This window comes from Pholcus phalangioides, unplaced genomic scaffold (assembly GCF_987345545.1).
Source record: "Pholcus phalangioides strain wild (caught in Gottingen) unplaced genomic scaffold, Ppha-v1.0 ptg000004l_1, whole genome shotgun sequence".
NCBI classification, from domain to species: domain Eukaryota; kingdom Metazoa; phylum Arthropoda; class Arachnida; order Araneae; family Pholcidae; genus Pholcus; species Pholcus phalangioides.
This window is the reverse complement of record NW_028301597.1, coordinates 39,454,512-39,515,459: the sequence shown is the minus strand read 5'-3', so window position 1 is coordinate 39,515,459 and position 60,948 is coordinate 39,454,512. Positions and strand designations below refer to the sequence as shown.

Sequence of the window (60,948 nt, the reverse complement as noted above, 5' to 3'; positions counted from 1 at the left end):
GAACGCAAATTATTTAAGCAATTTAAAAAGAAAACGCATGATGAATAGAAACATTTTTCTTTCATAGAAAAGACAAAACATAGACTTTGAAACAATTTCATATTTCAGAAAAAGACTCCACTCTTGAATTTCGTCATGACCTTTCGAGGCAATGTAACTATTTCGAATCCATCGCAATTATTTGACCCATGTCTGCGAAGGACAATATAACCTATATGATAGTATCACTGTTTAAAGGAATGTTGTATCATCTATCAGCTAAAGATTCAACAAATTTCACAAACCGGCTTATCTATTTCAAATTCCATTTTCCTGAGAAAATTAAAAGAACTACTAATTTGTTTCATCTTTCAACTTTTCATCTTGACATGTTTCCCCTTTTCCACTTGTTTCATCGCTATTTCAAACTTGTCATTTGGTCGGTGTTAAAGAGTCCTTTCTGAAACACTGTATATTCGATATAAGGCATTGATTTTAGTTTCACTTGAAGATTTCACCGGATATCAAAGCGTCATCTATGTAGCAACAGCCATTAGTATCACAGACGAATGACCAAAGTTTAAATTATACAAAATATTTTCCACAAAATGCACCCTCATTCTCAGACCAACATCAAAACGCATAAATTTTTACACTAATTCATCAACCATCCATGACAGCAAACATTAACGCTGTCACAAATTATTTTCCCGATACGAACACATTAATTACCACCAATCACTAAAGGAAAGAAAAAAATGCATAATTTTATCTCATCTAAACAAAACCTAATTAACAAAATCATTAATTAAATTAATAAAATAAATTATTCATAACCTAAACAATATCCATTTTCCTAAAAAAAATAGAGTAACTAAAAAATGCATAACATTGTGTAATGACCGAACACTCACTTTAAATATTAAACGCGAAAACACAAACTCATTAAATAATTTAAAATTAAAACGCATGTAACAAATAAAAATGATGAATAGAAATACTTTTTCTTTCATTTAAGGAAACAAAACATAGAATTTTAAGTTTTATGGAAAAAAAAAAGTTCTTTTGAAGTTATCAAAAAGAGAAAAAAAACTATAAGTAAAGCAAGAGCTTTCATGTAATGGATCCGTAAAATAAACACAAATAATTTAGTGAGGGGAAAAAAAATGGAAAGTGAATGTTTCGCCGAAAGGAATAAAATAATTAAGAGATGAAAACGAGTTTTTCTTCTAAGAAAAATATCTACACAATGTAAAAGGAAATTTATATGGGCATGCATTGAATAAGGATAAGAGAATTAGCCAAAGACACAAAACAACACACAATTTGCGACGAGTCTCTAATTAACGCGTCGGAGATTTTAAGTTCAATGAGCACCTAAAGAAATTGGGTTCGAAAGCACATAACGTGTTAAAAAGAAGAGCGAAGTTTGTTAACACATACGAGAAAATGGCGATTATTCACCCAATTTATTCCGATTCGCTAAATGTAAAGCTGGTTTTTCCGTCTAACAAGCATTCAAAACACACACACACACATACAGTATTTCCAACTGAAAAGGAATCTTTTTCTTGGTGATATTACGAATTCCCTCTCGTAATTAAGATCGGGTATTTTTCCCTTCTCCGAATACTTAAATACTTACTGACAAAAGCGTCGTAATTCTCTTATTTGAGCTTGTTTTATATTTTTTACCCTCTTTCTTATTTGAATAATTAATCCCTATTTAAAAGTTACTTTGATAATATTTTTTTACGCGACCTAAAGGTCTTAAAGATGCTTTTTATGAAGTAATATCTTAAATACTTTGATGAGCGTTTGGTGGAAATTAATTTCCATGTTATGAAATGAGATTTTTTTTTAATATGCATATTAATTTTTGAACTCGGTTATAACGAACTTGGTTGTAACGCCATCGTGGTTATCATATTTATGATTGGCATCCCGGCTAGATACCCCTAGAGCAGCGATTCTCAACCTGTTTTATTCGCGATGCCAGTATGTGTATTCGAAGTGGCTCCTAAACATATTTATGTTGTTAGAGTTGTGGTTGTTTCGTGTTCTTGCTGATTCTACCATCTGTCTTTTGTATTTTGCAGTGGAGACTAGTTGGCGTTCACGCTTTCCATTTGAAAAAGTCTCTCCGCACAGATCAGGCAGACCTACAACATGATACATAACATGAAAATTCAAGCATTTACCATGCTTGAGGCACTATACCGAATTGGTTGATTGCTCTCTAACCCAAGACCTTGCTTGGTTCCTGCATTTCTGATCCAGGAGATAGTGCATTCCTTCAATACACTATCTTCAAGACCAGGAATGTAGAATATCATTCAACGTCAATACCCCGATGAAATCCACCGAAAATCTGAATTACTTTACTTAACAATTCATATCTGAGCTATATTATTTCCGTGAAAAGTCATAAAGTATATTCTCATAGCAATGCTATTCTAATTGAAATACTTAAATAAAGATACCTAATATACAAAACATAAAACTTTCTACACAAAATGGGAAAAAAATAAAAGATCGAGAGATATATATGCTACCATTAGAATATAGGAACATCATACACGGTACGTATATCATATGGAACATGGAACATAGGAGAACATTCCAGCACACAAGGAAAGTTCCTTATTATTATTTTTTTCTTTCTATCTGGGAAAACGGGGGGAAAAAAAGGGAAGATAATATCACTTGCAGTGTAAGTAAAACAAGGAAAAGGGGGGACTGAGGTGGCCCTCGTATTGCCAGGCTAGACATAAGAGGATTAGGATACAATGTCATCCGAACAACGCTGCCTGATACTACATCCTATCCTTTTCTTTTGCTTGTCTCTTTGGTAAATAGAAATAAAAGAACAGAAAGATCTAGATAGAAGAAAGAAAAAAGATAAAGTTCCAAGGTATCTAAGGTAATCTGATTGAATCTTTATCTTTTGTGCGTGGATAACTCTTCCTTTCTTTTTTTGTTTCCTGCCCGTAAATCAGCTGGAAATGAAACCTCCAACTAGGGAATCGTACCAAAAGTGTTTAGCCCTTACTCAGGCAAAAAATGCTCTTTTTTTTTTGTTCTCTGTGGTAACGTAATACCATCGGTAATAACAAGAAGAACGATAAAAACTCTGTGATAATCACCATGACGTGTTACTTCTATTTGGTGTCTTGGATCTTCAAGAAAATAATATACAGATGTACGGGGGACCATCCATAAATTCGTAAATACAGTGTAACCTCTATTTCGTGGAAAAAGAAATTCGTCCGTAAAAGAGGGGTGACTAGGAGTGTGAAATGCATATTTTTATTATACAAGGAGAAATCATTATTTGCGCAAAAGAGGGGTGATCACATCTGACGGGTGTCCGTTAAGAGGTGTTTTACTGTAATATAAAAATTCATAAAAATTGGGGGAAAGAATGCGGTTTTTGCGGAAAGGTTGTTCTCACGAACAGAAATTTTTTGATTGAGGAAATTGGTTCAGTATTTCATCCATAGAGGACGTGCACGATAGCAAATCACTGGAATTACACTATTCAGTGCCCTATAAATGCAAGGTTTACGACTAAGAGCTCATTTCTGAATTTTCATGTTACTGGCACATACATAAAGTTTTCATTATGATTTTGACATAGGTGGATAAAGCACTATAGAAGTTGTTTTAGCTTCAGTGGGCCATTCGAGGCTTAATCGTCCGCTGAAGCTTCATGAACACACACGTTTCGGAAGCAGGAGAGATTGAAGAAAGTTTCTGTAAATTAATTTCGTGCTTTGAATTTGTGAAGCGCCCTCTATTGACAAAATTTGAACTTTTTTCTGTACCATAAGAAATCCTCTTCGTGAGAATAAGTTTTAAACAAACCGCATTCAAATATAACAATTCCCTCTCTTCTTCAATTTTTATAAATTTTTAAACTATTTACTGATTAATTTCATATCCTGTATTTAATTTCAAGCATTTATCAAATTCACCAACGGCACTTGATTATTAAGCATAATCGCCGGTAAATGTGATAATGCCTTCAGTATTAATCAAATTTACCAACAACTCTTGGATATTATGAACATTCGCAGGTAAAAATTATAAATTCATCGTACTTACCAGAGATGATTGATAAGTATAAGAACCGATAATTATGTATAATAGCCACAATCACGTTTACCATAACACGCATAATGAGTCTATGCATCTAACTTTTTATTTTACTTTTGGTATAAAATTTAAAGGACGGTAGATAATAGCTAAGATAAAGAAGAAAACTGAAAAGGAATGAAATTCGTGCATCACCACGAAATGCTTTTCTAAGGAATTTGTTTGTTTCTTCTAAAAGTTAGTAGAAACAAAGTTTCCGGAAGAACTTTTCCTCGGCAAATGTCAATAGTTTTAAGATAAACGGACGCATTCCTTTTTCTCCTCTCTCTCTTTACTCTCTACTAGTCTTTTATCTCCTGAATGGCCGGCCACCTCGATGATATAAATTTCTTGTTGCTGCAAAATATTATTTGGTTAAGATTAGAAATCGATTGTTATCGATAAAAATAAACATATCATTAATACGAAGGGATTAGTATATTCATTGCTTCTCCTATGAAATGGGTGAAATGAAAATTTTGGAAATCGTGGTGGTTTTACGTTTTTTTATATTCGCGTTGCCTTATGTAGAGTTAGCCCCTTGAAATACTAGGCTGATTCATCCATAATATTTGATTAAAATTATGTGTGACGTCGATATTATCTCTACAGACAATTGCTGTTCCCTCTCCTGCTTTTTTTAAACGATTTACTAGACATTATCCTGAGTAGCGACTTGTTATTTGTTTAAGGCAGGCATCTTCCACCCGTTGGCTGGCGAGCTCCACGGTGCTCCCTGATGCATCCGAGTGTTCGATACTCGTGTCCGATTTCGTGCTCGCGAGCACTTGGTCAACGTTGCAATTAAATACCTTGTACAAATTGCATTCAGGGATTGAAATCAATCTTGATTTCATGCATTCGTATGTCAAACTTGTGATTAGGGTGCTCTTCTTTGGATGATGGGTACAGGCAGTGCTCTCGACTGGAAAAAGGTTGAAGACTTCTAGCGTAAGGTATCCGACTACGTCGAAAACGTTATTTTGGAAGAAAATATCGATTTTCTTTTAAATTTTTCATGAAAGCCCTATTTTTTTGTGATTCCAAAACAGGCCGTGTTTTGTTTATACGACGCTCAGAAGTTACGTCCACTTAAATATTGCGTTTTTATATACAAGTGATAAATGAATAAAAGCTTTGAAGATGTTTTACGAAGAATGCTATTTTCGACATATTAGGTTTGAAACAGGATTTATAAAAATCTGTTCATTGTATAATTGCGAAATTTTGATACGACATTTTGCTATATATTGTTGAGGTTACGAGCCAAAAATCTAAAGTCTATCACAGTGTTTTCCAAAGTGGGTAATAGTCCCCCACAGGGACAATGCAGGAGTCCAGGGCGGTGGTAGAAGCTTTGGGTTTAGCATAGGATCCTATGGGTCGGCTTGAGTTGTGGGTGGACAATGAGAAGAAAATATTTCTGAAGAATAGGGTGGGGGCGATAGAACAAAAAGTTTTGGAAACTACGGACTATTACATATTTCTTGAATAGCCGTGTTTCATACACGAAATTTCAAATAATTCGCACGTACACAAACAGATTTGATTGCAACTTATGAGATATCATACAGTCCCTTATTTTTGTTCATAACCTGCACCATCACTAGCTGAATGTACTGTGAAATTAGCAAAACATTTTATTCGCAGAATGAAGGATCTCAACTGAATTTATATCACCTACCTGCCTCTTCCATAGTTCGAATGACTTGGTGGAACATTTCTCTTTGTTCATTACTGACAATCAAAATGGATTTCTGGAGTCATTCAATATCCAAAATTTTTGAACGAATAGAGCAGGTCTTGAACAAGCTGTTAGTACTATTTCACACATGTATAGCCTAAATATGTAAATTTTGAAACGTATTAAAAATTAAATGTCATGCAACCAGAAAACTAGACGTGATGGCAAATTTTTAAGATCAGATCTAGAATCAACTCCAAAATATAATTAAGAACAGCTAAATTTTTCCATGCTAGAAAAACCTTGTACACTAGTTTAATAAATACATTCCATATCCTCTCATAAAAAAACTGAAATCGCACAAATGTAAAGATCAAATATTAATGCAACTTAATTATTTAAAATTTCATAAAATTTTATCTATTTTATTAAAATTTCATCAATTTTAATAACTGCATATGTTTTAAAGGAAACAAAAGAAAATAAAAGTCGAATGATTCATGATGCAGAAGATATTGACTTAAATGGAATCCTTTAAGAAAGAGAGAGAGAGGGAGACTCCGTGATCCAAAAAAATTCATAGATAATATCAATTTATATGTTTAAAAAAAGTGAAAACGCAACTCAACGAAGTCTAAAACCACAAAGTGAAGTTCAAAAGATCATTTCCGAAGTGAAAATTCAGTTTAGGAGAGGAATTCAAAAAGGAGAAGGAAAATACCCATATAAAATGCTTTCTTTTTCTCCCCATTCCAAAAGGTACTAACTCATTGTACTGTGACGCCATCTATTAGCCAAGGTTGTGATTATCTACACAAACCGGCGTGACTGAAATTCTATTCTCGCTCATTATACAATTAAACAAATTACTTGTTTTCTTTTCATCTTCCTGACTAACATTTTTTCCAACTTATGTCGTTTCACAGTTGAGGAGTCCTTTCTCAAACACACTGTAAAAAGTTAATCTTAAAAAAAAGCAACCCTATGTTTCAACTTGCTATATCTTTCTATTACAGAAATAAACTGCCAAAACAATCGCAAAAAAAATTATCAAGATAAATATGACTTAATTCACAATTATGGTAAAATAATGAATATAACACCAGAGTTCTCCCATCTTCTCTATAATTCTAAGGCCATCCACCATCTACTCAAATTTCAAATCCCTCCCAACACTACGAAGATATAGCACCACATACATGCTCAAATTACCAAACCAACACATTGGATAAATCATCCATTCCACATCCTCTCATAAAAGAAACTCACATCAAATAAAAAGACCAAATATTAATTAAACTTAATTACTTAAAATTTCATCAATCTTAATACCTCGTAATATCTCTTAAAGAAAACACGAGAAAATAAAAATCGAATGATTTATAATGCACAAGGATAATAAGATATTAGCTGAAATGGAATCTTTAGGGAGACCCCCACGATGTCATCGAGCTCTTTCCAAATAATCAAAAAATATATATAATAATTCATAAATAAATACTAATGTAAAAATGTAAAAACTTGCAATTCGACGAAGTCTAAAACCACAAAGTGAACTTCAAAAGATTACTTCCGATGTAAAAATTCAATTCAAGAGAGGATTTTGAAAGAGGAGAGGAAATACGCATATAAAATGCCTCTTTTTTATCATTTCCTATGACATTCCAAAGGAAAAACAGTTTCCAGCATCAAATTGAACGAAGATTATTTGGCAATCTAAGGAGAATTTAAGAGCGGATGTGAAGAAAGGGAGATATATAGAGGAGCATTTTCTTTTCTTCACAAAACAGAATAATTTCTCTAATTTATTATTATTACTATTTCTATCTAAAACTCCATGTTGTATTTGCTTTTCAGCATCGTTACGCACGCGAATCTAGTCCAAAGTTAGTCTTGAGAGAAATCGAGAGGGATGGTCGGCTATTAAACGTTTTTTTAGCACGGTTTTTCTCCATTTTCTCTACGAATCTAAAAAAAAAACATTCACCACCTCCTCAGATTTCAAAAACCCCTCCCAACATATACATTTGCATCACCAAACAAACATTGGATAAATCAATCCGTTCCACGTCCTCTCGTAAAAGATACTTAAAAGTCCACAAAAAGAATAAATATTAATTAAAATTAATTATTTAAAATTTCATCAATTTTAATACCTCGTATATCCTTTAAAGGAAACACAAGGAAAATAAAAATCGAATGATTTATAATGCACAAGGGTAATAAGATATTAACTGAAATGGCATCCATAGAGAGATTCCATGATGTCATCGAGCCCTTTCCAGATAATCCAAAAAAAAAATCATAAATAAATACTAATGCAAAAAAAAAGTAAAAACCTGCAATTCGACGAAGTCTAAAACCACAAAGTAAACTTCAAAAGATGACTTCCGATGTGAAAATTCAATTTAGGAGAGGAATTTGAAGGAGGAGGAGAAGAGGAAATGCGCATATAAAATGCCTCTTTTTTTTCGTTCTTAACTTCTTCTAAGACATTCCAAGGGGAAAGCAGTTTCCAGCATCAAATTTAAGGAAGATTATTTGGCAATCTAAGGAGAACTTGGAGGAGACGTGAAGAAAAGCGAGATGGAAAAACCTTTTCTTCTTCTTCCTTCACAAAACAGAATATTTTCTGAAATTTTTTTTTATTTTATTATTGTTATTTCTATCCAAAACTCCATCTTGTATTGGCTTTTTAGTATCGTTACGCACGCGAATCCCGTCCAAAGTTAGTCTAGAGAGAAATCGAGGGGGCTGGTCGGTTGTTTAGTACGGAAGAAAATTTTCTTCTAAGAAAGACGTATAAGACGATTCCACCTGCGCTATCTTCTACTACTTAAAGTTTCATCAAGACCCTTTCCTATTTATTTTTTTTTTTAGCTCATGGTAGGGTCATTTATGGGGAAGAAGACGGCATTGATATAAGGGTAAAAGGAGGTGAAAGACGGCTATCGATTTTGAAGTTACCTCTTCTTATATATATTTTTTTTATTATTATTATTTATTTCTTTTTTTTTCTTTCATCTCTGTAGAGATAGATGCACGAAAAATGAGTTTATCATTCATCTTTTATCTTTCCTTTTTTTTTAAAGAAGAAAATTGCTGTTATTGAACTGTCGGACCGTCATCCATTTTTTAACATTCATCTCTCTTCTTGCTCCTTTTTTCCTACTATAATCTAAGAAATGCTTTAAAAAGAAAGGAAGAAAAAAAAAATCAGGTATATAAGTACTCTGCAATTACTTGCTGCTTTATCTCTTCCCATTCTTCTATTTTCTTATTTTTTTAGTATTATTATTCTCCTCTTTCTTTGTGATTATACTACTACTACTAGCGATTCATTTCTTGGAAGACCATTAAGTATATACTGGAGGTTTGACTTCTAAATTTGTATTCTTAGAAGAAAAGGGGGGTGTGTGATTGTGATGATGAAGACGTTGTGTTATCTGATACGCGAGACGTGAAATCATTGCAATGATATCCTGCTATAGATTATCAATTTTGAAACATTTATCAACTTGGATGACTGTCGTTTTGACGACACGCGCGCGCGCGTGTGTGTGTGTGCGATATCGATTTTAAATGGTTATGAGTTCGGATTTCATGAGTGACGCTTCATTAAGAGTGGATTATGGTCGATATCAATTCTTTTTTTTTTTTTTTTTTGGCAGAATATTCCTGAATAATATTGATCGGGGTTCGTGAAACTTAATGTTTAGACCATTAACTGCCGAAAGTTATTGGCTGAAGAAGTGTTTGAATCTGATGTGTGGAATGTCTATGAAGATTAACCGTGGAATTATACCGAATAAAATTGTCGTTGAAGAAGAAAATCAAGAGAAATTTCCTTGATACAGGGGACATAGGACTAAATACAGCAGAATAAAATACAGAGTTGTAGCTAGATCTTAAATTACTACCAGAATTAATTCGATCAGAAAACAATGAGGCAGTTATGGTTTGGGACGTAAGTGCTCGTATTTCACGCGTAAAACTAATGTATGACGAATAGAATACAGTGAAACCCCCCTCTCAATGGGCACCCTTCTTTTACGACCAAATAATAATCACCCAGTATATAATAGTAGTTATGCATTTTAAACCTCTGATTAACGGACACCCTTCTTTTACGGACGAATTTTTTGTCCCCAAAAGAGAGGCCTTACTGTAAATAAAGCAAAAAAGTTCGTTATATACGAGTACGGCATGTAATGAGAATCTAGCTATTATAAGTGATAGTCGAAGAGCAAATGTTAAAGGTACAAAAAATATTCGTTTATAGGGAGTTGGAAATTAGGAAGCTTCTCAAATTTGGCGACTCATAACGTCACCAAAATTGTCACATGCCAATTTTTAATTTCTATCGCTAAGAATTGAACTGAACATCGTTTACACTGCTCAACGCTGATTTTATTGATAAAGATATTTCAGTGATTGTAGGGTGATTTTGGGGGCCATGAATCCAAACCTTTGTCAGATTGGCTCTAGTATTTCAGAAAAATTAAAATTAAATTTCAATAGTTAAACATAAATAACATACAAATCACATTGAAACTGGGTAAATATCAATTACTGTTAATGATATTTCAGTGATTTTATAGTTATTTGGGAACGCTGGTTATTATGAATCTGGCATTGGTTTCGTCTGATTGGCTTCAATTTCCAAGATGAAGAGAAAATTAAATTTCCCAAAGTAATATATACATAAGAAGCATAGAAATCGCATTGAAACTTTATGTGAAATATATATCAATAATAAACTTAAGATCAATGCATATAAAACCACCGATATCTGATGTTGATATAAATGTAATAATATATATAGTGAACTCAATAGAAAATTAAACCAAAAAGTTGAAATTAAAAATTTTCAACGCAAAAATTAGTGGCCGTAAACTACATTGAAAAATATTGTGAGAAATACTCTCAATATATTATCTCATAACCTACAGCCAATTCGGCAAAATAAACACTAGTTTTGAAATCAACACCTCCAATATACCTTGAAACCGCTGGAATTCCTTTTGCAGAACTTCTATTTTTTTTAAATTCATAATACATTTTTTTAGCAGTGTTATTATCATAAAGAGGACTTATTGTATGGTAAAGAACAAAAAGTAGTTTTTGGAGTTATGAATGACTTATACAGCAGAACCTCTCGATAACGGACACGAAAGGGACCAAAATTTGAGTCCGCTAACGGGGAGTTAAATACATTAAAGCTCTATTCCCCGAGACCGTTTACGGGGAGTTTCCGTTAGGGGAGTTTCGACGACGCTCTAACCGACTGAGCTAACAGCCGTCATGCAGCTCGCCTATATTCCTGAAGAGAAGATGGTTGTATGTTGTCGTACATTGCTGGTTTCTTAACCGGTTCAAAATAAACGATATTGGGAAATCATAGAGGCAGAAATTTCATAATATTTATTAAATGTATGGCCCGTGTGGGGATCGAACCCACGACCTTCGCGTTATTAGCACGACGCTCTAACCGACTGAGCTAACAGGCCGTCGTCTATATCGCCTATAGTCTTGAAGAGAAGATGGTTGTACGTTTTCCTACATTGCTAGTTTCTTGGCCAGTTCAAAATAAACTATATTGGGAAATCATGGAGGCAGAAATTTCATAATGTTTGTTAAATGCGTGGCCCGTGTGGGGATCGAACCCACGACCTTCGCGTTATTAGCACGTCGCTCTAACCGACTGAGCTAACAGGCCGCCGTACATACCGCCTATATTCTTGAAGAGAAGATGGTTGAATGTTGCCGTACATTGCTGGTTTCTTAACCGGTTCAAAATAAACGATATTGGGAAATCATAGAGGCAGAAATTTCATAATATTTATTAAATGCATGGCCCGTGTGGGGATCGAACCCACGACCTTCGCGTTATTAGCACGACGCTCTAACCGACTGAGCTAACAGGCCTTCGTGCAACCCGCCTATATTCCTGAACAGACGATGGTGTACGTTTTCCTACATTGCTAGTTTCTTGGCCAGTTCAAAATAAACGATATTGGGAAATCATAGAGGCAGAAATTTCATAATATTTATTAAATGCATGGCCCGTGTGGGGATCGAACCCACGACCTTCGCGTTATTAGCACGACGCTCTAACCGACTGAGCTAACAGGCCTTCGTGCAACCCGCCTATATTCCTGAACAGACGATGGTTGTACGTTTTCCTACATTGCTAGTTTCTTGGCCAGTTCAAAATAAACGATATTTGGAAATCATAGAGGCAGAAATTTCATAATGTTTATTAAATGCGCGACCCGTGTGGGGATCGAACCCACGACCTTCGCGTTATTAGCACAACGCTCTAACCGACTGAGCTAACAGGCCTTCGTGCAACCCGCCTATATTCCTGAACAGACGATGGTTGTACGTTTTCCTACATTGCTAGTTTCTTGGCCAGTTCAAAATAAACGATATTGGGAAATCATAGAGGCAGAAATTTCATAATATTTATTAAATGCATGGCCCGTGTGGGGATCGAACCCACGACCTTCGCGTTATTAGCACGACGCTCTAACCGACTGAGCTAACAGGCCGTCGTACAACCCGCCTATATTCCTGAAGAGAAGATGGTTGTACGTTTTCCTACATTGCTAGTTTCTTGGCCAGTTCAAAATAAACGATATTTGGAAATCATAGAGGCAGAAATTTCATAATGTTTATTAAATGCGTGACCCGTGTGGGGATCGAACCCACGACCTTCGCGTTATTAGCACAACGCTCTAACCGACTGAGCTAAGAGGCCGTCGTCTACATCGCCTATAGTCTTGAAGAGAAGATGGTTGTACGTTTTCCTACATTGCTAGTTTCTTGGCCAGTTCAAAATAAACTATATTGGGAAATCATGGAGGCAGAAATTTCATAATGTTTGTTAAATGCATGGCCCGTGTGGGGATCGAACCCACGACCTTCGCGTTATTAGCACGACGCTCTAACCGACTGAGATAACAGGCCGCCGTACATACCGCCTATAGTCTTGAAGAGAAGATGGTTGTACGTTTTCCTACATTACTGGTTTCTTAACCGGTTCAAAATAAACTATATTGGGAAATCATAGAGGCAGAAATTTCATAATATTTATTCAATGCGTGGCCCGTGTGGGGATCGAACCCACGACCTTCGCGTTATTAGCACGACGCTCTAACCGACTGAGCTAACAGGCCTTCGTGCAACCCGCCTATATTCCTGAACAGACGATGGTTTTACGTTTTCCTACATTGCTAGTTTCTTGGCCAGTTCAAAATAAACGCTATTTGGAAATCATAGAGGCAGAAATTTCATAATGTTTATTAAATGCATGGCCCGTGTGGGGATCGAACCCACGACCTTCGCGTTATTAGCACGACGCTCTAACCGACTGAGCTAACAGGCCTTCGTGCAACCCGCCTATATTCCTGAACAGACGATGGTTTTACGTTTTCCTACATTGCTAGTTTCTTGGCCAGTTCAAAATAAACGCTATTTGGAAATCATAGAGGCAGAAATTTCATAATGTTTGTTAAATGCGTGGCCCGTGTGGGGATCGAACCCACGACCTTCGCGTTATTAGCACGTCGCTCTAACCGACTGAGCTAACAGGCCGTCGTACATATCGCCTATATTCTTGAAGAGAAGATGGTTGTATGTTGTCGTACATTGCTGGTTTCTTAACCGGTTCAAAATAAACGATATTGGGAAATCATAGAGGCAGAAATTTCATAATATTTATTAAATGCATGGCCCGTGTGGGGATCGAACCCACGACCTTCGCGTTATTAGCACGACGCTCTAACCGACTGAGCTAACAGGCCGTCGTACAACCCGCCTATATTCCTGAAGAGAAGATGGTTGTACGTTTTCCTACATTGCTAGTTTCTTGGCCAGTTCAAAATAAACGATATTTGGAAATCATAGAGGCAGAAATTTCATAATATTTATTAAATGCATGGCCCGTGTGGGGATCGAACCCACGACCTTCGCGTTATTAGCACAACGCTCTAACCGACTGAGCTAACAGGCCGTCGTCTATATCGCCTATAGTCTTGAAGAGAAGATGGTTGTACGTTTTCCTACATTGCTAGTTTCTTGGCCAGTTCAAAATAAACTATATTGGGAAATCATGGAGGCAGAAATTTCATAATGTTTGTTAAATGCATGGCCCGTGTGGGGATCGAACCCACGACCTTCGCGTTATTAGCACGACGCTCTAACCGACTGAGATAACAGGCCGCCGTACATACCGCCTATAGTCTTGAAGAGAAGATGGTTGTACGTTTTCCTACATTGCTGGTTTCTTAACCGGTTCAAAATAAACTATATTGGGAAATCATAGAGGCAGAAATTTCATAATATTTATTGAATGCGTGGCCCGTGTGGGGATCGAACACACGACCTTCGCGTTATTAGCACGACGCTCTAACCGACTGAGCTAACAGGCCGTCGTACAACCCGCCTATATTCCTGAAGAGAAGATGGTTGTACGTTTTCCTACATTGCTAGTTTCTTGGCCAGTTCAAAATAAACGATATTTGGAAATCATAGAGGCAGAAATTTCATAATATTTATTAAATGCATGGCCCGTGTGGGGATCGAACCCACGACCTTCGCGTTATTAGCACAACGCTCTAACCGACTGAGCTAACAGGCCTTCGTGCAACCCGCCTATATTCCTGAACAGACGATGGTTGTACGTTTTCCTACATTGCTAGTTTCTTGACCAGTTCAAAATAAACTATATTGGGAAATCATGGGGGCAGAAATTTCATAATGTTTGTTAAATGCGTGGCCCGTGTGGGGATCGAACCCACGACCTTCGCGTTATTAGCACGTCGCTCTAACCGACTGAGCTAACAGGCCTTCGTGCAACCCGCCTATATTCCTGAACAGACGATGGTTTTACGTTTTCCTACATTGCCAGTTTCTTGGCCAGTTCAAAATAAACGCTATTTGGAAATCATAGAGGCAGAAATTTCATAATGTTTATTAAATGCATGGCCCGTGTGGGGATCGAACCCACGACCTTCGCGTTATTAGCACGTCGCTCTAACCGACTGAGCTAACAGGCCGCCGTGCATATCGCCCATATTCTTGAAGAGAAGATGGTTGTATGTTGTCGTACATTGCTGGTTTCTTAACCGGTTCAAAATAAACGATATTGGGAAATCATAGAGGCAGAAATTTCATAATATTTATTAAATGCATGGCCCGTGTGGGGATCGAACCCACGACCTTCGCGTTATTAGCACGACGCTCTAACCGACTGAGCTAACAGGCCTTCGTGCAACCCGCCTATATTCCTGAACAGACGATGGTTGTACGTTTTCCTACATTGCTAGTTTCTTGGCCAGTTCAAAATAATCGCTATTTGGAAATCATAGAGGCAGAAATTTCATAATGTTTATTAAATGCATGGCCCGTCGACCTTCGCGTTATTAGCACGACGCTCTAACCGACTGAGCTAACAGGCCTTCGTGCAACCCGCCTATATTCCTGAACAGACGATGGTTTTACGTTTTCCTACATTGCTAGTTTCTTGGCCAGTTCAAAATAATCGCTATTTGGAAATCATAGAGGCAGAAATTTCATAATGTTTATTAAATGCATGGCCCGTGTGGGGATCGAACCCACGACCTTCGCGTTATTAGCACGACGCTCTAACCGACTGAGCTAACAGGCCTTCGTGCAACCCGCCTATATTCCTGAACAGACGATGGTTTTACGTTTTCCTACATTGCTAGTTTCTTGGCCAGTTCAAAATAAACGCTATTTGGAAATCATAGAGGCAGAAATTTCATAATGTTTATTAAATGCATGGCCCGTGTGGGGATCGAACCCACGACCTTCGCGTTATTAGCACGTCGCTCTAACCGACTGAGCTAACAGGCCTTCGTGCAACCCGCCTATATTCCTGAACAGACGATGGTTTTACGTTTTCCTACATTGCTAGTTTCTTGGCCAGTTTAAAATAAACGCTATTTGGAAATCATAGAGGCAGAAATTTCATAATGTTTATTAAATGCATGGCCCGTGTGGGGATCGAACCCACGACCTTCGCGTTATTAGCACGTCGCTCTAACCGACTGAGCTAACAGGACTTCGTGCAACCCGCCTATATTCCTGAACAGACGATGGTTTTACGTTTTCCTACATTGCTAGTTTCTTGGCCAGTTCAAAATAAACGCTATTTGGAAATCATAGAGGCAGAAATTTCATAATGTTTATTAAATGCATGGCCCGTGTGGGGATCGAACCCACGACCTTCGCGTTATTAGCACGTCGCTCTAACCGACTGAGCTAACAGGCCGCCGTGCATATCGCCTATATTCTTGAAGAGAAGATGGTTGTATGTTGTCGTACATTGCTGGTTTCTTAACCGGTTCAAAATAAACGATATTGGGAAATCATAGAGGCAGAAATTTCATAATATTTATTAAATGCATGGCCCGTGTGGGGATCGAACCCACGACCTTCGCGTTATTAGCAGGACGCTCTAACCGACTGAGCTAACAGGCCTTCGTGCAACCCGCCTATATTCCTGAACAGACGATGGTTGTACGTTTTCCTACATTGCTAGTTTCTTGGCCAGTTCAAAATAATCGCTATTTGGAAATCATAGAGGCAGAAATTTCATAATGCTTATTAAATGCATGGCCCGTGTGGGGATCGAACCCACGACCTTCGCGTTATTAGCACGACGCTCTAACCGACTGAGCTAACAGGCCTTCGTGCAACCCGCCTATATTCCTGAACAGACGATGGTTTTACGTTTTCCTACATTGCTAGTTTCTTGGCCAGTTCAAAATAAACGCTATTTGGAAATCATAGAGGCAGAAATTTCATAATGTTTATTAAATGCATGGCCCGTGTGGGGATCGAACCCACGACCTTCGCGTTATTAGCACGTCGCTCTAACCGACTGAGCTAACAGGCCGCCGTGCATATCGCCTATATTCTTGAAGAGAAGATGGTTGTATGTTGTCGTACATTGCTGGTTTCTTAACCGGTTCAAAATAAACGATATTGGGAAATCATAGAGGCAGAAATTTCATAATATTTATTAAATGCATGGCCCGTGTGGGGATCGAACCCACGAACTTCGCGTTATCAGCAGGACGCTCTAACCGAATGAGTTAACAGGCCTTTCGTGCAACCCGCCTATATTCCTGAACAGACGATGGTTGTACGTTTTCCTACATTGCTAGTTTCTTGGCCAGTTCAAAATAAACTATATTGGGAAATCATGGAGGCAGAAATTTCATAATGTTTGTTAAATGCGTGGCCCGTGTGGGGATCGAACCCACGACCTTCGCGTTATTAGCACGTCGCTCTAACCGACTGAGCTAACAGGCCGCCGTACATACCGCCTATATTCTTGAAGAGAAGATGGTTGAATGTTGCCGTACATTGCTGGTTTCTTAACCGGTTCAAAATAAACGATATTGGGAAATCATAGAGGCAGAAATTTCATAATATTTATTAAATGCATGGCCCGTGTGGGGATCGAACCCACGACCTTCGCGTTATTAGCACGACGCTCTAACCGACTGAGCTAACAGGCCTTCGTGCAACCCGCCTATATTCCTGAACAGACGATGGTGTACGTTTTCCTACATTGCTAGTTTCTTGGCCAGTTCAAAATAAACGATATTGGGAAATCATAGAGGCAGAAATTTCATAATATTTATTAAATGCATGGCCCGTGTGGGGATCGAACCCACGACCTTCGCGTTATTAGCACGACGCTCTAACCGACTGAGCTAACAGGCCTTCGTGCAACCCGCCTATATTCCTGAACAGACGATGGTTGTACGTTTTCCTACATTGCTAGTTTCTTGGCCAGTTCAAAATAAACGATATTTGGAAATCATAGAGGCAGAAATTTCATAATGTTTATTAAATGCGCGACCCGTGTGGGGATCGAACCCACGACCTTCGCGTTATTAGCACAACGCTCTAACCGACTGAGCTAACAGGCCTTCGTGCAACCCGCCTATATTCCTGAACAGACGATGGTTGTACGTTTTCCTACATTGCTAGTTTCTTGGCCAGTTCAAAATAAACGATATTGGGAAATCATAGAGGCAGAAATTTCATAATATTTATTAAATGCATGGCCCGTGTGGGGATCGAACCCACGACCTTCGCGTTATTAGCACGACGCTCTAACCGACTGAGCTAACAGGCCGTCGTACAACCCGCCTATATTCCTGAAGAGAAGATGGTTGTACGTTTTCCTACATTGCTAGTTTCTTGGCCAGTTCAAAATAAACGATATTTGGAAATCATAGAGGCAGAAATTTCATAATGTTTATTAAATGCGTGACCCGTGTGGGGATCGAACCCACGACCTTCGCGTTATTAGCACAACGCTCTAACCGACTGAGCTAAGAGGCCGTCGTCTACATCGCCTATAGTCTTGAAGAGAAGATGGTTGTACGTTTTCCTACATTGCTAGTTTCTTGGCCAGTTCAAAATAAACTATATTGGGAAATCATGGAGGCAGAAATTTCATAATGTTTGTTAAATGCATGGCCCGTGTGGGGATCGAACCCACGACCTTCGCGTTATTAGCACGACGCTCTAACCGACTGAGATAACAGGCCGCCGTACATACCGCCTATAGTCTTGAAGAGAAGATGGTTGTACGTTTTCCTACATTACTGGTTTCTTAACCGGTTCAAAATAAACTATATTGGGAAATCATAGAGGCAGAAATTTCATAATATTTATTCAATGCGTGGCCCGTGTGGGGATCGAACCCACGACCTTCGCGTTATTAGCACGACGCTCTAACCGACTGAGCTAACAGGCCTTCGTGCAACCCGCCTATATTCCTGAACAGACGATGGTTTTACGTTTTCCTACATTGCTAGTTTCTTGGCCAGTTCAAAATAAACGCTATTTGGAAATCATAGAGGCAGAAATTTCATAATGTTTATTAAATGCATGGCCCGTGTGGGGATCGAACCCACGACCTTCGCGTTATTAGCACGACGCTCTAACCGACTGAGCTAACAGGCCTTCGTGCAACCCGCCTATATTCCTGAACAGACGATGGTTTTACGTTTTCCTACATTGCTAGTTTCTTGGCCAGTTCAAAATAAACGCTATTTGGAAATCATAGAGGCAGAAATTTCATAATGTTTGTTAAATGCGTGGCCCGTGTGGGGATCGAACCCACGACCTTCGCGTTATTAGCACGTCGCTCTAACCGACTGAGCTAACAGGCCGTCGTACATATCGCCTATATTCTTGAAGAGAAGATGGTTGTATGTTGTCGTACATTGCTGGTTTCTTAACCGGTTCAAAATAAACGATATTGGGAAATCATAGAGGCAGAAATTTCATAATATTTATTAAATGCATGGCCCGTGTGGGGATCGAACCCACGACCTTCGCGTTATTAGCACGACGCTCTAACCGACTGAGCTAACAGGCCGTCGTACAACCCGCCTATATTCCTGAAGAGAAGATGGTTGTACGTTTTCCTACATTGCTAGTTTCTTGGCCAGTTCAAAATAAACGATATTTGGAAATCATAGAGGCAGAAATTTCATAATATTTATTAAATGCATGGCCCGTGTGGGGATCGAACCCACGACCTTCGCGTTATTAGCACAACGCTCTAACCGACTGAGCTAACAGGCCGTCGTCTATATCGCCTATAGTCTTGAAGAGAAGATGGTTGTACGTTTTCCTACATTGCTAGTTTCTTGGCCAGTTCAAAATAAACTATATTGGGAAATCATGGAGGCAGAAATTTCATAATGTTTGTTAAATGCATGGCCCGTGTGGGGATCGAACCCACGACCTTCGCGTTATTAGCACGACGCTCTAACCGACTGAGATAACAGGCCGCCGTACATACCGCCTATAGTCTTGAAGAGAAGATGGTTGTACGTTTTCCTACATTGCTGGTTTCTTAACCGGTTCAAAATAAACTATATTGGGAAATCATAGAGGCAGAAATTTCATAATATTTATTGAATGCGTGGCCCGTGTGGGGATCGAACACACGACCTTCGCGTTATTAGCACGACGCTCTAACCGACTGAGCTAACAGGCCGTCGTACAACCCGCCTATATTCCTGAAGAGAAGATGGTTGTACGTTTTCCTACATTGCTAGTTTCTTGGCCAGTTCAAAATAAACGATATTTGGAAATCATAGAGGCAGAAATTTCATAATATTTATTAAATGCATGGCCCGTGTGGGGATCGAACCCACGACCTTCGCGTTATTAGCACAACGCTCTAACCGACTGAGCTAACAGGCCTTCGTGCAACCCGCCTATATTCCTGAACAGACGATGGTTGTACGTTTTCCTACATTGCTAGTTTCTTGACCAGTTCAAAATAAACTATATTGGGAAATCATGGGGGCAGAAATTTCATAATGTTTGTTAAATGCGTGGCCCGTGTGGGGATCGAACCCACGACCTTCGCGTTATTAGCACGTCGCTCTAACCGACTGAGCTAACAGGCCTTCGTGCAACCCGCCTATATTCCTGAACAGACGATGGTTTTACGTTTTCCTACATTGCCAGTTTCTTGGCCAGTTCAAAATAAACGCTATTTGGAAATCATAGAGGCAGAAATTTCATAATGTTTATTAAATGCATGGCCCGTGTGGGGATCGAACCCACGACCTTCGCGTTATTAGCACGTCGCTCTAACCGACTGAGCTAACAGGCCGCCGTGCATATCGCCTATATTCTTGAAGAGAAGATGGTTGTATGTTGTCGTACATTGCTGGTTTCTTAACCGGTTCAAAATAAACGATATTGGGAAATCATAGAGGCAGAAATTTCATAATATTTATTAAATGCATGGCCCGTGTGGGGATCGAACCCACGACCTTCGCGTTATTAGCACGACGCTCTAACCGACTGAGCTAACAGGCCTTCGTGCAACCCGCCTATATTCCTGAACAGACGATGGTTGTACGTTTTCCTACATTGCTAGTTTCTTGGCCAGTTCAAAATAATCGCTATTTGGAAATCATAGAGGCAGAAATTTCATAATGTTTATTAAATGCATGGCCCGTCGACCTTCGCGTTATTAGCACGACGCTCTAACCGACTGAGCTAACAGGCCTTCGTGCAACCCGCCTATATTCCTGAACAGACGATGGTTTTACGTTTTCCTACATTGCTAGTTTCTTGGCCAGTTCAAAATAATCGCTATTTGGAAATCATAGAGGCAGAAATTTCATAATGTTTATTAAATGCATGGCCCGTGTGGGGATCGAACCCACGACCTTCGCGTTATTAGCACGACGCTCTAACCGACTGAGCTAACAGGCCTTCGTGCAACCCGCCTATATTCCTGAACAGACGATGGTTTTACGTTTTCCTACATTGCTAGTTTCTTGGCCAGTTCAAAATAAACGCTATTTGGAAATCATAGAGGCAGAAATTTCATAATGTTTATTAAATGCATGGCCCGTGTGGGGATCGAACCCACGACCTTCGCGTTATTAGCACGTCGCTCTAACCGACTGAGCTAACAGGCCGCCGTGCATATCGCCTATATTCTTGAAGAGAAGATGGTTGTATGTTGTCGTACATTGCTGGTTTCTTAACCGGTTCAAAATAAACGATATTGGGAAATCATAGAGGCAGAAATTTCATAATATTTATTAAATGCATGGCCCGTGTGGGGATCGAACCCACGACCTTCGCGTTATCAGCAGGACGCTCTAACCGAATGAGTTAACAGGCCTTTCGTGCAACCCGCCTATATTCCTGAACAGACGATGGTTGTACGTTTTCCTACATTGCTAGTTTCTTGGCCAGTTCAAAATAAACTATATTGGGAAATCATGGGGGCAGAAATTTCATAATGTTTGTTAAATGCGTGGCCCGTGTGGGGATCGAACCCACGACCTTCGCGTTATTAGCACGTCGCTCTAACCGACTGAGCTAACAGGCCGTCGTACATATCGCCTATATTCTTGAAGAGAAGATGGTTGTATGTTGTCGTACATTGCTGGTTTCTTAACCGGTTCAAAATAAACGATATTGGGAAATCATAGAGGCAGAAATTTCATAATATTTATTAAATGCATGGCCCGTGTGGGGATCGAACCCACGACCTTCGCGTTATTAGCACGACGCTCTAACCGACTGAGCTAACAGGCCGTCGTACAACCCGCCTATATTCCTGAAGAGAAGATGGTTGTACGTTTTCCTACATTGCTAGTTTCTTGGCCAGTTCAAAATAAACGCTATTTGGAAATCATAGAGGCAGAAATTTCATAATGTTTATTAAATGCATGGCCCGTGTGGGGATCGAACCCACGACCTTCGCGTTATTAGCACGACGCTCTAACCGACTGAGCTAACAGGACTTCGTGCAACCCGCCTATATTCCTGAACAGACGATGGTTTTACGTTTTCCTACATTGCTAGTTTCTTGGCCAGTTCAAAATAAACGCTATTTGGAAATCATAGAGGCAGAAATTTCATAATGTTTATTAAATGCATGGCCCGTGTGGGGATCGAACCCACGACCTTCGCGTTATTAGCACGTCGCTCTAACCGACTGAGCTAACAGGCCGCCGTGCATATCGCCTATATTCTTGAAGAGAAGATGGTTGTATGTTGTCGTACATTGCTGGTTTCTTAACCGGTTCAAAATAAACGATATTGGGAAATCATAGAGGCAGAAATTTCATAATATTTATTAAATGCATGGCCCGTGTGGGGATCGAACCCACGACCTTCGCGTTATCAGCAGGACGCTCTAACCGAATGAGTTAACAGGCCTTTCGTGCAACCCGCCTATATTCCTGAACAGACGATGGTTGTACGTTTTCCTACATTGCTAGTTTCTTGGCCAGTTCAAAATAAACTATATTGGGAAATCATGGGGGCAGAAATTTCATAATGTTTGTTAAATGCGTGGCCCGTGTGGGGATCGAACCCACGACCTTCGCGTTATTAGCACGTCGCTCTAACCGACTGAGCTAACAGGCCGTCGTACATATCGCCTATATTCTTGAAGAGAAGATGGTTGTATGTTGTCGTACATTGCTGGTTTCTTAACCGGTTCAAAATAAACGATATTGGGAAATCATAGAGGCAGAAATTTCATAATATTTATTAAATGCATGGCCCGTGTGGGGATCGAACCCACGACCTTCGCGTTATTAGCACGACGCTCTAACCGACTGAGCTAACAGGCCGTCGTACAACCCGCCTATATTCCTGAAGAGAAGATGGTTGTACGTTTTCCTACATTGCTAGTTTCTTGGCCAGTTCAAAATAAACGCTATTTGGAAATCATAGAGGCAGAAATTTCATAATGTTTATTAAATGCATGGCCCGTGTGGGGATCGAACCCACGACCTTCGCGTTATTAGCACGACGCTCTAACCGACTGAGCTAACAGGACTTCGTGCAACCCGCCTATATTCCTGAACAGACGATGGTTTTACGTTTTCCTACATTGCTAGTTTCTTGGCCAGTTCAAAATAAACGCTATTTGGAAATCATAGAGGCAGAAATTTCATAATGTTTATTAAATGCATGGCCCGTGTGGGGATCGAACCCACGACCTTCGCGTTATTAGCACGACGCTCTAACCGACTGAGCTAACAGGCCTTCGTGCAACCCGCCTATATTCCTGAACAGACGATGGTGTTACGTTTTCCTACATTGCTAGTTTCTTGGCCAGTTCAAAATAAACTATATTGGGAAATCATGGGGGCAGAAATTTCATAATGTTTGTTAAATGCGTGGCCCGTGTGGGGATCGAACCCACGACCTTCGCGTTATTAGCACGTCGCTCTAACCGCCTGAGCTAACAGGCCGTCGTACATATCGCCTATATTCTTGAAGAGAAGATGGTTGTATGTTGTCGTACATTGCTGGTTTCTTAACCGGTTCAAAATAAACGATATTGGGAAATCATAGAGGCAGAAATTTCATAATATTTATTAAATGCATGGCCCGTGTGGGGATCGAACCCACGACCTTCGCGTTATTAGCACGACGCTCTAACCGACTGAGCTAACAGGCCGTCGTACAACCCGCCTATATTCCTGAAGAGAAGATGGTTGTACGTTTTCCTACATTGCTAGTTTCTTGGCCAGTTCAAAATAAACGATATTTGGAAATCATAGAGGCAGAAATTTCATAATATTTATTAAATGCATGGCCCGTGTGGGGATCGAACCCACGACCTTCGCGTTATTAGCACAACGCTCTAACCGACTGAGCTAACAGGCCTTCGTGCAACCCGCCTATATTCCTGAACAGACGATGGTTATACGTTTTCCTACATTGCTAGTTTCTTGACCAGTTCAAAATAAACTATATTGGGAAATCATGGGGGGCAGAAATTTCATAATGTTTGTTAAATGCGTGGCCCGTGTGGGGATCGAACCCACGACCTTCGCGTTATTAGCACGTCGCTCTAACCGACTGAGCTAACAGGCCGCCGTACATATCGCCTATATTCTTGAAGAGAAGATGGTTGTATGTTGTCGTACATTGCTGGTTTCTTAACCGGTTCAAAATAAACGATATTGGGAAATCATAGAGGCAGAAATTTCATAATATTTATTAAATGCATGGCCCGTGTGGGGATCGAACCCACGACCTTCGCGTTATTAGCACGACGCTCTAACCGACTGAGCTAACAGGCCGTCGTACAACCCGCCTATATTCCTGAAGAGAAGATGGTTGTACGTTTTCCTACATTGCTAGTTTCTTGGCCAGTTCAAAATAAACGCTATTTGGAAATCATAGAGGCAGAAATTTCATAATGTTTATTAAATGCATGGCCCGTGTGGGGATCGAACCCACGACCTTCGCGTTATTAGCACGACGCTCTAACCGACTGAGCTAACAGGACTTCGTGCAACCCGCCTATATTCCTGAACAGACGATGGTTTTACGTTTTCCTACATTGCTAGTTTCTTGGCCAGTTCAAAATAAACGATATTTGGAAATCATAGAGGCAGAAATTTCATAATATTTATTAAATGCATGGCCCGTGTGGGGATCGAACCCACGACCTTCGCGTTATTAGCACAACGCTCTAACCGACTGAGCTAACAGGCCGTCGTCTATATCGCCTATAGTCTTGAAGAGAAGATGGTTGTACGTTTTCCTACATTGCTAGTTTCTTGGCCAGTTCAAAATAAACTATATTGGGAAATCATGGAGGCAGAAATTTCATAATGTTTGTTAAATGCATGGCCCGTGTGGGGATCGAACCCACGACCTTCGCGTTATTAGCACGACGCTCTAACCGACTGAGATAACAGGCCGCCGTACATACCGCCTATAGTCTTGAAGAGAAGATGGTTGTACGTTTTCCTACATTGCTGGTTTCTTAACCGGTTCAAAATAAACTATATTGGGAAATCATAGAGGCAGAAATTTCATAATATTTATTAAATGCGTGGCCCGTGTGGGGATCGAACCCACGACCTTCGCGTTATTAGCACGACGCTCTAACCGACTGAGCTAACAGGCCTTCGTGCAACCAGCCTATATTCCTGAACAGACGATGGTTTTACGTTTTCCTACATTGCTGGTTTCTTGGCCAGTTCAAAATAAACGCTATTTGGAAATCATAGAGGCAGAAATTCCATAATGTTTATTAAATGCATGGCCCGTGTGGGGATCGAACCCACGACCTTCGCGTTATTAGCACGACGCTCTAACCGACTGAGCTAACAGGCCTTCGTGCAACCCGCCTATATTCCTGAACAGACGATGGTTGTACGTTTTCCTACATTGCTGGTTTCTTAACCGGTTCAAAATAAACGATATTGGGAAATCATAGAGGCAGAAATTTCATAATATTTATTAAATGCATGGCCCGTGTGGGGATCGAACCCACGACCTTCGCGTTATTAGCACGACGCTCTAACCGACTGAGCTAACAGGCCTTCGTGCAACCCGCCTATATTCCTGAACAGACGATGGTTGTACGTTTTCCTACATTGCTAGTTTCTTGGCCAGTTCAAAATAAACTATATTGGGAAATCATGGGGGCAGAAATTTCATAATGTTTGTTAAATGCGTGGCCCGTGTGGGGATCGAACCCACGACCTTCGCGTTATTAGCACGTCGCTCTAACCGACTGAGCTAACAGGCCGTCGTACATATCGCCTATATTCTTGAAGAGAAGATGGTTGTATGTTGTCGTACATTGCTGGTTTCTTAACCGGTTCAAAATAAACGATATTGGGAAATCATAGAGGCAGAAATTTCATAATATTTATTAAATGCATGGCCCGTGTGGGGATCGAACCCACGACCTTCGCGTTATTAGCACGACGCTCTAACCGACTGAGCTAACAGGCCGTCGTACAACCCGCCTATATTCCTGAAGAGAAGATGGTTGTACGTTTTCCTACATTGCTAGTTTCTTGGCCAGTTCAAAATAAACGATATTTGGAAATCATAGAGGCAGAAATTTCATAATATTTATTAAATGCATGGCTCGTGTGGGGATCGAACCCACGACCTTCGCGTTATTAGCACAACGCTCTAACCGACTGAGCTAACAGGCCTTCGTGCAACCCGCCTATATTCCTGAACAGACGATGGTTATACGTTTTCCTACATTGCTAGTTTCTTGACCAGTTCAAAATAAACTATATTGGGAAATCATGGGGGCAGAAATTTCATAATGTTTGTTAAATGCGTGGCCCGTGTGGGGATCGAACCCACGACCTTCGCGTTATTAGCACGTCGCTCTAACCGACTGAGCTAACAGGCCGCCGTACATATCGCCTATATTCTTGAAGAGAAGATGGCTGTATGTTGTCGTACATTGCTGGTTTCTTAACCGGTTCAAAATAAACGATATTGGGAAATCATAGAGGCAGAAATTTCATAATATTTATTAAATGCATGGCCCGTGTGGGGATCGAACCCACGACCTTCGCGTTATTAGCACGACGCTCTAACCGACTGAGCTAACAGGCCGTCGTACAGCCCGCCTATATTCCTGAAGAGAAGATGGTTGTACGTTTTCCTACATTGCTAGTTTCTTGGCCAGTTCAAAATAAACGCTATTTGGAAATCATAGAGGCAGAAATTTCATAATGTTTATTAAATGCATGGCCCGTGTGGGGATCGAACCCACGACCTTCGCGTTATTAGCACGACGCTCTAACCGACTGAGCTAACAGGACTTCGTGCAACCCGCCTATATTCCTGAACAGACGATGGTTTTACGTTTTCCTACATTGCTAGTTTCTTGGCCAGTTCAAAATAAACGATATTTGGAAATCATAGAGGCAGAAATTTCATAATATTTATTAAATGCATGGCCCGTGTGGGGATCGAACCCACGACCTTCGCGTTATTAGCACAACGCTCTAACCGACTGAGCTAACAGGCCGTCGTCTATATCGCCTATAGTCTTGAAGAGAAGATGGTTGTACGTTTTCCTACATTGCTAGTTTCTTGGCCAGTTCAAAATAAACTATATTGGGAAATCATGGAGGCAGAAATTTCATAATGTTTGTTAAATGCATGGCCCGTGTGGGGATCGAACCCACGACCTTCGCGTTATTAGCACGACGCTCTAACCGACTGAGATAACAGGCCGCCGTACATACCGCCTATAGTCTTGAAGAGAAGATGGTTGTACGTTTTCCTACATTGCTGGTTTCTTAACCGGTTCAAAATAAACTATATTGGGAAATCATAGAGGCAGAAATTTCATAATATTTATTAAATGCGTGGCCCGTGTGGGGATCGAACCCACGACCTTCGCGTTATTAGCACGACGCTCTAACCGACTGAGCTAACAGGCCTTCGTGCAACCAGCCTATATTCCTGAACAGACGATGGTTTTACGTTTTCCTACATTGCTGGTTTCTTGGCCAGTTCAAAATAAACGCTATTTGGAAATCATAGAGGCAGAAATTCCATAATGTTTGTTAAATGCGTGGCCCGTGTGGGGATCGAACCCACGACCTTCGCGTTATTAGCACGTCGCTCTAACCGACTGAGCTAACAGGCCTTCGTGCAACCCGCCTATATTCCTGAACAGACGATGGTTGTACGTTTTCCTACATTGCTAGTTTCTTGGCCAGTTCAAAATAAACTATATTGGGAAAAAATGGGGGCAGAAATTTCATAATGTTTGTTAAATGCATGGCCCGTGTGGGGATCGAACCCACGACCTTCGCGTTATTAGCACGTCGCTCTAACCGACTGAGCTAACAGGCCGCTGTACGTATCGCCTATATTCTTGAAGAGAAGATGGTTGTATGTTGTCGTACATTGCTGGTTTCTTAACCGGTTCAAAATAAACGATATTGGGAAATCATAGAGGCAGAAATTTCATAATATTTATTAAATGCATGGCCCGTGTGGGGATCGAACCCACGACCTTCGCGTTATTAGCACGACGCTCTAACCGACTGAGCTAACAGGCCGTCGTACAACCCGCCTATATTCCTGAAGAGAAGATGGTTGTACGTTTTCCTACATTGCTAGTTTCTTGGCCAGTTCAAAATAAACTATATTGGGAAATCATGGAGGCAGAAATTTCATAATGTTTGTTAAATGCATGGCCCGTGTGGGGATCGAACCCACGACCTTCGCGTTATTAGCACGACGCTCTAACCGACTGAGATAACAGGCCGCCGTACATACCGCCTATAGTCTTGAAGAGAAGATGGTTGTACGTTTTCCTACATTGCTGGTTTCTTAACCGGTTCAAAATAAACGATATTGGGAAATCATAGAGGCAGAAATTTCATAATATTTATTAAATGCATGGCCCGTGTGGGGATCGAACCCACGACCTTCGCGTTATTAGCACGACGCTCTAACCGACTGAGCTAACAGGCCGTCGTACAACCCGCCTATATTCCTGAAGAGAAGATGGTTGTACGTTTTCCTACATTGCTAGTTTCTTGGGCAGTTCAAAATAAACGCTATTTGGAAATCATAGAGGCAGAAATTTCATAATGTTTATTAAATGCATGGCCCGTGTGGGGATCGAACCCACGACCTTCGCGTTATTAGCACGACGCTCTAACCGACTGAGCTAACAGGACTTCGTGCAACCCGCCTATATTCCTGAACAGACGATGGTTTTACGTTTTCCTACATTGCTAGTTTCTTGGCCAGTTCAAAATAAACGATATTTGGAAATCATAGAGGCAGAAATTTCATAATATTTATTAAATGCATGGCCCGTGTGGGGATCGAACCCACGACCTTCGCGTTATTAGCACAACGCTCTAACCGACTGAGCTAACAGGCCGTCGTCTATATCGCCTATAGTCTTGAAGAGAAGATGGTTGTACGTTTTCCTACATTGCTAGTTTCTTGGCCAGTTCAAAATAAACTATATTGGGAAATCATGGAGGCAGAAATTTCATAATGTTTGTTAAATGCATGGCCCGTGTGGGGACCGAACCCACGACCTTCGCGTTATTAGCACGACGCTCTAACCGACTGAGATAACAGGCCGCCGTACATACCGCCTATAGTCTTGAAGAGAAGATGGTTGTACGTTTTCCTACATTGCTGGTTTCTTAACCGGTTCAAAATAAACTATATTGGGAAATCATAGAGGCAGAAATTTCATAATATTTATTAAATGCGTGGCCCGTGTGGGGATCGAACCCACGACCTTCGCGTTATTAGCACGACGCTCTAACCGACTGAGCTAACAGGCCTTCGTGCAACCAGCCTATATTCCTGAACAGACGATGGTTTTACGTTTTCCTACATTGCTGGTTTCTTGGCCAGTTCAAAATAAACGCTATTTGGAAATCATAGAGGCAGAAATTCCATAATGTTTATTAAATGCATGGCCTGTGTGGGGATCGAACCCACGACCTTCGCGTTATTAGCACGACGCTCTAACCGACTGAGCTAACAGGCCTTCGTGCAACCCGCCTATATTCCTGAACAGACGATGGTTGTACGTTTTCCTACATTGCTAGTTTCTTGGCCAGTTCAAAATAAACTATATTGGGAAATCATGGGGGCAGAAATTTCATAATGTTTGTTAAATGCGTGGCCCGTGTGGGGATCGAACCCACGACCTTCGCGTTATTAGCACGTCGCTCTAACCGACTGAGCTAACAGGCCGTCGTCTATATCGCCTATAGTCTTGAAGAGAAGATGGTTGTATGTTGTCGTACATTGCTGGTTTCTTAACCGGTTCAAAATAAACGATATTGGGAAATCATAGAGGCAGAAATTTCATAATATTTATTAAATGCATGGCCCGTGTGGGGATCGAACCCACGACCTTCGCGTTATTAGCACGACGCTCTAACCGACTGAGCTAACAGGCCGTCGTACAACCCGCCTATATTCCTGAAGAGAAGATGGTTGTACGTTTTCCTACATTGCTAGTTTCTTGGCCAGTTCAAAATAAACGATATTTGGAAATCATAGAGGCAGAAATTTCATAATATTTATTAAATGCATGGCCCGTGTGGGAATCGAACCCACGACCTTCGCGTTATTACCACAACGCTCTAACCGACTGAGCTAACAGGCCGTCGTCTATATCGCCTATAGTCTTGAAGAGAAGATGGTTGTACGTTTTCCTACATTGATAGTTTCTTGGCCAGTTCAAAATAAACTATATTGGGAAATCATGGAGGCAGAAATTTCATAATGTTTGTTAAATGCATGGCCCGTGTGGGGATCGAACCCACGACCTTCGCGTTATTAGCACGACGCTCTAACCGACTGAGATAACAGGCCGCCGTACATACCGCCTATAGTCTTGAAGAGAAGATGGTTGTACGTTTTCCTACATTGCTGGTTTCTTAACCGGTTCAAAATAAACTATATTGGGAAATCATAGAGGCAGAAATTTCATAATATTTATTAAATGCGTGGCCCGTGTGGGGATCGAACCCACGACCTTCGCGTTATTAGCACGACGCTCTAACCAACTGAGCTAACAGGCCTTCGTGCAACCCGCCTATATTCCTGAACAGACGATGGTTTTACGTTTTCCTACATTGCTAGTTTCTTGCCCAGTTCAAAATAAACGATATTTGGAAATCATAGAGGCAGAAATTTCATAATGTTTATTAAATGCATGGCCCGTGTGGGGATCGAACCCACGACCTTCGCGTTATTAGCACGACGCTCTATCCGACTGAGCTAACAGGCCGTCGTACAACCCACCTATATTCCTGAAGAGAAGATGGTTGTACGTTTTCCTACATTGCTAGTTTCTTGGCCAGTTCAAAATAAACGATATTGGGAAATCATGGAGTCAGGAATTGTTGAGTTGTATGTTTTCGATGCACTTTTCTTGAAATTAAATGACAACTAAAACTATCATGAAAACTACGCAAGTCTAACTCCCCAACGTCATCAATCTGAAAACAATAATATGTCCGACATGGAAATACAGTGCATGGAGAAAAAATTCGAATGTCATATTTTATGAATCTATTTTTGCTTAACTAAAAACCTTCAGTTACGTTTCTTTGTTAGTTCCAACACATGTATGACTATGCACATTCTATACTGTTTTCTTTATGTATAACCGCGAGAGCAGACAAATGAAATGGATATATGCAATACATATGCATACATGCATATGCAATAGAAAAAGCATAGTGTGACAAGAGAGATGACGACGAGACAAAGAGCGGAATGATTCGAACTTAATAGAGGAACGAAAATGCATTTTCTAAGTAAACGAGCTTATTGCGTGCATTTCTCATGGAAGTCGAAATGCGACACGAGAAAAGTTTGTGAGGTTGGGCGGCCAAGTGTACCACTGCCACCACCACCGCAGACACTGCCAACATACTGGAAGCTTGTATAAGGGAAGTCTGTACCGGGGTGTCGCTTTTATGCAATATTCTACCTCACATTCGCTCTCTCTCTCTCTGTCTACTTTTCCAGAGAGCAGACCTTTCTCTCGGATTCTTGCTTTTCCGCCTTCACCCTTTTAAGAAATTCTCCTCGTATATATAACCGGCGGAAACGTGTGCTTTTGCTGCCGTTTTCTCCAGATTTGTTCCCAGTCTTTAATTACGGACTAGTAAAAGAGAGAAATTCTCTGTCTCGCCCCGCCATTCCTTACTCGTCCAAGGGGGAGAAAAGAGCACCAAACTCTCGGAGGCTGGCTGGGCGTAATTGTCTACAAAACTTTTGCCTGGCTATGCCGAGGAAAGAAACAAAGAATTCACTGACGTAGTAAAAGCCGCAGGGAAAGTAGGTGGACTACATATATGTAGTAGATAGTTGGATGTGTATAAGTGCAAGGGACGAGAGGGAGTACTGCCGCTCCGAGGCATAGTTAGTGGAGGAATATACAGGTGAGCTGACTAATAAAGTTCCGTTCTCTCTCCCTCTCACATACAGGAATCCTTTCCTTTTTTGTTCCATCATCATCATTATTCTCGGTCCTCCTTATTTTATTCTTGCTGGATGTCTCTGGGATTCTTTAGCGTGCAAAGAAATGCCAGAAATTGAATCTCGGCGTGAAGAGAATTTCGCATAGTTCTGGACCTCTTCAACGAGGTGGCCCTGAAACTTTTATATTGGGCTTCCACGCTTCTTTTACATTGGTATTTTTTCGGAATTTCTGGGAAAGTTGAGGCACGCTAAAATCTTATCGGTCTGCAGGATGTTTTTGATTATCATAAACTCGTGCACATTATTTTCAATAATCCAAGTATAATTCAATATCCATATGAAACTAATTTATTAATTCTCCAATGCTGCTGATATTATTTTTACGGTCAAATGCGCAGTGACGTTGTTACGGTAAGACTGAAACTGACTTATTAAACCTCCAGCGCTGCTGATATTATTGTTACGGCCATCATAAAATGTAATGTGATAAAATGATCACCAGTTATTAATCATAATCACCAATCGTTTCATTAAGCATGGTAAATTTCACTATATTTACCGCCTTTTACCGGCAATTATACATATTATTCAAGCGTAGCTGTTCAACTTGATAGGTACTTGAAATTTATCACTTATACGAGTGATTAGGCACAATACCCTGTATTTGGTTACTATCCAAAAATTTGTTAAATAGGAGCTCGTTATATAGAGGTCAAATTGGCATAATTCGTCAAATAGGATTTAATTGTAGAAGGGATTTCGGGATGTTCGGAAAAATTTATTACAACAGAATTCATTGTATCCGACTGAGACTTTGGCTCACAAGTACGGTCATTTAATTTATAAATCAAAACACGGCAATGAGGTTGATTTATCATATTAACCAATACAAAATGACTAATATGCCATTACCCTTGATAATGAAAGGTACCTGACTCACCTTGCTCTACCTGGCACATGAAACTCTCGCAATCGTCGAGCCAGACCCCCGGATGGTCCTGTGCGAAGGGGTTGGTATACAACCGGCACGTGATGAATTTAGTGCAATGTGTGTTTTCTAACAACGTTTGTGTAAAATAGATAATCACGGTAATCACGGTGTATTCATAAAATTTATCACCAGCGCTTGAGTATTATGCATAATTACCGGTAAAATTGATAAATATATCTAAAAGTGAAATTTCTCTAACTTTCCAAAGTGGCGATTAACCATAACCACCGGATTTATCGCATTTACCGTAATGCTGTACAGTTTATTGATTGTGTTTTGCAAAGTAAGATGACAATGAATTGCTATTTCGGTATCTTACTGTCCTTAAGGAATAAATAACTTTTTTTAACACCTTTTGGAATCCTATTGAATGCAATCTAAAGTATAAGACATTTCATGACAAAGAAATTTCTCATGCTGCAGAAAAATGACGTCTTTATTTCTGAAAAAACATCATGATACATTTTAGGTTGTTTTTTTTTCAATCGGAACAATTCGGTGAAGTTTCACTTGAAATGTATATACATTCAGAACACAATACATTTTATCATGAAGATACACTCATAATTATTTTACACCTAACGAATAGAATATCGATCATACAATTACACCTAACGAATAGAATATCGATCATACAATTACACCATACGAATAGAATATCGATCCTACAATCATGCTTCTTACGAGGAGAATATCGATCCTACAATCATGCTTCTTTCGAAGAGAATATCGATCCTACAATCATGCTTCTTACGAAGAGAATATCGATCATATAGTTACTCATTCTTACGAAAAGTACACACATCCATCATCATATAATTACTCACTTTTACGAATAGAATATCAATCATATAATCACTTCTTCTTAAGAATAGAATATCGATCATATAATCACTTCTTCTTACGAATGGAATATCAATCATATAATCACTCCTTCTTACGAATCGAATATCGATCGTACAACCATGCTTCTTACGAATAGAATATCGATCATACAACCATGCTTCTTACGAATAGAATATCGATCATACAATTATCCTTCTTACGAAGAGAATATCGATCATATAATCGCTCCTTCTTACGAATAGAATATCAATTATAGAATTACTCTTTCTTACGAATAGAATATCATCATATAATCGCTCCTTCTTACAAATGAAACATCATTCAAAATAACCACTTCTTCTTAGGAATAGAATATCAATCATATAATTACTCTTTATTACGAATAGAATATCAATCATATAATCACTCCTTCTTACGAATAGAATATCGATCGTACAACCATGCTTCTTACGAATAGAATATCGATCATTTAATCGCTCCTTCTTACAAATGAAACATCATTCAAAATAACCACTTCTTCTTAGGAATAGAATATCAATCATATAATTACTCTTTCTTACGAATAGAATATCAATCATATAATTGCTCTTTCTTACGAATAGAATATCAATCATATAATCACTCCTTCTTACGAATAGAATATCGATCGTACAACCATGCTTCTTACGAATAGAATATCGATCATACAACCATGCTTCTTACGAATAGAATATCGATCATACAACTATGCTTCTTACGAATAGAATATCGATAATACAATTATCCTTCTTACGAAGAGAATATCGATCATATAATCGCTCCTTCTTACGAATAGAATATCGATCGTACAACCATGCTTCTTACGAATAGAATATCGATCATACAACCATGCTTCTTACGAATAGAATATCGATCATACAACTATGCTTCTTACGAATAGAATATCGATCATACAACTATGCTTCTTACGAATTGAATATCGATCATACAACTATGCTTCTTACAAATAGAACATCGATCATATAATCACTCGTTCTTACAAAAGAAGCATCATTCAAAATAACCACTCGTTCTTGCCAATAGAATATCGACCATACAATTATCCTTCTTACGAATAGATTATCAATCATGTAATCACTTCTTCTTATGAATAGAATATCGATCATACAATTATACCTAACGAATAGAATATCGATCATACAATTACACCTAACGAATAGAATATCGATCATACAATTACACCTAACGAATAGAATATCGATCATACAATTACACCTAACGAATAGAATATCGATCATACAATTACACCATACGAATAGAATATCGATCCTACAATCATGCTTCTTACGAAGAGAATATCGATCACATAATTACTCATTCTTACGAAAAGTACACACATCCATCATCATATAATTACTCTCTTTTACGAATAGAATATCAATCATATAATCGCTTCTTCTTACGAATAGAATATCGATCATATAATCACTTCTTCTTACGAATAGAATATCGATCATACAATTACACTTTCTTACGAATAGAATATCGATCATATAATCACTCGTTACAAAAGAAGCATCATTCAAAATAATCACTCCTTCTTGCGAATAGAATATCTATCATATAATTGCTCTTTACGAATAGAATATCGATCATACAATCATGCTTCTTACCAATAGAATATCGATCATATAATCACTCGTTACAAAAGAAGCATCATTCAAAATAATCACTCCTTCTTGCGAATAGAATATCAATCATACAATTACACATTCTGACGAATAGAATATCGATCATACAATTACTCCTTCTTACGAATAGAATATCGATCATATAATCACTCTTTTTTACCAATATAGAATATCAATCATATAATTACTCTTTCTTACGAATAGAATATCAATCATATAATTACTCTTTCTTACGAATAGAATATCAATTATAGAATTACTCTTTCTTACGAATAGAATATCAATCATATAATCCCTCCTTCTTACAAATGAAACATCATTCAAAATAACCACTCTTTCTTGCGAATAGAATATCGATCATACAATTACTCCTGCTTACGAATAGAATATCGATCATATAATCACTACTTCTTACGAATAGAATATCGATCATACAATTACTCCTTCTTACCAATATGTAGAATATCAATCATATAATTACTCTTTCTTACGAATAGAATATCGATCATATAATGAGTCCTTCTTATAAATGATACATTTGTCAAATAATGACTCCGTATTGTTATCCACCCACGACATCACGTTTGGGGTTTCATTTAAGGATTATTTTTTCCTTGTGATGCTGTTTTTTGGAGCTTCTTTATAATTTGGCGCAATATTAGATTCACTAAATGTCTGACATTTGATCATAAAATCCGTCATTGACATTTGGTCACCAGACTGTCGAGTTTTTCATCAAATTTAGAGTGGTCATTTGCTCTGACACATCAAGTACCTGTCGGAAGGAGCATTTGCTGGATGTCAATTTAAGATAATAAAGAAGCATACGAGCACGATTGCATGTTGATGAAATTACAAAAACTTTGGGTTAAATATTTGCCATCTTAGATTGCTTTGAAATACAATCATTATATTCGTGGCATTGCTTTATAACAACAAAAAAATTTATAACAATCGAAAAAATGTATAAAAGAGCCCTCATCTTCTTCGAAACCAAGAACAACTACAGTCTATTGCCAATACAGAACAATGATTGATAAAAATCATCGGTAGATATTGTTGTAATAGTAATTAAATATTTCTGCTTTTCACTTTACTTTCTGTGTCTGTCTGTTTTGCAATTGGAAATAACTTGCACAGATCTAGGTAATGAAAAAAGAAAATGAATAAATAATCTAAAACTGAACCAACAAAGTACGCACGCAAGTGATGAAATGATGAAATATGTATAATCAACAGTAACAATCTTATCACATTCGGAATGATTCTCATTAATCAGAGAAAAATATACGAAAACTTATTCTGAGATTCAACATAAGCATTTCAATCGAATCATGAGCTGCATTTCGGGACGAGCGAACTGGTATCCATCGTGTTTTCCACCCGTTTATCGAAATCATAGCATTGAAGAAACAACTAGAAACTGAAGCTCGCTCTCCTGACGTGAGTGATCAAGTGAGTGACCAAGTAAGTGACAGTATGAGTGACCAAGCACTTGATAGTATAAGTGATCAAGTGAGTGACCGTATGAGTAATCAAGTGAGTGAACGTATGAGTAATCAAGTGAGTGACCGTCGTATGAGTAATCAAGTGAGTGACCGCATGAGTAATCAAGTGAGTGACTAATTCCGCGCCCAACTGAATTGGTAATTCAGCCATGGGTATTTCAAACGCAACATTTCGCCCTTTGTGTGAATATTACGTCACTCACTTGATCACTCATACGGTCAATCACTCGATGATTCACTTGGTCACTCATACGGCCAATCACTCGATGATTCACTTGGTCACTCATACAGTCAATCACTCGGTCATTCACTTGGTCACTCATATGGTCACTCGGTCACTTTCAAAGTCACTCACTTCGTCACTCATATTTTCACTCGATCATTCATGTGGTCATTCACTCAACCATGCAGTCACTCACACTCACATATGCATAGGTCATTCATACGGTCAATCACTCGGTCATTCATACGGTCAATCACTCGGTCACTCATACGGTCACCCACTTGACCATTCATTCGCTAACCCACTTGACCATTCATTCGCTAACTCACTAGGGAAATCATGTGGTCATTCACTTGGTCACTCATACGGTCACGCACTTGGTCACTCATACGGTCACGCACTTGGTCACTCATACGGTCACCCCTTGATCATTCATTCGCTAATAACTCACTAGGGAAATCATGTGGTCACTCACTAGGGAAATCATGTGGTCACTCACTAGGGAAATCATGTGGTCACTCACTAGGGAAATCATGTGGTCACTCACTTGGCCACTCATACGGTCACTCACACAGTCAGTCTTTCATACGGTTACTCAGACGTTCAGGGCAACGAAATGCCAGGTACAAAAGTTATGAGAGACGAAACGTTCCAGAGGCGAAATTTCTGGATCACGCTTGCAAGTGGAGAGACTGATTATGTGTTTTCGTATGTTTCTGAAGAAAAACACATTTTAAGTTGTGAAAAAAAACTCATAGTTCAAAAAATTGATTGCAGGTGGCAGCACTACATTTAACAAGCTCTACAAAGAAACAAACTTCACGGAAGGTTCACTATACGTACACACACATTCAAACATGTACCAATTCGTTAGAAGTTCCGCAAAAGAATATGGACGAGGTGCATGTCTACTTTAGTAGTAGTAGTACCAGTATAGTGTGCATCAAAAATATAAGCCTTTATGTTGTACTAAAGAGAAGCTCATCTGAACAAGTATGTTATTATGTACAGTGACACTGTGTTTCTATCAGAAGTGCGTCGCATGTTTTCAGAAATTTGATGATTTGTAATAGAGTAAGAAGAAATGAATATATAATATGAATAAATTTTGTATACGAATTTTTAATGAATAATTTCGGACAACTTTTGATTTTATTCCGCGCACATTATACAGGGTGCATAGCAAACGGGGTGGGAGTATGGCATTTTACTGATGAACCATTGATTTTAGAGGTACACTTCCAGTGTAGTACTCAGATATATCATTTATGTTCCACGGAGTTGTACAGTTATGGAAATGAAAAATCTGGCAACAAGAAATTTTGTTGGCATCTCTCCTGATGCCAACAAAAAAAAAAAAATCCCGTTTCTAAGTAAAATATTCGCTGAGATATTCCGAAAACGGAGGAAAGTGGGGGGAAAAGTAGCGTTAAATGCGAGTAAAATGGTTTTTCCGCATTTGAAGCTGTTTTTTCCCAACTTTCCTCCGTTTTTAAAATTCGAATATCTCAGTGAATATTGCAAATAGAAATATGGACTTTTTTTTGTTGGCATAAGGAGAAACAGGGCAATAACTTTTTAATTGGGTTTAAAATGTTATAATATGATTATATAAAATGTGGGCAATAACTTTTCAATTGGGGCACACGGGGACCGTGTAAAAAGTTAATATTGTTAATAAGTATACAACCCCTTCAAATGTGAATGGCATATCTAAGTACTACACGTTATTTGAGAAAAAGTTCTAATTGAAAGTATACCTCTAGGATCAACATTTCGCAAGTAAAATGTCAGTACCCCTGTATGTCATGCACCCTGTATAAGGCTTACCGAGAAGCTGGATGTAAGGGGTCACTCAAGTATTACGTCAGCATCGATGGGGGGAGGGGGTTTCCGATTTGCTCACTTTTGATGACGGGGGGGGTTTGAATGATGCTTACGTCATCAACCCCCCTTTATGAAGATCTGAAATATTCTTAATGGCATCTTATTCGGTGCACCAAAAACGGAAAAAAACTTTTCGATAGTTATTGGGCACCTGAACTAACATTCTACCTATTGATAAGTCCCCTAAAGAGCCACTTTAATGATCTCTCAATGTTTCACGGATCCTTCAAGTGCTCTGGAAATTATTCCGGGCCGCTTAAGTGCTCTGGAACTGTGCCACGCATCACTCAAGTTATCCGTAATTATGCCACGGATCACTTAAGTAATCTGGGAATGTTCCGCGGGTAACTTGAGTGATGTAGAACCGCACTTGGGGCCACTTAAGTGCTCTAAAACTGTGCCACATTCACTCAAGGGATGCCTAAATTTTCCACGGATCGTTTAAATGTTTTGTAACTGTGCCACGGGTTACTTAGGTGATCTTTGAATGTGAAAGTGATGTTTGAGGCCTACTTCAGTGATCTGAAAATGTGTCAAGGGCCACTTAAATGCTCTGGACTTGTGCCACGGGTCATTTAAGCGATTTGTAAATGTGCCGTTTAGTTCATTTAAAAAAAATTAGGTTTTGGGGGGGGGGGGCAAGCCACATCAGATAACCTTCAGGGCCACATTTAGTCTGCGGGTCAAGGGTTTACTATATATGGCGTAAAGGGTGGGTCGCAATGAATTTTTCAAAGAAAAATTTTGAGTTCATAGCCTTCAAATAGCATTGAAGTTAACAGAAATCTATTGCAATAACATATTTTCGAAAGGTATTTCCTTTCGAAATTTTAATTTTTAAAAAAATTATTTTTTGCATTAAAAAAAATTTTTTTTCGTCTGTGGGAAGGCACACGAGCGCCCTATGCCCCCCTCCCACATTACGTTTCTGATCCCACCAATACACGTTAGGAGGTAAAGGCGGTGATCACGAAATTTTGCTGATAAGGGGGGAGAGGGGTTAGAGTTTTGCTGACAAGGGGGGGAGGAGGGAGCCAAAAATGGCTAAAATTTTGTTTACGTCATACTTGAACGGCCCCTAAGCAGCAATTGCTAACGAATGTCTTTAGACTGTGGTGCAGCGATTAGATCAACCTAGCTGCATATTGGCAGTTTTCATAGACTGATAGTACATGAAAACTGCCGCAGAAGCAGATCAAATTTTATCAAAATATGTATAGAATATGCATATATGCATATGAATTTGCATATTTTGACCTTTTTCAGCATTGGCATATACAAATGCATAAGATCGAAGAATTTTCAGAATAAGTGCATATTTTTGAAGGTTTATTTAAGCTCACTCAAATTTTTTTATAATTTTTCAAATAGATATTGTTCATAATATTTTCATAACATCGGTTTTTTTTCCTGCAGGTGAAATTTAGTGAATTAATATTATGTATTTTACGAATATTAACCGTTTTATTGTAAGGCTATTTCTAGAGGTATGTCAAAGTGTTAATTTTTTTTTTAGAAAATAGTGTCGAAATTCTTTTGTTACTGGTATTTTCGTTATTGAGCAGCTACAACAAATTGAAAATTAGAAACTGTCTGAATAAAAAATATGTAAAAGTTATTTGCATATATGCGTGTATATATATATGCTTTTGTTTTTTTGCATGGTGATTTTTAATGCATATTTTCTCATTTTTTGTACATATTTCCGAATTTTTGACTTTTTCGAGATTTCTAGTGAATATTCTTGCATTTTTGTAGGTGCATATCTCTACATTTTTAAGTGCACGTTTTTGTACTTTCCAGTCATATTTGCATATTTTTAGAGCATATTTTGCCACTTTTTTAATGCATATAATCCGAGCTCTATCACCCTGTATAATGTTCGATACTGGCTAATACAAAATAGTACGAATACAAATACAAATACAAGGCCACAGCAGGCAAAATGCCCAACGAGGTGGCTGAATGAGAATATAAGTACCAGATTTGTCATTTTATTTTTTAATATCCTGCAATTTTTTGAAACTTCCCATTTTTAATAAATATTTGAAATGACAAATAATTGTTATCATATTTATCCTTTTGGTACAATACTAACGCCTTGAAAGTTATCAATACCATGGTATAAAATGACGTTAGCACACAATAGCGCTAAACCGCAACACATCAACCTTTTCAGGGATGCGAAATAATTCCTGATCATATTTCACATTCAATAGGCCCAAACATTACATTTATCAAGTTATTTATTACCAAATACTGCAGAAAATAAAAAGCGTCCCACAAAGGATTAAGCGCATAACAGAACCGCAACATTTAATTTATATTCCTAAAGAAAAATATTCATTCATTTGCACAGTTTCTCTCTTCCGATCTAGAAGGTAGATGGAACTACTTCGATCGATAACGTGGACGCACACATACATGAAGAGTTTGGACTTTATAGACGTTTTTTTTAACTCTTCGAATGTGAAAAAGTAGCCTAATAAATGACCTCAAGGGCATTGAACTAATTTAATTATAAGGCTAAAATAATTGGAGGCGCAGTAGCCCAGGTCGATAAGATACTCGCCTAAAATACTAAAGGATGTTAAGAGGTGTCGCGAGTTCGATACCCGGTTCATCCTTGTCAGAAAACCTTCCTGACATAGGGTACAACAGGAACGGCGACATGACCACAGAAAAAATTGCTACCGCAGGAAGTCCTCCATCGAGGAGTTAGCGCACCAACCTCTCGATGGGTATAAGAAAAAAGCCTGCCGTTCGGAATCGGGAACAAAATTGTAGGTCCTGGTCTAATTAACCCTCGTGTGCAGAAAATGTCCGTAGTGCGACAAAAATGATCAAATAATTGGTACAAAAACTTTCCATTGCCGAGAAAATTTGTTCTATTATGAAGTAACACATTGGTTATTACTCGAAGAATCGCCAACGAATGAGGCAAATGCCAGGAATACTAAAAAATCCCTTCCATCTCTCTGATTTTGTGTGATATATATATGGATGAGTTTGAACGGAAGCTATTGAACGTCGTGCCCTTTTCATTTTATAGGAGATATGTGGAGATCTCTTGGACGTACTAGTAACTAAACGAGGAATTTTTTAGTATTTCCTGGTATTTGCCTTATTCGTTGACGATTTTTTGAGTTTTTACTAGGCAAAGTCTCTCTACTGTTCCGTGCATTGATTATAAATCTATCAATCAAAACGACGCAAGTGAGAATTAATGTGACACGAAAAGGAAAATTTTTAAATGTGTAACCCGAATATACTCGGGATAAACGGTTAACCATCAGTCACCACCACATATGATAAATTCACTAAAAATTCAGAACATCTCTATATCATAACACGAATTGGTAAAAAATTTTACTTACACATCAAGGACCTGTATATCTTTCAGAAAAGAATCAGGCAAACGATTCTTCGCATTCAATTCACATAGGAGAGATGCACTTCATCTTGATACTTGATTAGAATAATAAGAGGAGGAGAATGTAATATAATGTGCTATACATCCCTTTTTATAGCGGGAAACATTGCATTATACCATTGTCTATGCGTTATGATACGTGTCATTTTACATGAATAGCTAATTAAAGTATGAAACAATAAACAATCGAATGTAGTGTAATCTTTAGATGGGAGGCACACCTGTCTGTGGGAGTAATATGACCCGTTTCTTCACCCACACAATGGCTGAAGAATGATCCCGAAACATAAAATCACACGTTTTAAATCCACGTCATGTTACGAGCATTTCACAAAAACACATTAAATAAACAGGTGTTATAACATGACGTGTTACATTATCATAGGTTTTTAATAAATAGCCAACATATTCAATTATATATTTGACCACTTATCTTTACTAATTAATTTTGATATTAATTAATTCTTATTCTGTCAATATTTTCACATAAAAGTAAATGAATCATGAATGATGCCCGATTTTCAGGTGAATGTTTAGTGAGTTTCAAAGCTAGCTCAATTAACCCTCTGTGATACGGGTTTTCTGGGGTTCCGCATGATCAAACGCCATGGAACCCTTTCAAAATGCCCAGAAAACTTTCTTACAGATGCTCGCAAAGCTCTTTGTTTTGAATGTTCACGCGATAGTGTCGTTAAAAAAACATTCAGAGTACTTGATTGACCAACACAGAGAGTGTGCAAGCATGTCAGTGACCAAAAGAATGATCTGGTGATCGAGGCACGAAAACAGTGACCTAGAGGATGTGAAAGCATGTGAACAACTGAAAAGAGTGACTTAGACACAGAGGCATATTTACGGTGTGCGGGAGAACTAAACGGGCGTAGTCCAGGGCGGCTAATTTGGAGAAATGAATGTCAAGAAAACTAGGCTACAATGCGTCAAGAGGGCGGCAGTATTTATATGCTCCACAGGTATGCAACATTTGTATGCTCCACAGGTATGCAACATTTGTATGCTCCACAGGTATGCAACATTTGTATGCTCCACAGGTATGCAACATTTGTATGCTCCACAGACATGCAACATTTGTATGCTCCACAGACATGCGCTACCGGAGGGGTCCCGCGCAAAGCCCTCATCGCAGGATCCGAAAATTATGTGGATCTAGTCAACTGCTCGAATTTCCACGCGGAAAAGTGAGGCATTTGCTCAATCGACACTTCCTATATATCATGGCACCTGATCCCATTATCGTGGGGTGTCCCTATGCACCAAGTGCTTGGTAGGTCCATGCGTTAAGACGGTCCTGGGGGTAGTTATATCTTCCTTCTTCAATTCAGAAACATACAAAATGAGTGAAATTTTGATCTTTGATCATTTTTGTCACACCATGGGCATGGATAATTAGGGTGTGACCTACAATTTATTTGCCGATTCCGATCGGCATCTTTTTTTTTTATACTCACGGAGAGGTTGGTCCGCTAACCTCATAGTGTGGGACTCCCTGGGATAGCAATCCTTTTCTGTGGTCATGTTGATGACGTTTCTGTCGTACCTCCGCGTCAGGAAAATTTGCAAATATATCAGGACGATCAACACTTCTAAACATCCTTTGGCACTTTAGGTGAGTATCTTACCGAGCTATTGCACCCATGAGTAAACCAGCTCTCAATGCTCGATAATTAATAAATACATTCCGTTCTAAAGCACCGCAGGTGCGGTTCTGCTTTGGTTGGAAAACAATTGTTGTTCATTGTCGGTGTAGTAGCGCCATCTCCTGTAAACATGTGTAAGGAGCATAACCAAGATGCTTGCTCATGCATCCAAGTTTAGGCATTTCTGATAACCTTATTTCAATGCTTTCTCTCACAGGTTGAGTACATAAGTAATACGTATTAAACAATACACATCGGAACTCTTGCTGTCATCTTTGCATGAAATATCAAAAATACTATACATCAGTCTACTTAAAAACTTCTGCTGACTGAATAAAATTGTTCATTTCGGTGTGGTACCAAGGATCTTTTTTATTCACCAGATAAGTAAGCACACATTCTCTTTAATTTGACCTGCACAGACCTGTTGTTTCTCTGCGCACAGAATTTCGATATCTTAGTGGAATGAAAAAACATTGTGCTACCTCATACAATATGGAGGATATTTTTACGCACAACTAAATCTCTGTATACACGAAAGCATCCTCTGCAGTGTCCGCCAATACGTACGTAGAAGTGTAATTCACTCCTCAAAATTCAATTTTACTCTTCCAAATTTTGGAGTGAAAATATACTCCTTGAAATTTTAGATTTTGGGGGAGTCAAATTGCTCTTTAAAATTATTTTTTCCCATACAACATTGATTCTCAGAGTCTAAAGGCCCATATTTTGTAATTTTATTAACCATGAAAAAATGGTGCCTCTCTCTTAGGGCCGTATTCACCGACATGGTTTAAACTAGTCACAACTTTTTGATAAGAGATCGACACGGATTAGTTAAATTCAAGTTTTTAACCAATCTATGTTGATCTCTTATCCAAAAATTGTGACTACAGTTCAAACCATGTCTGTGAGTGAATACGGCCCTTAGCACTTTTGTGCATAACTAACAATTGGGTAAAAATGAAAATTTTATCAGCCGAAACATGCCTTCTGGAAAGTAACGTAAGTAATGTATGTATGTATTATATTGAGAAACATCATTAAACTGGAATCTTTTCTGCCACCAAGCAAATAAAAAATACAACTGTTATGATTTAAATTAGCGATAAGTTTTTAATTAATGTGCCACTTAAAAGCAATGCAATATGATGTTAATAAACACTTTATAAGCAATAAAGTTAATTAAAATATCAAACTTGCCATAAAATTTTAACAGTTGTTATTTGCATATAGTAAAATAGATGAAATTTAACAAAGTTAATAATTTTAAAAAAATCCTACAATAGTCACGATTGATGTAACAAGGCCTCAAGATGTTCCTCTCTGCCTTGACACTGATTGTAATAAATTCAGGGATCTGCTAGATGTTGACGAAGTTCTCGAGCTTCAGCATGCAAACAAGGAGGAAGTTGAAGCAGCAACGGTCATCTTTTCGGACAATATTGAAACCGCATTACACAATTCAACTAGAAAAATCAAATACCCGGGAATCAAATTTGGAATCTCTCTTGAGCTAAAGGAAAAAATTAGACTCAAAAATAAAATAAGAAAATCCTGGCAAAGATTTCGTCACCCTTTGGACAAAGTTGCACTCAATCTACTGGAAAAGGAAATCAGGAAAGAAATCAAAGGATTCGTCAACGGGCGCTTTTCAATCTTCGTTGAAGAGGCCACTGCGAGTGAGGGCTCCCTTTGGAAAGTTTTGAAGATCTGCAAAAAGAAAAGTAAGAAAATTACCAAAATTCAAAACGAACGAGGTGAATTGGTTTTCACTGATGCTGAGACAGCAGAAGTTCTTGCCGAAACTTATGAGGGTCAATTCAAACCTAACATGAATCAACCGATTGGCACTCAGCGGGAACACCTGAATATAATTGAGGAATTTCTCAACAGACCATGTCATCAAAGTCTTAGTGGGTTTCAAGATTCAGAGCTAACAACTATGGAGGAGGTTAGAGAACTTATTAACAAGCTCCCGTTCAAGAAAGCCTCTGGGCTGGATGAAATCTCTAATCTTGCTCTCAAAAACCTGCCCCTATCTGTCCTTATGACTCTCACCAACATTTTAATAGCTTGTTAAAAACTTGTCACTTCCCGAAAATATGGAAACTTTCAGTAATCAAACCTATCCACAAATCTGGCTCTAACCCTCTCATAGCCAAAAATTTCCGACCGATCAGCCTTCTGAGCAATATATCTAAGCTGTTTGAACGTATTCTTCTTATACGATTCAATAACTATCTCGAATCTTCTAATTTTCTTCGTCCTGAGCAGCGTGGATTCAGAAGAAACCACTCCTGTGTCACACGGCTGCATCGAGTCGTAGAATTCGCAATACAAGCCTTCAACCACAAGGAATTCACCTGCGCAATGTGCTTGGACATTAGCAAGGCGTTTGACAAAACGAATCACGTAACTCTGTTGGCCAAGCTTGTTGAATACGGGTTTCCTGACCACTACGTGTTGTTCTTCAACAGCTATCTTAAAGACAGGCATTTTCTGGTAAAAAATGGAAATGCTTGTTCTTCTGTTCGTCCAATAAGAGCCTCGGTTCCTCAAGGATCAGTTCTTGGGCCTCACCTCTTCTCCATCTACATCAATGACTTCCCTGCCCCCCAAATGGGCATACTGGGACTCTTTACGGATGATGCAATTATTATCACTAACAACAGAAAATCTGATAAATGCAGAGAAAATCTTCAGGAGACTCTGGAGGAGGTTGAAGACTGGTGTGAGGATAATGCTGTCGAGCTTAATCATGCCAAGTGTCAGTTTATCTGGATCACAAGAAGAACCAAATTCACTAGAGCACCAATCTACCTGGGCAGAGAAGCCATAATACCTGTGAAGGAAGTGAAATATTTGGGATGTATTCTAAACCAATCATTATCCTTCGTTCCTCAAATAAATCACGTAAGAACTAAGGCTACCCAAACCATGGGAATGATGTCACGCATTACATTTCCAATTGCAAGACTAACTCTTAAAAACAAAGTCATATTGTTTAAATCGATCATTAGACCTATAATGACCTAAGCCGTCCCAGTACGGGCTCATGTTACGAAGACCAACATTCAGCCTCGGCAAAGTCAACAGAATAAAATACCGAGAACCCTTGTGAGTGCGCCAAAGTACATCTGGGGGGGGGGGGGGGTGCTGACATTAGAAAAGACCTAAATATTCCAACCATCCTCAACTACATCCAACAAATCTCAGAGGATCACTTTGAAAGGATGAGGAACTCAGAATACGAGCACCTGAGAGAGCTGGTCGATTACAACCCACGTCAAAGACCAAAATTTCTCAGGCCTCTAAACGTGCTGCACGTGCCATGGTCGGTGCGTTAGCGTCTGAATTGCTGAGCTGTATAATCTTTGTCTATCTATCATAATATTTTTGTACTTTTATCTTGCTATCGAAATTATCGATCAACTCTATTGTATAGAGTAACATTGTGGTTAAATGTACATGACTGATTTTGCACTGCACCAATTTGTATAATTTCGGCTAACACATTTGTTTTTCTATGACTTCTTTTGTATGTTAGATTTATTTTTTATTATTATTTTCTCATTCGTGCATTATGTAGCATTTTGGTGATTTATACATAAGTGATTTCATTTTTGTATTCATTATAATACTTGTATTTATCGCATAATATATATATATTTTTTTTTTACTCTATTGATTTTACCGATCAACTCTATTGCATAGAACAACATTTTGATGAAGTTTGGCTGATCTTTGTTTATTTTACTATTCTGATGGTAGCATTTATCGGACTGTCTGTTTTTTTTTTCTCTATTAACTTACAAGCACTTCACATCTACACAAACACGCACAAACTTGTCTATAACCCTCTTCATAGCTAGCAAGAGCAGTCTGTAAGTCGCCAGGCAGCCCCTTTGGACTGGGCAGCGACGAGAAAAATTAAATTCTGTCTGTCTGTCATTTAACGTTAATGCTATATGCTTTAAATTGACGCTAAAGCCGAAATGTTTTAATATCGTATGCTTTTCGAATTACAATTGTATTCGTCGCTGCCTGGCGACTTGCTGGCTATGAAGGGGGTTATAGACAAGTTTGTGGAGTGCTTGTATGTTAATAGAAAGGAAAAAAACAAACATATATATATATATATACGGTCCGAAAAATGCTACTATCCGAATACTATAATACACAAAGGACAGCCATGTATACTTCATCAAACGTTACTCTATGCAAGAGTTGATCAGCAAGATCAATAGTAAGAAAAGAAATATTATCCGATAAATGCGAATATTATAATGGGTACAAAAATGAAATCACTTATTTACAATTCACCAACATGTTACCTAATGCATTAATGAGAAAAAATAATAATAAATCTGACATGTAAAAGAAGTAATAGAAAAACAAGTGTGTTATCCGAGATTATACTAATTGGTACAATGCGAAAAAAAAAAAGAAAAGATCAGCCATGTACATTTAACCACAATGTCACTCTTTGCAATAGAGTTGATCAATAAATTCGATAGCAAGATAAAAGTACAAAAATATTATGATAGATAAAGATTATACAGAGCTCAAGTGATTCAGACTGTACTGACCATAGCACGTTTTGAGGCCTGAGAAATTTTAGTCTGGCGAGGGTTGTAATCGACCAGCTCGTACTCTGAGTTCCTCATCCTTTCAAAGTAATCCTCTGAGATTTGTTGGCTGTAGTTGAGGATGGTTGGAATATTTAGGTCTTTTCTAATGTCAGCACAGCACCCCCCCCCCCCACCAAATGTACTTTGGCGCACTCACAAGGGTTCTAATTCTGTGCACAGAGAAACAGGTCAGTGCAGGTGAAATAAAAGACAATATGCCCCTCGGAAAGAAAACAAAGTTAGTAGGACATTTCATGTGGGAATAGTAATTTTCCTTTCCCTGCGAGCATCTCCTGCCAGTCTTACCCTTGTACAAATGGTGCTTACTTAACCTATTGAGGATTCATTCTTGATTTAGTACTTAGGAGATATTCGCCGACAACACAGATGAACACCTTGTGATTCAATGATTGGCATAATGATTATCTCAGAATATATCAGAGTTCTCGTACGGGAGCTCTTATTCTGGTGATGGTCATAATAAGGATGACAGGGCTCTAACTTCGTGAGTCCAAACTCTAAGTTCAATCGGCTACGGAGACCCATGGCCCCACATCCTGCAGTAGGGTCACTCGGCTGAAATCTTTAGTAGGTCTCCAGGTCAGACTCGTATCGGGCCCCACTCTATTGGGAATTTATAATTTGAAAAAAAGGAGAGAGAGAATATATCTCGGATTCTCGTGCTGGAGCCCTGCCAGCGCCACCCCCTGGAGGGGGGGGGGTGTAGAGACCTCAGTTGAATAGGGGTTTCCACGATTTTTCACAACGATATATGATAATAAATATGCATATTAAAAGCAGAGCCGTACGCGGAGGGGTAGGGAGGGCCGTCCCCCGAGTCAACAAAAAAATTGAAAAAAATTCAATATTTCGGTAAAAACATTAAAATATCGAGAAAAAATTTTCTACACTATTTAAACCAATTTCTGTTAATTGTGATGCTTTTTGAAGTGTGGTAACTACATTTCTCAGGAAGACTTTTTGAAGCCAGAAATTTCTGAAGAAATTTTGTGCTCCCTTCCAGACCTTTTGTACTCCCTCCAAAGATCAATCCTGCTCACTCCCCTGATCAAAAGATGATGACTAAGTCCTTTTTTATTTTGCCCGGGGCTACGATGCTGTTGAGACGGCAGGGGGGAAACACTATTTTCTCGGTTCAAAAATTTATGTACAAAAAAATTTACATTATTTTTGGCGGTTTTGTTGTCGTGCCACCTATCAAACACCAATGGCACTAGATAATGTAGAATTTGACCTCAGCCCTACAATGCATGTAGTTACTGCCATCCATTCTGCTGAAGCTTTATTCCTCAAGGAAGGCTTTCGTCATATTTGTACTCCAACATCAAAGAATAAAAAACAAAGAATAAATTGCAAAATAAAATAACTTAAAATAATAGACGCCAATTTCAACACTTGGTGCCAACAACAAAATAAAAATTTTAAGGTGCGGGCTTAGATCAAATTACACAGCATCTAGTTCAATAGATGGCACAAAAAATTAAGTCTGAAAACTTTTTCTACGAAGGTATAGAGAAAAGCTTCTATTAGTATTATATACAGGATTGGCAAAAAGTCCGTAGAAACTTTAAAATTCATGAAAAGCGGAAAAATGACCGAAAAAAATAACTCAAAAAGAGCCAATAGGTGGCGCTGGTGTACACAAGTCAAAGAAAAGATACGCAAATGGCGAACAGAATGCCTCCAAATCCTTTATTACAGCAGTATGCGTTCCACGTGACCAAGGGATAACACAATGCAGGCGAGTCACAAATCCAGCAACGGCAGAGTGCAGCAGGTCCATATACACGGTTTACAACGGTGAATTGCTTGTGAATTAGGAGCGCAAGTTCTTATAACCGTCTCATTTGCATATTTCCACTGAAGTCGCTCGTACCAGCACCACCTATCGTCTGTTTTGAGGTTTTTTCCTGTCAAAAAATTCCCGTGATAGCGAAGCTAACCCTGCAAACCGTTTCTTATTTCCGTTATTTTTCCAGTTTTTATTCATTTTTAAATTTTCTACGGACTTTTTGCCCACCCTGTATATACTTTTCTATTATTGGTTTCTTTTTCTATTGTATACCATAACTTCTGACACTTGCAAATTCTTGGGGAACACTCAGAAATTCGTACCTGATCTATGTTATCTCACTACCTAAATTCGTAATAATATATATCATTTTTTGATAATATTTTGAGGCAGCTGAGCGTGAGACCAACTAGTATTTACTTAAAACTAATCAGTATTCGTGCCGGAAAAAGGCGGGCCGTAGTTGAAACTCTAAAAAAAATATATCAATATTGTAATGATAATAAATAATGCGAACTGACGGTACACGACGGAAGACAGAGCCCGCCAGTTGATACATGTAAATCACAACTAAGTGGTGACATTTTACACAAAAGCCAAAGTCCGACATAATCTCTAAAACCAACCATATAAAAAAAAAAAGGTTTCTAATGTTCATATCTATCGGCTAGAAACATGGCTTGATGCCAAGTACATTTTTTTGCCCAATGGAAATACTGATTCTTGTTTTCTGATCACGCAGATTGTCAAGCTCATTTATTTCGTATTTTTTTCTGGATTTTTTTTTTTACTTGTGTGCGGGAGGGTGGCCTTCATTTGCATGCATGAGATCACATTCGGGATATCAGTTTCGTGTTCGTAAGGCGATAAAGCAGCAAAAGAACAGTATGATAACTAAAAAAAAAAGCAGCAACATATCAAGATTTGTGAACGATGCCAAAAATGATTCCAAAATGGTTTCTCGCAGGTCAACTGCCATCAACATGAATTAATTACGATTCCTTTCTCCTTCCATCCACCCCATCACCGTGACTTGTTATTCGACGAGACAACATGCCAGATGGAGAATCCATAGCAATTTTTTCAACGGAGAAAAGAACTGATTACTACAAATAATTAAATTCGCTATTCATGAATGACGAATTACTGAAAATATTGCAGAAACTCCGACAATAACTTTATATCAATAAAATTTTGTTTTTAAAGCTCTTAATGAATTCGGAATGCTGCGGATAAGGAGTGTCAACTAATGACATGAGTGTAGAAGGAAGAGTGAGTATAGAATTTTAAGGAAAATTCGTTAAACGCAGGAATTTCGGAATGCTGTGAATAAGAAATTTCTAAGTCAGGGGTGGCCAACCCGCGGCATGCGTGCCGCAAATGATAGTGATAGGAACCGAGAGACACCCAGGCTCTGTCATACTCGGTGATAGAAGCACACTGTCCTTGGGGACTCGGGTGCCTCCGGGGGAACCTAACCATTTATTGTGCTTGAGAAAGATATATTGCATACGTGAGCAGGTGCCATTACGCACATCGCCAGTAAACAAGTATAAAATTTATGATCGAAAAATGGTGATTCATGTAAATAAATCGTAATTATATATAAATCACAGGTTAAAAATCATGAAATCATCATAGTAATCGTCATAATCGGGAATAGTTCTTGATAAAATTTCATCTGCTTCTCCTTTAGGGATTTTCATTGAATCAGTAACTATTACATCAATGAAAATTGTCAATCTGCTGCTGGGTTGATCCAGTCGCTGCACCTTGTGGTTTGATTTGGTCCAAAGACATTCGTCAGCAGTTGCTGCCTCTATCCAGCTTCTCGATAAGCTTACGTGGATTTTCGACTTCTCTTCTTCTTCCTCTTCTCTTAACAGAAATATGAGATCGCTGTCTGGGTGTAGTTGACGTCTTATTCTAGTGGATCTCCTAATAGGCATAGGTGGCTCTCTGTCTGGTTCTGGCTCCAGGGCTGTAGCTCTGATATCCTCTGCCACAAGTGGCAAGTCATAGTATCACAGGTGGCACGCGAACGACTTTCAAAAAATATAAAGTAGTACTATTCCCTTTTACTATCAAACAAATTCTCAGCAACTTTTGAACAATCCTTTTCTTATGAATAGAGCCATCTTTTAGGCTACTACTACTATTGTTGAACCAGACATGAATCTCTTCCACATTCCTCTGCGGAACTTCTAACGAATTGGTACATGTTGGAATGTGTGTGTATGTGTAGTGAACCTGACGTGAAATTTGCTTATGTGTAATGCTTGTAGTGCTGCCATCTGCCATCAATTGTTTTCTAACTATGGGTGAAGGGTAATGATTGAATAATTATATTGCTGTAAGCCTGTTGCTCTCTGTGACGAGATTTTTGAACGGGGAGATCGGCTCGCATTCGTGCCTCGAAGTTGGGAACCACAGAAAACCAACTTCAGCCGACCACCACTATGGTGTTTTGAAACGCCCATCAAACTCAATTTGAAACTGAAATGTCTGCATCACCAGTATTCATTAGATCGACATGCATTCCCCCAATGCCGAAAAATTTGGTTATTACATTGATTCAAATATTTCTAAATATGGTCAATCATCTAAAACGTTATGTCTGAATAATTGACTGAAATGGGGCTTAGTAAGAGGTAACGGACGTCTTATAAATGTGCCCTTGTTCGCTTCGTAAAGGGTACGGCTCCGTAAGAGCTGGGATCTCCAATTTGAAATTTTGACTTTTTGCTGAGGGAAATTTGAGTTTGATGTGAGATGAAAAAGTGTATGAATGTAAGTGTTGTGTGTGGGGAAAATGTGTAGGAATATATTAATGTGTGTAGGAACATAATTTAAGACATCAAAAATTGGTTTCATCAAATAAGCCAAGCTAAACTGCAAATTTTTTCTGCAAAGTTCAACTGAATTTCAATTGGATTGATCGAGTTGATTAACTCAACTAAAATTTCTGCGACCAAAAATTGATCGATTGAAATTCATTAAAACTCATTGATCGACGAAATTTAAAGGGCGTGGTAGCCCAGGTCGATACGATACTCGCCTGAAGTACCAAAGGATGTTTTGAGGTGTCACGAGTTCGATACCCGGTTCATCCTTGTCAGAAACTTTCCTGACACAGGGGTACAACAGAAACGACGACATGACCACAGAGAAAAGATTGCTATCGCAGGATTGCTATCACCACGACAAGGTGTTAGCTCACCAACCTCAGGATGAGTATTACAAAAGGCTGCAGTTCGGAATCGGCTGCCGTGGAAAAGGAAGTGTGTTTGTGAATCGGGAATTTTAAGAAGAGTGTTGTGCCAGTGAAGGATTTTAAGGAATTCTGCGGGGGGAAAAAAAGGAACACTGCTGTTATAAAGAATTTTAAGTAATTTTAATTATTGTTAGAATGTTATGAATGTTCGAAATTCTTCCAACACACAACAGTAGCACCGAATGGAAAATAGTTAATAAGAATTGCCACCACAGAATAAGAAATATACCAGAAACTATAAACGTGTCACTTTTTCGTCAAATGCATTAAAACGCGAAAAAAATTATTTCAATATATTTTTATCACCTCCAATGAAATCTTCACCATTTGTTCGTCAAAACCATCCTGTAGCCACAAAATTGAAAAAATAAATGAATATTTAACACAAGAGGAATAAAAATATACATAATGTATCTCAAAATTACTGATACTTTAAAGTGCTTTTACTTTCTGAGCTGTAGTACTCCAGAAATTACTTTCCAACATAATTTTTTGTTTCAAAAATGCGAGCGCGTAAAGCCTTTCTAAAAAATTACTCAATTGAGATCATTGGAGAATAAAAATGATCGATAGCTTTTGATTACTCTTATCAGGAAATCAATACATTCCAGACAAAAAAAAAATCAAGAACACGGCATATGCATATTTTCATCCAGTCCGTCATCCAATAGCTTCATCTCTTCTCTTCGAACTGCCAATTCTCATTCGCCGGCAGTAGATTCTCAAGATGGCTGATGGCAAGAAGATGAAAGATGCAAGAAAGGAGAGAAGTCATCTCATATTCTTCGGGAGGTGCTCATATCAATTTATGTTACGGCGGTAAAAAGAAACAAGAAACAAACACAACAAAAAGATAACATCGTCATTAAATAAAAGCAAAGTACCGTTCAAGGCAATATTCCCATGCATATACGTAAATAATGATTATTGGGAAGAGTATACTTCACTGTAAATTTCGGATTTCCATGTTTATCAAAATATCAAGAAGAAGAGAGGCATATATACATACATACTTCCATACAGATATCGAGATGAATTTTTTTTTTTTACTTCTCCTATGTATTTGTGTGGAGCCGTTCACCATTCAGTAATCTATCTTAGTTACCCCATCCACTCAAGTTGATTGCGAAACGGAGCTCGAGACGTTTTTCACCATAGGTTGGTTGGTTGTTTTTGTACGTAGTAGATATATACTACGCGTGGTCATGTTTCCTCGCTCCAGCACAAGAGAGCCCACCACCTCCATCTACCACACGTCAATTACAGTAATTTCTACAAAGTGGTACCCGATTCCTGAAAACGCCGAGATAAAAGCTATAGAGAAGTGAAGAGCGAATAATGATAATAACAATAATAAAATATTATATATATATGAGAAAAAAACGGAGACTAGATAAGAGGGCGTAGCACCATACGCTTCAGACAATGATGATGATGGCGATTGTAATCTCTTCTTGGGATTATTATTATTATTTTTTTTTTTACGGTGTATGAGTGTATTCCTCTGTCTTGTTTCTACCCACTAATGCGTGTCTCTGCCTCTTACAGCAATTAATAAGATAACCTGAACGCCATTATTCCGAGGAGGTACGAATCGCTGTTTGTTTTTCGACATTAAATTGCTTTTGGTGGGAAATAAAGGTGGGAAGGTGTCTTAGAGAGTTGTTGTTGATGTTCTTGTGTGGTCGAATTTTGTTTGGACTTGACGCATGATTGCATGGGTGGATGTTGATACCTACGAGTATGTCTAGATTTCTCTCACTCGCGGTCAAAACGAGCCGCACCCTCGAGCCAGCCAGTATGAATCCACGTGATGATCCTCGGAAAGTCGCACTAGAGAGGATATCAGGATCTTTTCCCGCTTGGATACTGACCAAGAGAAATTGAGGTCCAAGTACCACTACTTCTACTGTAAGGTACCTGGTACATATTCCTCTGTGGAATTTCTAACGAATCGGTATATGCCGGAATGCACTGCGTGTGCGTGTGTGTATATATACAGGTTAGTTTTTAAGTGCTGTAGCGACGCCGTGAAACGGAGCCAGGCCATGCCGTTTATACCACAATTAAGTTAAATGCCTGCCCTCTCTCAGAGCAAATGGACTCGTATTCCCCTCTCAATGCGCGTGCGCAGTTATAATAGAAACAAATCAGTTGTGGACAGGTCGATAGGAATACTGTCGCATTGTCTTCGAAGCAAGAACAGAAGATCTGGTTAAAAATTGAATAATGCTAGAGGTCGCAATACACAACAGTTTCACCAAACATTACTACTAAACAACACAGGCTACTCGTCCATATTCCTCAATGGAATTTCTAGCGAACGAGTATACGTCGAAATGTGTCTGTATGTGTCGTGAACCTAACGTGAAGTTCGTATCGCAGTAGTGATTATTGTGTGTTAAACTAGTGCTGCCATCTGGCTTCTGAATTCGTAAGTAAACAACTTGTTACCAAGGACGGCAAGTGGCTTGCGGTGCATCCGCATTACCTTCCGGAACAATAGCAGGGTATGTAAGAGCCTTCGGGGGGGGGGCGCGAAAGTGTGTCAGGCAACAGTTCGCTGTCTTCGCACCACCCAGAGATTAGGCAGAACCAATTGTATTCTAGGGCTTTACCATCGCTGGGTATGCGTTGAACAGAAGAAGAAGACACTGGTGGTCAAATCGAAGTCTTGTAAAACTGCAATTAGTGATATCCTGTATTTAGGATCGCAGATCCCGCATTTTCCTCGATGAGATATGGTGGCGTCAACTATGAAGCTGTAGTTTTTATTTGAACCCATATGCATATTACTACGGTCGACGCTCGTTATAACAACACCACGTTATAGCGACCATTCCGTTACAACAACTGATAGGATAAGTCCTAAATGTGTGTTTGTGTGTGTTTTCATGGAGCGACTATCATATATGTTGTACTTTCGATATAACGATCTTCCCAATATAAAGAATGTTTTCGATGGGACGAAGGGAGGTCGTTATATCGAACGTCGACTGCAGCATCAATTACATAATTGTGCAATTTTACAATAAATGAATTTAAAGGTAAATTATATCAAGTCTGCCTTTTTGGACCAAATTTGTCATCATTGAAGACTACCTGTAGTCCGCGGACCATAGGTTGAAAAACGCTGGTTTATGGTATTTGGACCGTACACTCCAAGATTATAGCAACAAATTTCTGCCGGTATCACATTTCTTTAAAGCAGACATTGAATAACGGACGTGATTTAAATAACAGCCCAATCTACTTATTCTTGAACCATCACACATTGACACAAACATTAACATCATACATTGACACAAACATTAACATCACACATTAACATCACACGTTAACACAAACATTAACATCACACATTAACATCACACATTAACACAAACATTAACATCACACATTAACATCACACGTTAACACAAACATTAACATCACACATTAACATCACACGTTAACACAAACATTAACATCACACATTAACACAAACATTAACATCACACATTAACCTAAACATTAACATCACACATCAACACAAACATTAACATCACACATTAACATCACAAATTAACACAAACATTAACATCACACATTAACGCAAACATTAACATCACACATTAACCTAAACATTAACATCACACATTAACATCACACATCAACACAAACATTAACACAAACATTAACATCACACATTAACACCACACATTAACATCACACATTAACACAAACATTAACATCACACATTAACATCACACGTTAACATCACACGTTAACACAAACATTAACATCACACATTAACACAAACATTAACATCACACATTAACCTAAACATTAACATCACACATCAACACAAACATTAACATCACACATTAACACAAACATTAACATCACACATTAACGCAAATATTAACATCACACATTAACCTAAACATTAACATCACACATTAACATCACACATTAACATCACACATCAACACAAACATTAACACAAACATTAACATCAACACAAACATTAACATCAACACAAACATTAACACAAACATTAACATCACACATTAACACCACACATTAACACAAACATTAACATCACACATTAACATCACACATTAACACAAACATTAACATCACACATTAACATCACACGTTAACACAAACATTAACATCACACATTAACATCACACATTAACCTAAACATTAACATCACACATCAACACAAACATTAACATCACACATTAACATCACACATTAACATCACACATTAACACAAACATTAACATCACACATTAACGCAAACATTAACATCACACATTAACCTAAACATTAACATCACACATTAACACCACACATTAACATCACACATTAACCTAAACATTAACATCACACATTAACGCAAACATTAACATCACACATTAACCTAAACATTAACATCACACATTAACATCACACATCAACACAAACATTAACATCACACATTAACACAAACATTAACATCACACATCAACACAAACATTAACATCACACATTAACACAAACATTAACATCACACATTAACACAAACATTAACACAAACATTAACACAAACATTAACACAAACATTAACACAAACATTAACATCACACATTAACACAAACATTAACATCACGCATTAACACAAACATTAACATCACACATTAACATCACACATTAACACAAACATTAACATCACACATTAACATTAACCCAATACGGAACGCACACCCGTCATCACGATTCTAAATGCGAGTGTTTTCACCTCGATCTGCGGATTTTCGTTATCTGCCAATTGGTCCGTTTTCTTCGTTTTCCTTTCTTTCCCCCTTTTTGAAAAAAAAAAAGCTTCTGCTGAGGGATCATCATCATCATCACACTTTTACATTTCAGAACCCCTCCAGTCATTTCTCTATCTTCCTTCCCCTTTACTATGTGTGGGCATCTCTTACCCCACACCCAAGCGATTTTTTTCTTCCTAGTTTTAATTCTTATATCGCGTACCTCTTCGTCCCAATTATATGCGCAGCCTAAATATTGCTAATCTACAAGATGGCAACCTAAAATTTCACGGACTTCTTATTATCATAAATTACGTCCTTTTACTTTTCCCGATATTATATTTTTCGCTAGAAGGGTTGGGAGAATCCACTGACCGATCCCACACATTTGAGTTTTTATGGTGCCCATTAGCCATACTTTAAATGAAAAAAAAAAGTGATGAAATTCAGCTAAAAAGTGCCGAGTATAAAAAAAATCAGCTGGATAATAAATTTCTTAGTTGAGAATTTTTTTTTTCAAATGTAATTGATATTCCATCGAGAGAGATTGTTGTTCATCGATTCCCGGGCCGTGTTTTTATAATTTTTCAATTAAAAAGATTAAGTGCTTGTGATTCGATCCTTTTTCTTCTTGGTTTCCACGTTTTTTTCCTAATTTTCATTTCCTAAAATTATCTTAAAAAAATGTACAAAAAATTATTTTTCTTAATTCTTAATTTTTTCCATATTTTATCAATTTTTCTCAGTTTTTTTTTTTTCAAGGTTTTATAAATAATTTCCAAGAAATATTGCATTAAATCAAATATTTAAACTACATAGAATGTTACAAAAAAAACTAAAAACCTCGAACTTGAGTTTTCACTTAACCGTAAATCAGAATTTCAAAGTGAAGGTTTAAGAAGTCTTACGACTTTTAACGTGGTGAAAAACCATAGTGTGATAAAAATATCATTAAAAACCACTATTCACACACACAACCATTGATTTATTTCAAATTTTTTCACTTATTCTTGATTATTTCTCTGGTATCCTATGCTACTACTGAACCAGACATGCATCTTGTCCATACTCCACTGCGGAACTTCTAAAAATTGGTACATGTTGGAGTGCGTGTGTGTGTGCGTGTGCGGGTATACTGAACCTGACGTGGAGTTTGTTTCTGTGCAATGCTTATTGTGTGTAGGGGCGCGGTAGCCCAGATCGATAAGATATTCGCCTAAAGTACCAAAGGATGTTTAGAGGTACCGCGAGTTCGATACCCGGTTCGTCCTTGTTAGAAAACTTTCCTGACACAGGGGTACAACAGAAACGGCGACAATTACGCAGAAAAAAAGTGCTACCGCAGGGGGTTCGCGCACGAACCTTTCAATCAGTATACAAAAAACAAGCCTGCCGTTCGGAATCGGCAATAAATTATAAATCCCGGTCTGATTAGCGCTCGTGTGCGGAAAATGACCGTGGTGCGATAAAAATGACCAAATGTTGTGTGTGTAGTGTGCCGCCATCTGCCATCAGTTTTTCGAATTATTAGTGAATTGTAGTGATTTAATAATTGTATCGTTGTGTGTGTAGGCCTGTTGCTTTCTGTGGTGAGACTTTTTAACTGGGAGATCGGCTCGCATTCGCTCCTCTAAGTTGGGAATCACATAAAACCAACTTCGGCCGACCACCACTATGGCGACAGTGGCGTTCAAACCCGGCGAGTCTGTCACTATGTCCAGTCGACCACCACAGCGGCTGCTATCTTATGCTAGTATAAAGTGTCTTATATATCTTAGACTAGTGGTTCCCAACCGGAGGGTGCGGCAGAGCATTTTAGGGATTGTGATACGGAAAAAAAAATTACAACATGTTTTTTGACTGAGTATTCAGGAAAATGAAAATGAAAAAATTGAATTTTTCAATTCCTAAAAAAGTATGAATCATGTCAATATTTTGATGCCTCATCTTTTGACTTCTGCTCGCAGGAATACGAATTTTGCGTTGTAAAAGTTTTTTTTTTTGATTACCGGTAGTATTTGTTTTCCATTTCGGTTCAGAAAAAATTCCATTTTTTAATTAAACTATTTCGACACTTGTTTACATTGGCACTTAGTGTTATT

General features: G+C 38.5%; 87 non-coding genes across 87 annotated transcripts; all 87 read right to left on the bottom strand.

Annotated features, from left to right (window-relative positions):
• Nucleotides 1-11,236: 11,236 nt before the first annotated feature.
• Nucleotides 11,237-11,310, bottom strand: TRNAI-AAU (transfer RNA isoleucine (anticodon AAU)). Its single transcript has one exon. It is a non-coding gene; the product is annotated as a tRNA-Ile (tRNA).
• Nucleotides 11,311-11,445: 135 nt separating this feature from the next.
• TRNAI-AAU (transfer RNA isoleucine (anticodon AAU)) lies at nucleotides 11,446-11,519 on the bottom strand. The gene has a single exon. It is a non-coding gene; the product is annotated as a tRNA-Ile (tRNA).
• Nucleotides 11,520-11,654: 135 nt separating this feature from the next.
• TRNAI-AAU (transfer RNA isoleucine (anticodon AAU)) lies at nucleotides 11,655-11,728 on the bottom strand. The gene has a single exon. It is a non-coding gene; the product is annotated as a tRNA-Ile (tRNA).
• Nucleotides 11,729-11,862: 134 nt separating this feature from the next.
• Nucleotides 11,863-11,936, bottom strand: TRNAI-AAU (transfer RNA isoleucine (anticodon AAU)). Its single transcript has one exon. It is a non-coding gene; the product is annotated as a tRNA-Ile (tRNA).
• Nucleotides 11,937-12,071: 135 nt separating this feature from the next.
• Nucleotides 12,072-12,145, bottom strand: TRNAI-AAU (transfer RNA isoleucine (anticodon AAU)). The gene has a single exon. It is a non-coding gene; the product is annotated as a tRNA-Ile (tRNA).
• A 135-nt stretch (nucleotides 12,146-12,280) lies between these two features.
• TRNAI-AAU (transfer RNA isoleucine (anticodon AAU)) lies at nucleotides 12,281-12,354 on the bottom strand. Its single transcript has one exon. It is a non-coding gene; the product is annotated as a tRNA-Ile (tRNA).
• Nucleotides 12,355-12,698: 344 nt separating this feature from the next.
• On the bottom strand, nucleotides 12,699-12,772 carry TRNAI-AAU (transfer RNA isoleucine (anticodon AAU)). Its single transcript has one exon. It is a non-coding gene; the product is annotated as a tRNA-Ile (tRNA).
• A 135-nt stretch (nucleotides 12,773-12,907) lies between these two features.
• TRNAI-AAU (transfer RNA isoleucine (anticodon AAU)) lies at nucleotides 12,908-12,981 on the bottom strand. Its single transcript has one exon. It is a non-coding gene; the product is annotated as a tRNA-Ile (tRNA).
• A 135-nt stretch (nucleotides 12,982-13,116) lies between these two features.
• Nucleotides 13,117-13,190, bottom strand: TRNAI-AAU (transfer RNA isoleucine (anticodon AAU)). The gene has a single exon. It is a non-coding gene; the product is annotated as a tRNA-Ile (tRNA).
• A 135-nt stretch (nucleotides 13,191-13,325) lies between these two features.
• On the bottom strand, nucleotides 13,326-13,399 carry TRNAI-AAU (transfer RNA isoleucine (anticodon AAU)). The gene has a single exon. It is a non-coding gene; the product is annotated as a tRNA-Ile (tRNA).
• Nucleotides 13,400-13,534: 135 nt separating this feature from the next.
• TRNAI-AAU (transfer RNA isoleucine (anticodon AAU)) lies at nucleotides 13,535-13,608 on the bottom strand. The gene has a single exon. It is a non-coding gene; the product is annotated as a tRNA-Ile (tRNA).
• A 135-nt stretch (nucleotides 13,609-13,743) lies between these two features.
• Nucleotides 13,744-13,817, bottom strand: TRNAI-AAU (transfer RNA isoleucine (anticodon AAU)). Its single transcript has one exon. It is a non-coding gene; the product is annotated as a tRNA-Ile (tRNA).
• A 135-nt stretch (nucleotides 13,818-13,952) lies between these two features.
• TRNAI-AAU (transfer RNA isoleucine (anticodon AAU)) lies at nucleotides 13,953-14,026 on the bottom strand. Its single transcript has one exon. It is a non-coding gene; the product is annotated as a tRNA-Ile (tRNA).
• Nucleotides 14,027-14,161: 135 nt separating this feature from the next.
• On the bottom strand, nucleotides 14,162-14,235 carry TRNAI-AAU (transfer RNA isoleucine (anticodon AAU)). Its single transcript has one exon. It is a non-coding gene; the product is annotated as a tRNA-Ile (tRNA).
• Nucleotides 14,236-14,370: 135 nt separating this feature from the next.
• Nucleotides 14,371-14,444, bottom strand: TRNAI-AAU (transfer RNA isoleucine (anticodon AAU)). Its single transcript has one exon. It is a non-coding gene; the product is annotated as a tRNA-Ile (tRNA).
• Nucleotides 14,445-14,579: 135 nt separating this feature from the next.
• Nucleotides 14,580-14,653, bottom strand: TRNAI-AAU (transfer RNA isoleucine (anticodon AAU)). Its single transcript has one exon. It is a non-coding gene; the product is annotated as a tRNA-Ile (tRNA).
• Nucleotides 14,654-14,788: 135 nt separating this feature from the next.
• Nucleotides 14,789-14,862, bottom strand: TRNAI-AAU (transfer RNA isoleucine (anticodon AAU)). Its single transcript has one exon. It is a non-coding gene; the product is annotated as a tRNA-Ile (tRNA).
• Nucleotides 14,863-14,997: 135 nt separating this feature from the next.
• TRNAI-AAU (transfer RNA isoleucine (anticodon AAU)) lies at nucleotides 14,998-15,071 on the bottom strand. Its single transcript has one exon. It is a non-coding gene; the product is annotated as a tRNA-Ile (tRNA).
• A 328-nt stretch (nucleotides 15,072-15,399) lies between these two features.
• TRNAI-AAU (transfer RNA isoleucine (anticodon AAU)) lies at nucleotides 15,400-15,473 on the bottom strand. Its single transcript has one exon. It is a non-coding gene; the product is annotated as a tRNA-Ile (tRNA).
• A 135-nt stretch (nucleotides 15,474-15,608) lies between these two features.
• Nucleotides 15,609-15,682, bottom strand: TRNAI-AAU (transfer RNA isoleucine (anticodon AAU)). Its single transcript has one exon. It is a non-coding gene; the product is annotated as a tRNA-Ile (tRNA).
• A 344-nt stretch (nucleotides 15,683-16,026) lies between these two features.
• TRNAI-AAU (transfer RNA isoleucine (anticodon AAU)) lies at nucleotides 16,027-16,100 on the bottom strand. The gene has a single exon. It is a non-coding gene; the product is annotated as a tRNA-Ile (tRNA).
• A 135-nt stretch (nucleotides 16,101-16,235) lies between these two features.
• Nucleotides 16,236-16,309, bottom strand: TRNAI-AAU (transfer RNA isoleucine (anticodon AAU)). The gene has a single exon. It is a non-coding gene; the product is annotated as a tRNA-Ile (tRNA).
• A 135-nt stretch (nucleotides 16,310-16,444) lies between these two features.
• On the bottom strand, nucleotides 16,445-16,518 carry TRNAI-AAU (transfer RNA isoleucine (anticodon AAU)). Its single transcript has one exon. It is a non-coding gene; the product is annotated as a tRNA-Ile (tRNA).
• A 135-nt stretch (nucleotides 16,519-16,653) lies between these two features.
• On the bottom strand, nucleotides 16,654-16,727 carry TRNAI-AAU (transfer RNA isoleucine (anticodon AAU)). Its single transcript has one exon. It is a non-coding gene; the product is annotated as a tRNA-Ile (tRNA).
• A 345-nt stretch (nucleotides 16,728-17,072) lies between these two features.
• Nucleotides 17,073-17,146, bottom strand: TRNAI-AAU (transfer RNA isoleucine (anticodon AAU)). Its single transcript has one exon. It is a non-coding gene; the product is annotated as a tRNA-Ile (tRNA).
• Nucleotides 17,147-17,281: 135 nt separating this feature from the next.
• TRNAI-AAU (transfer RNA isoleucine (anticodon AAU)) lies at nucleotides 17,282-17,355 on the bottom strand. Its single transcript has one exon. It is a non-coding gene; the product is annotated as a tRNA-Ile (tRNA).
• Nucleotides 17,356-17,489: 134 nt separating this feature from the next.
• TRNAI-AAU (transfer RNA isoleucine (anticodon AAU)) lies at nucleotides 17,490-17,563 on the bottom strand. The gene has a single exon. It is a non-coding gene; the product is annotated as a tRNA-Ile (tRNA).
• Nucleotides 17,564-17,698: 135 nt separating this feature from the next.
• On the bottom strand, nucleotides 17,699-17,772 carry TRNAI-AAU (transfer RNA isoleucine (anticodon AAU)). Its single transcript has one exon. It is a non-coding gene; the product is annotated as a tRNA-Ile (tRNA).
• A 135-nt stretch (nucleotides 17,773-17,907) lies between these two features.
• On the bottom strand, nucleotides 17,908-17,981 carry TRNAI-AAU (transfer RNA isoleucine (anticodon AAU)). Its single transcript has one exon. It is a non-coding gene; the product is annotated as a tRNA-Ile (tRNA).
• A 344-nt stretch (nucleotides 17,982-18,325) lies between these two features.
• TRNAI-AAU (transfer RNA isoleucine (anticodon AAU)) lies at nucleotides 18,326-18,399 on the bottom strand. Its single transcript has one exon. It is a non-coding gene; the product is annotated as a tRNA-Ile (tRNA).
• Nucleotides 18,400-18,534: 135 nt separating this feature from the next.
• TRNAI-AAU (transfer RNA isoleucine (anticodon AAU)) lies at nucleotides 18,535-18,608 on the bottom strand. The gene has a single exon. It is a non-coding gene; the product is annotated as a tRNA-Ile (tRNA).
• Nucleotides 18,609-18,743: 135 nt separating this feature from the next.
• On the bottom strand, nucleotides 18,744-18,817 carry TRNAI-AAU (transfer RNA isoleucine (anticodon AAU)). Its single transcript has one exon. It is a non-coding gene; the product is annotated as a tRNA-Ile (tRNA).
• Nucleotides 18,818-18,952: 135 nt separating this feature from the next.
• TRNAI-AAU (transfer RNA isoleucine (anticodon AAU)) lies at nucleotides 18,953-19,026 on the bottom strand. Its single transcript has one exon. It is a non-coding gene; the product is annotated as a tRNA-Ile (tRNA).
• A 135-nt stretch (nucleotides 19,027-19,161) lies between these two features.
• On the bottom strand, nucleotides 19,162-19,235 carry TRNAI-AAU (transfer RNA isoleucine (anticodon AAU)). Its single transcript has one exon. It is a non-coding gene; the product is annotated as a tRNA-Ile (tRNA).
• A 135-nt stretch (nucleotides 19,236-19,370) lies between these two features.
• On the bottom strand, nucleotides 19,371-19,444 carry TRNAI-AAU (transfer RNA isoleucine (anticodon AAU)). Its single transcript has one exon. It is a non-coding gene; the product is annotated as a tRNA-Ile (tRNA).
• Nucleotides 19,445-19,579: 135 nt separating this feature from the next.
• On the bottom strand, nucleotides 19,580-19,653 carry TRNAI-AAU (transfer RNA isoleucine (anticodon AAU)). The gene has a single exon. It is a non-coding gene; the product is annotated as a tRNA-Ile (tRNA).
• Nucleotides 19,654-19,788: 135 nt separating this feature from the next.
• On the bottom strand, nucleotides 19,789-19,862 carry TRNAI-AAU (transfer RNA isoleucine (anticodon AAU)). Its single transcript has one exon. It is a non-coding gene; the product is annotated as a tRNA-Ile (tRNA).
• A 135-nt stretch (nucleotides 19,863-19,997) lies between these two features.
• On the bottom strand, nucleotides 19,998-20,071 carry TRNAI-AAU (transfer RNA isoleucine (anticodon AAU)). The gene has a single exon. It is a non-coding gene; the product is annotated as a tRNA-Ile (tRNA).
• A 135-nt stretch (nucleotides 20,072-20,206) lies between these two features.
• On the bottom strand, nucleotides 20,207-20,280 carry TRNAI-AAU (transfer RNA isoleucine (anticodon AAU)). The gene has a single exon. It is a non-coding gene; the product is annotated as a tRNA-Ile (tRNA).
• A 135-nt stretch (nucleotides 20,281-20,415) lies between these two features.
• TRNAI-AAU (transfer RNA isoleucine (anticodon AAU)) lies at nucleotides 20,416-20,489 on the bottom strand. The gene has a single exon. It is a non-coding gene; the product is annotated as a tRNA-Ile (tRNA).
• A 135-nt stretch (nucleotides 20,490-20,624) lies between these two features.
• TRNAI-AAU (transfer RNA isoleucine (anticodon AAU)) lies at nucleotides 20,625-20,698 on the bottom strand. Its single transcript has one exon. It is a non-coding gene; the product is annotated as a tRNA-Ile (tRNA).
• A 328-nt stretch (nucleotides 20,699-21,026) lies between these two features.
• TRNAI-AAU (transfer RNA isoleucine (anticodon AAU)) lies at nucleotides 21,027-21,100 on the bottom strand. Its single transcript has one exon. It is a non-coding gene; the product is annotated as a tRNA-Ile (tRNA).
• A 135-nt stretch (nucleotides 21,101-21,235) lies between these two features.
• On the bottom strand, nucleotides 21,236-21,309 carry TRNAI-AAU (transfer RNA isoleucine (anticodon AAU)). Its single transcript has one exon. It is a non-coding gene; the product is annotated as a tRNA-Ile (tRNA).
• A 135-nt stretch (nucleotides 21,310-21,444) lies between these two features.
• Nucleotides 21,445-21,518, bottom strand: TRNAI-GAU (transfer RNA isoleucine (anticodon GAU)). The gene has a single exon. It is a non-coding gene; the product is annotated as a tRNA-Ile (tRNA).
• A 136-nt stretch (nucleotides 21,519-21,654) lies between these two features.
• Nucleotides 21,655-21,728, bottom strand: TRNAI-AAU (transfer RNA isoleucine (anticodon AAU)). The gene has a single exon. It is a non-coding gene; the product is annotated as a tRNA-Ile (tRNA).
• A 135-nt stretch (nucleotides 21,729-21,863) lies between these two features.
• TRNAI-AAU (transfer RNA isoleucine (anticodon AAU)) lies at nucleotides 21,864-21,937 on the bottom strand. The gene has a single exon. It is a non-coding gene; the product is annotated as a tRNA-Ile (tRNA).
• Nucleotides 21,938-22,072: 135 nt separating this feature from the next.
• TRNAI-AAU (transfer RNA isoleucine (anticodon AAU)) lies at nucleotides 22,073-22,146 on the bottom strand. Its single transcript has one exon. It is a non-coding gene; the product is annotated as a tRNA-Ile (tRNA).
• A 135-nt stretch (nucleotides 22,147-22,281) lies between these two features.
• Nucleotides 22,282-22,355, bottom strand: TRNAI-AAU (transfer RNA isoleucine (anticodon AAU)). The gene has a single exon. It is a non-coding gene; the product is annotated as a tRNA-Ile (tRNA).
• Nucleotides 22,356-22,490: 135 nt separating this feature from the next.
• On the bottom strand, nucleotides 22,491-22,564 carry TRNAI-GAU (transfer RNA isoleucine (anticodon GAU)). The gene has a single exon. It is a non-coding gene; the product is annotated as a tRNA-Ile (tRNA).
• A 136-nt stretch (nucleotides 22,565-22,700) lies between these two features.
• TRNAI-AAU (transfer RNA isoleucine (anticodon AAU)) lies at nucleotides 22,701-22,774 on the bottom strand. Its single transcript has one exon. It is a non-coding gene; the product is annotated as a tRNA-Ile (tRNA).
• A 135-nt stretch (nucleotides 22,775-22,909) lies between these two features.
• TRNAI-AAU (transfer RNA isoleucine (anticodon AAU)) lies at nucleotides 22,910-22,983 on the bottom strand. The gene has a single exon. It is a non-coding gene; the product is annotated as a tRNA-Ile (tRNA).
• Nucleotides 22,984-23,118: 135 nt separating this feature from the next.
• On the bottom strand, nucleotides 23,119-23,192 carry TRNAI-AAU (transfer RNA isoleucine (anticodon AAU)). Its single transcript has one exon. It is a non-coding gene; the product is annotated as a tRNA-Ile (tRNA).
• A 135-nt stretch (nucleotides 23,193-23,327) lies between these two features.
• Nucleotides 23,328-23,401, bottom strand: TRNAI-AAU (transfer RNA isoleucine (anticodon AAU)). Its single transcript has one exon. It is a non-coding gene; the product is annotated as a tRNA-Ile (tRNA).
• Nucleotides 23,402-23,745: 344 nt separating this feature from the next.
• Nucleotides 23,746-23,819, bottom strand: TRNAI-AAU (transfer RNA isoleucine (anticodon AAU)). The gene has a single exon. It is a non-coding gene; the product is annotated as a tRNA-Ile (tRNA).
• A 135-nt stretch (nucleotides 23,820-23,954) lies between these two features.
• TRNAI-AAU (transfer RNA isoleucine (anticodon AAU)) lies at nucleotides 23,955-24,028 on the bottom strand. Its single transcript has one exon. It is a non-coding gene; the product is annotated as a tRNA-Ile (tRNA).
• Nucleotides 24,029-24,164: 136 nt separating this feature from the next.
• On the bottom strand, nucleotides 24,165-24,238 carry TRNAI-AAU (transfer RNA isoleucine (anticodon AAU)). The gene has a single exon. It is a non-coding gene; the product is annotated as a tRNA-Ile (tRNA).
• Nucleotides 24,239-24,373: 135 nt separating this feature from the next.
• TRNAI-AAU (transfer RNA isoleucine (anticodon AAU)) lies at nucleotides 24,374-24,447 on the bottom strand. The gene has a single exon. It is a non-coding gene; the product is annotated as a tRNA-Ile (tRNA).
• A 135-nt stretch (nucleotides 24,448-24,582) lies between these two features.
• Nucleotides 24,583-24,656, bottom strand: TRNAI-AAU (transfer RNA isoleucine (anticodon AAU)). The gene has a single exon. It is a non-coding gene; the product is annotated as a tRNA-Ile (tRNA).
• Nucleotides 24,657-24,791: 135 nt separating this feature from the next.
• TRNAI-AAU (transfer RNA isoleucine (anticodon AAU)) lies at nucleotides 24,792-24,865 on the bottom strand. Its single transcript has one exon. It is a non-coding gene; the product is annotated as a tRNA-Ile (tRNA).
• A 135-nt stretch (nucleotides 24,866-25,000) lies between these two features.
• TRNAI-AAU (transfer RNA isoleucine (anticodon AAU)) lies at nucleotides 25,001-25,074 on the bottom strand. Its single transcript has one exon. It is a non-coding gene; the product is annotated as a tRNA-Ile (tRNA).
• Nucleotides 25,075-25,209: 135 nt separating this feature from the next.
• Nucleotides 25,210-25,283, bottom strand: TRNAI-AAU (transfer RNA isoleucine (anticodon AAU)). Its single transcript has one exon. It is a non-coding gene; the product is annotated as a tRNA-Ile (tRNA).
• Nucleotides 25,284-25,418: 135 nt separating this feature from the next.
• TRNAI-AAU (transfer RNA isoleucine (anticodon AAU)) lies at nucleotides 25,419-25,492 on the bottom strand. Its single transcript has one exon. It is a non-coding gene; the product is annotated as a tRNA-Ile (tRNA).
• Nucleotides 25,493-25,627: 135 nt separating this feature from the next.
• Nucleotides 25,628-25,701, bottom strand: TRNAI-AAU (transfer RNA isoleucine (anticodon AAU)). Its single transcript has one exon. It is a non-coding gene; the product is annotated as a tRNA-Ile (tRNA).
• A 135-nt stretch (nucleotides 25,702-25,836) lies between these two features.
• Nucleotides 25,837-25,910, bottom strand: TRNAI-AAU (transfer RNA isoleucine (anticodon AAU)). The gene has a single exon. It is a non-coding gene; the product is annotated as a tRNA-Ile (tRNA).
• Nucleotides 25,911-26,045: 135 nt separating this feature from the next.
• TRNAI-AAU (transfer RNA isoleucine (anticodon AAU)) lies at nucleotides 26,046-26,119 on the bottom strand. The gene has a single exon. It is a non-coding gene; the product is annotated as a tRNA-Ile (tRNA).
• A 135-nt stretch (nucleotides 26,120-26,254) lies between these two features.
• TRNAI-AAU (transfer RNA isoleucine (anticodon AAU)) lies at nucleotides 26,255-26,328 on the bottom strand. The gene has a single exon. It is a non-coding gene; the product is annotated as a tRNA-Ile (tRNA).
• Nucleotides 26,329-26,463: 135 nt separating this feature from the next.
• TRNAI-AAU (transfer RNA isoleucine (anticodon AAU)) lies at nucleotides 26,464-26,537 on the bottom strand. The gene has a single exon. It is a non-coding gene; the product is annotated as a tRNA-Ile (tRNA).
• Nucleotides 26,538-26,672: 135 nt separating this feature from the next.
• Nucleotides 26,673-26,746, bottom strand: TRNAI-AAU (transfer RNA isoleucine (anticodon AAU)). Its single transcript has one exon. It is a non-coding gene; the product is annotated as a tRNA-Ile (tRNA).
• Nucleotides 26,747-26,881: 135 nt separating this feature from the next.
• Nucleotides 26,882-26,955, bottom strand: TRNAI-AAU (transfer RNA isoleucine (anticodon AAU)). The gene has a single exon. It is a non-coding gene; the product is annotated as a tRNA-Ile (tRNA).
• Nucleotides 26,956-27,090: 135 nt separating this feature from the next.
• Nucleotides 27,091-27,164, bottom strand: TRNAI-AAU (transfer RNA isoleucine (anticodon AAU)). Its single transcript has one exon. It is a non-coding gene; the product is annotated as a tRNA-Ile (tRNA).
• A 135-nt stretch (nucleotides 27,165-27,299) lies between these two features.
• TRNAI-AAU (transfer RNA isoleucine (anticodon AAU)) lies at nucleotides 27,300-27,373 on the bottom strand. Its single transcript has one exon. It is a non-coding gene; the product is annotated as a tRNA-Ile (tRNA).
• Nucleotides 27,374-27,508: 135 nt separating this feature from the next.
• Nucleotides 27,509-27,582, bottom strand: TRNAI-AAU (transfer RNA isoleucine (anticodon AAU)). The gene has a single exon. It is a non-coding gene; the product is annotated as a tRNA-Ile (tRNA).
• Nucleotides 27,583-27,717: 135 nt separating this feature from the next.
• On the bottom strand, nucleotides 27,718-27,791 carry TRNAI-AAU (transfer RNA isoleucine (anticodon AAU)). Its single transcript has one exon. It is a non-coding gene; the product is annotated as a tRNA-Ile (tRNA).
• A 135-nt stretch (nucleotides 27,792-27,926) lies between these two features.
• TRNAI-AAU (transfer RNA isoleucine (anticodon AAU)) lies at nucleotides 27,927-28,000 on the bottom strand. The gene has a single exon. It is a non-coding gene; the product is annotated as a tRNA-Ile (tRNA).
• Nucleotides 28,001-28,135: 135 nt separating this feature from the next.
• Nucleotides 28,136-28,209, bottom strand: TRNAI-AAU (transfer RNA isoleucine (anticodon AAU)). Its single transcript has one exon. It is a non-coding gene; the product is annotated as a tRNA-Ile (tRNA).
• Nucleotides 28,210-28,344: 135 nt separating this feature from the next.
• Nucleotides 28,345-28,418, bottom strand: TRNAI-AAU (transfer RNA isoleucine (anticodon AAU)). Its single transcript has one exon. It is a non-coding gene; the product is annotated as a tRNA-Ile (tRNA).
• A 135-nt stretch (nucleotides 28,419-28,553) lies between these two features.
• On the bottom strand, nucleotides 28,554-28,627 carry TRNAI-AAU (transfer RNA isoleucine (anticodon AAU)). The gene has a single exon. It is a non-coding gene; the product is annotated as a tRNA-Ile (tRNA).
• A 135-nt stretch (nucleotides 28,628-28,762) lies between these two features.
• TRNAI-AAU (transfer RNA isoleucine (anticodon AAU)) lies at nucleotides 28,763-28,836 on the bottom strand. The gene has a single exon. It is a non-coding gene; the product is annotated as a tRNA-Ile (tRNA).
• A 135-nt stretch (nucleotides 28,837-28,971) lies between these two features.
• TRNAI-AAU (transfer RNA isoleucine (anticodon AAU)) lies at nucleotides 28,972-29,045 on the bottom strand. Its single transcript has one exon. It is a non-coding gene; the product is annotated as a tRNA-Ile (tRNA).
• A 344-nt stretch (nucleotides 29,046-29,389) lies between these two features.
• TRNAI-AAU (transfer RNA isoleucine (anticodon AAU)) lies at nucleotides 29,390-29,463 on the bottom strand. The gene has a single exon. It is a non-coding gene; the product is annotated as a tRNA-Ile (tRNA).
• A 135-nt stretch (nucleotides 29,464-29,598) lies between these two features.
• Nucleotides 29,599-29,672, bottom strand: TRNAI-AAU (transfer RNA isoleucine (anticodon AAU)). Its single transcript has one exon. It is a non-coding gene; the product is annotated as a tRNA-Ile (tRNA).
• A 135-nt stretch (nucleotides 29,673-29,807) lies between these two features.
• On the bottom strand, nucleotides 29,808-29,881 carry TRNAI-AAU (transfer RNA isoleucine (anticodon AAU)). Its single transcript has one exon. It is a non-coding gene; the product is annotated as a tRNA-Ile (tRNA).
• Nucleotides 29,882-30,016: 135 nt separating this feature from the next.
• Nucleotides 30,017-30,090, bottom strand: TRNAI-AAU (transfer RNA isoleucine (anticodon AAU)). Its single transcript has one exon. It is a non-coding gene; the product is annotated as a tRNA-Ile (tRNA).
• Nucleotides 30,091-30,225: 135 nt separating this feature from the next.
• On the bottom strand, nucleotides 30,226-30,299 carry TRNAI-AAU (transfer RNA isoleucine (anticodon AAU)). Its single transcript has one exon. It is a non-coding gene; the product is annotated as a tRNA-Ile (tRNA).
• A 135-nt stretch (nucleotides 30,300-30,434) lies between these two features.
• TRNAI-AAU (transfer RNA isoleucine (anticodon AAU)) lies at nucleotides 30,435-30,508 on the bottom strand. The gene has a single exon. It is a non-coding gene; the product is annotated as a tRNA-Ile (tRNA).
• A 135-nt stretch (nucleotides 30,509-30,643) lies between these two features.
• On the bottom strand, nucleotides 30,644-30,717 carry TRNAI-AAU (transfer RNA isoleucine (anticodon AAU)). The gene has a single exon. It is a non-coding gene; the product is annotated as a tRNA-Ile (tRNA).
• A 135-nt stretch (nucleotides 30,718-30,852) lies between these two features.
• On the bottom strand, nucleotides 30,853-30,926 carry TRNAI-AAU (transfer RNA isoleucine (anticodon AAU)). Its single transcript has one exon. It is a non-coding gene; the product is annotated as a tRNA-Ile (tRNA).
• Nucleotides 30,927-60,948: the final 30,022 nt, after the last annotated feature.